The 69652-nt window shown below is 38.5% G+C and overlaps 2 protein-coding genes across 2 annotated transcripts; one reads left to right on the forward strand and one right to left on the reverse strand.

Moving 5' to 3' along the window:
- Positions 1–17578: 17578 nt before the first annotated feature.
- Positions 17579–34080, reverse strand: SPC25 (SPC25 component of NDC80 kinetochore complex). The gene is made up of 8 exons (XM_004601131.2): positions 33961–34080; positions 33657–33780; positions 33130–33282; positions 32976–33041; positions 28269–28415; positions 27158–27262; positions 21002–21100; positions 17579–17773 (listed from the first exon to the last, which is right to left on the reverse strand). The coding sequence occupies exons 3-8, from the start codon at positions 33266–33268 to the stop codon at positions 17649–17651; spliced, it is 681 nt and encodes a 226-aa protein (XP_004601188.2). The 5' UTR covers positions 33269–33282; positions 33657–33780; positions 33961–34080; the 3' UTR covers positions 17579–17648.
- Positions 34081–51243: 17163 nt separating this feature from the next.
- On the forward strand, positions 51244–57661 carry G6PC2 (glucose-6-phosphatase catalytic subunit 2). The gene is made up of 4 exons (XM_004601133.1): positions 51244–51461; positions 52001–52110; positions 53946–54057; positions 57637–57661. Exons 1-4 carry the CDS (start codon positions 51244–51246, stop codon positions 57659–57661), a joined length of 465 nt encoding a protein of 154 aa, XP_004601190.1.
- The last annotated feature ends 11991 nt before the right edge of the window (positions 57662–69652 follow it).

The raw sequence follows: 69652 nt of genomic DNA on the forward strand, positions 1-69652 counted from the left end.
GTGGAGGGTTACATAGTTCTCAGGATTATGTCAGTTATACAATACTCAAACACCCTTCCCTTCACCCGTGCCCATATTCCATCACCAACCACCCCATTATACCTCCCGCCCCCTCCCGCCCCCCCAGTCCCCGCCCTTGTAAGTGATAAGTTTCACTTCGTCAAACAAAATTTTTAAAAATGTTAACAAAATGTTTCGTGAAGCAAAATAGTATTTATTGAAAGAAATGGGAGGGGGATGTTGTGTGAGGAGAATAAGAGAAGGATGACTGTTCAAGAGATATGGGCTTGTCCAGAGTAGAAAAAGCTTGTTCCCCTATCCCATTTTTTTCTTTTATGTCAGTCTCACTTTGTGAAAATGTTCCAGTTTTGGAATGTTATACACATCTTTTTTCTGCATCTGTGATAAATACTTTTTAAATGTTAAGAAATAGTTGGAAATGATCATTCTGAACAGGAACTAAATATTGAAAGTAGGTAAAGGCAAATACCTGATAACCTTTCAGTATCTATATTGCAAACCACAATGCCCAAAATGGGAGAGAGAGAGAGAGAGAGAGAGAGAGAGAGAGAGAGAGAGAGAGAGAGAAGAGAGAGAGAATTAAAAGTGTCTGCCGTGGGGGTGGGGGTGGAAACTGTGGACATTGGTGGTGGGAAATGTATACTAGATAGGTGTAGTAACATTATGTGACTGAAACCCAATCACGAAAAACTTTGTAAGTGTGTATCTCACTGTGATTCAATTGAAAAAGAAGTGAATTTAAAAAACACCAAGGTTAAGAAAGACTATAGTCTTAAACTGTTTGCTCAAACTTAAACAAATAGTTTGATATAATAAATTTGCTTAATATCACTTTAATAGGAAAAATTTTCTGGCAGCTGGATGGGGATGGCACCTGTCAGATTTAGGGAAAATTATGTGGATTTGTGAAGATTAATATGCTGGAGTATTCCACACAACATAATTTTTATTAATATTTCAAACTTAATTGGTCACCATAATTATACTCCATTAAGTAGTTTCCTATGTGAGAAAGATTTTAGCAACATTAAAGACCTGATATAAATGTGGTAGAGGTTTTAGTCAGATTTTTGCTAAAAACAAAGTTATTATTCTGCTTTATCTTCAGTAGAATACCTAGCACAGTAAAACCCAAAACATCCATCATGCCATTAACCAGAAATCCCTTTTTCTTTTTGCTTTTCATTTTCAGCCACCCATAATAAATGTATTCATAAGCACAAAAGGCATTTTATCCTGATCTATCCTGAAAATAGGAACATTTAAAGGGGTCAAGTAAATTTTCTGTACAACACCAGTAGGCTTTAACTAATGAGTGATATAAGCATAGTTTAATTTTGTTCCTTCATCCAAGAATCTGTTTCTCCACAATCTTGCTGGCCTTTGGAATAATTAGTTTGACTCAAGGCAGGCAGAGAATGCCTTAGAATCAAAGTAGCAACATACTCTATTATACTCTGCTATGTATTTGCTTTTCTATCCTTGATGTCCCAAGTTTTTGTAATTTTAATCTTTGTAGCTGCTGTATATATAGCTGGTGTGTTTTAATTTCACTGCAATTTTAATTTCTACTTAAGTAGTGACCAATTAGAGCATAACTTCTCATGTATCTTGGCTACAAATTTCTGTTCTCACCCAGTGCAATTGCAGGTTGTCATGAGTAAACACTTATGAAGTTTTCCTTATATTTGAAATGGTTATTGCTCGTTCTGAAATGTTTATCTTAACAATCTGTCCAGTTTTGTATTTTCTGTGAGGGCAGATTAGTCCAGCTTCCTTTTACCACCATTTAAACTGAATTTTATTATTTTTTTATCTTTAAAAAAATTTTTTTTTAATTTTATTGAATCACCATGAGATAGTTACAAGCTTTCATGTTTGGGTTACAATCTCACAATGATCAAACATCCATCCCTCCACCTGTGCACATTCCCCACCACCAATATCCTGGGTATACCTCCCCTTTCCCACCCTCCCCCTGCCTCTATGATAGACAATATTCCCCATACTCTCTCTCTACTTTGAGGTATTATAGCTTGCAATACAGACACTGAAAGGTCATCATGTTTGGTCCATTATCTACTTTCAGCACGCATCTCCCATCCCAACTGGTTCCTCCAGCCATCATTATCTTAGTGATCCCTTCTCTATTCCATCTGCCTTCTCCCCTCCGCTCATGAAGCAGTCTTCCAGCTCTGGGGCAATCGCCCTGGCCCTTGTATCTACTATCCTTGGGTGTCAGCCTCATGTGATGTTATTATATACTCCACAAATGAGTGCAGTCCCTCTATGTCTGTCCCTCTCTGACTCATTTCACTTAGCATGATGCTCTCCATGTTTATCCATTTATAAGCAAATTTCATGACTTCATCTCTCCTAACAGCTGCACAGTATTCCATTGTGTAGATGTACCGAAGTTTCTTTAACCTGTCATCTGTTTCAGGACACTCGGGTTGTTTCCATATTTTGGCTATTGTGAACAGTGCTACAATGAATATATAGGTACAGATGTCATTTCTACTGTGCTTTTTTTTCATCCTCGGGATATATTCCCAGAAATGGTATTGCGGGGACATATGGAAGCTCAATTTCTTGTTTTTGAAGGACTGTCCATATTGTTTTCCAGAAAGGCTGGACCAGTTGGCATTCCCACCAACAGTGAAAGAGCGTCCCTTTTTCCCCACATCCATGCCAGCACTGGTTGCTTTTGTTCTTTTGAATGTGTGCCAGTTTCTGTGGTGTGAGATGATATCTCATTGTTGTTTTGATTTGCATCTCCCTGAAGCCTAGCGAAGTGGAGCATTTTTTCATGTGCCTTTTGTATTTCTTTTATGAGGAAACTTCTGTTCATTTCTTTTCCCCATTTTTTGATGGGGTTGGAGGTTTTTTCTTATACAATTCTACCAGTGTCTTGTATATCCTTGATATTAATCCCTTATCAGATGGGTATTGGTAAATATTCTTTCCCATTCTGTGGGCTCTTTCTGTATTTTTGTCACTGTTCCTTTTGAAGTGCAGAAGCTTCTTAGTTTGCTGTAGTCCCATTTGTTTATGTTTGCTTCCACTTGCATGGTCAGTGCTGTTTCATCCTTAAGGATGCTTTTAGCTTCAATGTCATGAAGAGTTCTGCCTACATTTTCTTCTATGAACCTTATAGATTCATGTCTGATATTGAGGTCTTTAATCCACTTTGATCTGACTTTTTTGCCTGGCATTAGACAGAGGTCAGAGTTCATTTTTTTGCAGGTAGCTATCCATAAATTGAATTTTAAAGGATGACTAGAAGCTACCATCAGGAGTGGATGAGGATCTAGTAAAAATGATGAAATTAGCATTATAAGCAGACATGAAAAAAAATAAACCCACTACTATGATCAAATAGAGACCACAAAGTAATATAGATCATCAAAACACAATCTAAGTTAGAAATCATTAAGAAAAAGATTATTGAAAAAAAAAAACTTTTGCATTTGGGGTATATAGCTGTATGAGCATGCTTATCCTAACCCTCACACATACATATTCTAAATAACCCACAATCCAAAAAAGTATGTAAATTACAAAAATCTTAGAAATAAAAAGGAAGTTATTACATATTAAAATATGAAATCAGCTAAAAATAAATGGTACAGGGAAAAGGCAGAAGATGAAAATTAATGAAACAAGCATCCAATGTGAATTTATTAAAATAACAGAAGAATCAATCAAAGAATTTAACTTGCATGTGGCTTGTCTGCACCACAAAATGGCTCCCCTAGTCCAGCTAGGAGTGATGCTTGAACACTGTTGGTCCCAAAATAAAACAGAGCAAAACACCCACCCACACACACACAAAGTAAAATAGAAGAGCAAGTTAGTGAAATATAAAGCAAAAAGAAGTTGTTTCTGGACAGTACCTGGCTGTGCTCAGGCCTATTCCTGGCTTTGTGCTCAGGGATCACTCCTGGTGGGGATCGGGGAACTATATGTGTTGCTGGGGAGTGAACCTGGGTCAGCTGCATGCAAAAGTCCTACCGGCTGTACTATCACTGGTCTTCCAGGCCCAATTTCTAAATATTTGGGGGGATAGGTGCACACCTAGAAATGCTCAGGGGATACTCAAGGGTTACCCCTGGCTCTGCTCAGGAATCAATTGGCAATGTTTGGGGGACCATATGGGATGCTGAAATTGAACCCTGGTCAATTGCATGCAAGACAAACACCCTACCCGCTGTACTGTCGTTCTGGCCCTCCCAATTTCTGAACTTTAGAAGCACTTGGTTTTGTAACTCAAAAGTTTTCTGGAATTAAAACTGTAATTTATGGGTGCTAATTTGTGGAAATTCAGAATAAAGCTTTTTGGGTTTCTCTAAGAGATCTCTAGTTGTTCAGCCTCTAGATTCTAACTGATGTTTCCTTCAAGTCAAGTATGTTCTCATTTAATATCCATGCTGGGTTTTTTGAAACTGTGACTGTAAGCCAAACCAGGCAGAAGTAATGGGGATCTTTGAATAAAACACTTTGCTGATCGGATCTTTAACCACAGTTTCCCCCACTCCCGCCTCATCCCCTTGTCCTGAAGCTTCTTCTTCCTATTGAGCCTGGAGCTTTCCAACTTCTCACGTTCCTGTTAGGTTTTTGTGGCCCTGCAGAGCTGGCTTCACCCTGTTGTCCCTTCTAGACAAACCTGTAAGGCTGCTCACTGCTCAGACCCCTTCGGAGGGACTGGAACTTGGGATCTCCCTGCTCACCAGCAGGTCTAGCATCTTGTGATGGTCTTGGGGCCTGTTCTCCCTTTTCCTTTGTTGGACTATGGTCGACTGAGTGGTTATTGGGGTGTATGGTCTGTGGCATACAACTCCTTTTTTTTTTTAAACTTTTTATTAAATCACCATGTGGAAAGTTACAAAGTTCTCAGGTTTATATGTCAGTTATACAATATTCAAACACCCATCCCTTCACCAGTGCCCATATTCCACCACCAGAAACCCCAGTATACCCCCCGCCCGCACCCCCTACCCCCTACTGTATAACTAATGAATTTCACTTCATTTTTTCTTTACCTTGATTACATTCCATAATTCAACACAAAACTCACTATAGTTGTTGGAGTTTCCAACCAAGAGAGACAGACCTACTACATTGGGTAATTAGTTTTTCATTGCTGGAAATGAAGAGATATGTAGCCCCACTGCTACAAGTACATAACTCTCTCTCTCTTTTTTTTTTCCTTTTTCCTTTTCCCTTTTTTTTTTCTTTTTCCCCCTCATCCCCCTTCCCGCGCCTCATAGTATGGTGTACACCATGCCGCGTCGGCCAGCGTGGGGCTTTTGCTTAGTTCACAGTCCAGAGAGGTGGCTGCTACATTAAAAACCTTCAATATTTCAAAAAAAACTTACTGTTATTATTTGGAGTTTCCCCCCAAGTCAGACCTGTTCAAAAGGAACCATTTCACATTGCTGACAATTATAAATGTTAAGTCCCGCATCCGCGCGGTTTTGGATTTCTGTATAAAGTCCAGGGAAAATTCTGCCAGAAATTACATAGCCCAGCTCACAGTCCCAGTGCATTGCTGTAAGAAGTCTCTGAATTCAAAGTCTTTAGACACAGAGTGTCCGATTCGCGCTCAGGGGCTCTGGATTTATCTGGGCCGAGGGTTATGCCCCCTTCCCATGAGTTCCTGGGAGCCCCAAAAGTAAAAACCGAATACCTCTGGGTTTGGAGTCACAGAAGATGGCGCCTGCCACATGGGTGCCGCCAGCCTGCCGCTTTCCATGCAGGAAGACAGGGTGGGGAGGAAAAAAAAAAAAAGACACAACTCCTTTCTACAACTCTGGCTCTCACCTTTTCACTGGTGAGAGTAAGTTTGCCTTCCTGTTCCCAGAGGGAACCACCACTTGGAAATGATGCTCTGGGATGGCTCATACTTACTAAAATACTGCTATGGTCATAATTTTTGTTTTTGTACCACACACAGGCTGGAGCAATAGCACAGTGGGTAGGGCATTTGCCTTGCATGTGGCTGACCCTGTTCGATTCCTCTATCCCTTTCGGAGAGTCTGGAAAGCTACCGAGAGTATCCCGCCCGCACAGCAGAGCCTGGCAAGGTACACGTGGAGTATTCGATATGCCCAAAACAGTAACAACAAGTCTCTCAATGGAGACATTACTGGTGCCCACTTAGCAAATCGATGAACAACGGGAGGTCAGTGCTACAAGTGCTAAGAAGTTGAAGACTCTGATCCCCCCCACCCAAAGGCCCAAAAGCACCATTCAGAAAAGACATCAGCACACCAAAATTTGGAAACAACCAAACTGCCCAAGAACAGATGCCTGGATAAAGAAACTACGGTACATATACACAATGGAATACTGAGTAGCCAAAATAAAGATAAAGTCATGCAATTTGCTGCATTGTGGATGGATCTGGAGAGTACCATGTCCAGTGAAATCAGCTAGAGGGAGAACAGACTCAGAATGATCTTTCTCACATGTGGGATAGAAAGAAACTTTGTAGAGGAATATCAAATGCCCAATGGCAATAGAAACTAAGAGTAGAAGAATTGGTCTTCAGTAGAAAGTTTGCCACTGGGGCAGAAGTGGGGGTGATAAGTTAGAGAAGGGAACACTAGGACAATGGGGGAGGGGAAAAGTGCCTGCCACAAAGGCAGGCTGGCGGGTGGGAGGGAAACTGGGGACAGTAGTGGAGGACAATGGGCACTGGCAAATGGACTGGTGTTGGAACAATATAGATTTGAAACTTAATCATAAATATTTTTGTAACTTTGTAATTTATGATGATTCAGTATCACTTGTATCAATTTTCATCCCGTTGTTCATTGATTTGTTTGAGCGGGCAGTAGGAACATCTCCATTCGTCCCTGTCACGTACTAGTGTAGCCCAACGGCATCTGCTCACTCAGGAACACGAAGAGCCGCAAATTGTTCATTCAGGGTCTTGACAAAGAATTCTGACCATCTCATAGGTGGGCGGCCACATAGTCTTTTGACATCCCGTGGAATCCAGTCTGTGACAGCTCTAGTCCAGTGGTCGTCTCTAAATCACATTACGTGTCCAGCCCATCTGATTTTTGACACGTTGGCAAACAAGAAAGCATCCCTAATTCTTGATCGTCAATCAAGGTCAGAACTCCGAATTCCTTCTCTCACTTGAGTGAAACTTGATACTCCAACCATAGCTCTTTCAATTCCTCTTTGGGATACCCAACTAGTCTTCTCATCCTGTTTTCATAGGACCCAGGTCTCTGAGGTGTATGTTAGCGAAGGAAAAATAGTGGAGTCAAAATGATGTGCTAGGAGCCGGAGGTTCTTCATCCTCTTAACCACTTCTTTGATGCTCTTGAAGGCAATCTCTGCCTCCTGCGCAGTTCAGGTGCCAGGTCATTTGTCATGTTGAGTTTTCGACCAAGGTACACATTACTGCTGCATTCGGAGATGTTCGTTCCGTTGGGTGCAAATAGAACATCAGGAACTAGTCCATTTCTCATGAACATTGTCTTTGTGAGATTCAGCTGCAGTTGGACCTTTCTACACTCACGGTCGAAGTCGGCCAGTATTCATGCCACTTGGCTGATATTTGGTGTTATAAGAATGTCATCAGCGAAGCGGAAGTGGTATAGTTGCTGACTGCACTCTACACTCTTCACTCCCATTCCTTCCCATTCCAGTCACTGCATGATATTCTCAAGGGTAGCACTGAAGAGTTTCGGTGAAATGGTGTCACACTGCCAAACTCCACTCAATGATGACTTCATTGTAGAATGATGAGATCTTGGTGGTGAATCTGTAATACAGCTCGCAGAGGGACCCAATGTATTGAGTTTAAATGCCCTGTTTGGTTAGGGCTTCGATGACTGCTTCAGTCCCAACAGAATCAAAGGCCTTCTTTAAATCAATGAACGTTAGACAGAGCAGCATCTTGAACTCTAGAGAAACCTCAGTGAGCTTCGTCACTGTGTGGATATGGTCGATCGTGCTGAATCCTTTTCATAACCCTGCTTGCTCACATGGTTGTCCTTCCTCTAGTGTTTTGCAGATCCTATTTAGAATGACTCGAGTGAATAACTTGTAGACGACAGACAACAGGCAGATTGCGTGATAGTTGCCAATGTTGTGAATATCTCCCTTCTTGTACAACAGGACGGTCCTGCTGATTTTCCATTGGAATGTAACCTTGCATTGAAACAGGTAGTGTGTGAAGAGCCGAACCAGTGTATTGAGGAGGACTGGCAGCAGATTCTTCAGTATTCGGGTCTGACCTTGTCTGGACCAGGTGCTGTACGATTTTTTACCGATAAATGGCGTGTTGGATTTCAGAAGGGAGAAAAGTGGAAACGACATATCCATCCTGTGGAATTTGATATGTGGGCAAGTGGATGTGCCCACTATATCTATATAGTGGGCTATAAAAGAAATTTGAGAAGTCATGGATAACCTTTTCCAATGCCCTTCTGGAGGATGTGATAGATCCATCAGGATGTCAGAGGGTAGTCATCTTGGTCTTATAGTTGGCGAAGGACAGGTGGGTGTTGCGAATACTTTCCCCGGCTTCTGCTACATCAGCCAACACTGCTGCTTTTCTCTCTTTGAGATCTTCCTGTATCACATCTCTGCATAGCTTTGCAAGCTCGGACATTAGCTTGTGATTGCCTGTGGCTCATGCCAGATCACCTTGGTGAATGAGCTCGAGTTTCCGAAGACAGGCGACTTTTTGTGGATTTCTCTCTCTCTGCATTCCTCGCACAATCATGGAGGTGCTGAATCAGTTGATCATATTCCTTATCAATGTTGTCAATGATGGCATCTTCCCATATTGTTGCAGTAGTACCAAAGAGCTCCCAGTTGGTGGTCGTTCTGGAAGTTCTCTTCTTAAACTTTGCAGCCCTTTCTCCCCACTCCATGAAATAGAATTTCACATGAAGGTGATGGTGGACTGATCCTGTTCAGAATTTTGGGACAACAGTGACATTGGTCAGGAAAAACTGTCGATTGAATATGATGTGGTTAATTTCATTGTGGAATGGTCCACCAGGAGACTCCCATGTCCACTGTTTAGTTTCGGCCTTCTGGAACTGCGAGTTACCGAGGATGGTCTTGGCAGCATGATGAACTCAGACAATCTCTCACCCTGTTTGTTCCATTCTAGGCTGTGGGTCCTGATGTGAAGTTCTTCAGGTGGCATTTTAGGCCCTATCTTGGCATTAAAATCACCGACAATGATCTTGTAGAAGGTGGGTCTTCTTTATAGAACTTCTCCAGCTCCACGTAGAATTTCTCAATTTCTTCTTTGTCATAGTTGGATGTTGGTGTGTAGATGACGAAGACTGAAACTGCCAGCAATGAGCCACATCTATTCAAACATAAGTGTCCAATTCGGGTTGTTAGGCATTCGAACGAATCAATGCTCATTGCCAAGTTCGTGTTGACAAAGACACTGACGCCACCGAGACCTCTACTGTCATATGTTCTGAGAAACAGATCTTCTCCAGTGTCAAAAACAGCATGATATGTTTGATGCCTTCTTGTCTCTGTCAATCCAATGACGTCGTACTTGAAGTTCCATGCTTGCACCATCAGGTCCTCAATGGATGCTTCTGATGCCAGCGTATGTTAGCGTACGTTTTAACTGTTTGCCAACTGTTAAAAGAGCAAACAGTTATTTTAGTCCTTCTTTGTTTTGGCAGCCTAGTTCAGCCCTGAGATTTTTATCAGCCTCTCCTTGTTCATCCTTCTTAATGCTGCCATATTGGGGGCTCTTCCAGGGTCAGGGGAATGAGGCCTATGGTTGTTACTGTTTTTGGCATATTGAATACACCATGGGTAGCTTGCCAGGCTCTGCCCTGCGGGCAGGATAGTCTTGGTAGCTTGCTGGGCTCTCCCAGAGGGATGGAGGCTTTTAGGGCGGCCTCCAATCGTCATTATAAGTGTTCCAATGGTTCACACCATATTTGAAACCCATCAAATATGGTGCAGTAATGATGATTCAGTAAAAGGAAAAAAAGATTTCCATTAAAAAAATTAATAAATTTGGGACTGGAGTGATAGCACAGCAGGTAGGTTGTTTGCCTTGCACGCGGCCAACCCGGGTTCGATTCCCAGCATCCCATATGGTCCCCTGAGCATCGCCAGGGATAATTCCTGAGTGTAGAGCCAGGAGTTACCCCTGTGCATCGCTGGGTATGACCCAAAAAGCAAAAAAAAAAAAATTAATAAATTGAGCAATCTCAGGTGAGAGTAAAAACACACAAATACTATTCACAGGAAATACATATCATAGATGCAATGGCTAACTGAAAGATAAAATTATTAAATATCAACAATTTTATATAAATTTGAAAAAAATCACAAAATGGACATAAAAATGTACTATCAAAGCTCACCCAAAAATAGCAACTGAAGTTTTTCAGATTAATATTTAATTTTCAGTCTATTAGCACTGTAGAACTGTTGTCCCGTTGTTCATCAATTTGCTCGAGCGGGCACCAGCAATGTCTCCATTCTGAGACTTGTTACTGTGTTTGGCATATCGAATACACCACGGGTCGCTTGCCAGGCTCTGCCATGCGGGCGGGATACTCTCGGTAGCTTGCCAGGCTCTACGAGAGGGGTGGAGGAATTGAACCTGGGTCAGCTGCATGCAAGCCAAATGCCCTACCACTGTGCTATTGCTCCAACCCTTCAATTTATTAACTGTGAGAAAATTTTTTGTTGTAAGATTGACCTATCATGTCATCTGTACCTACAGATGTGAAATTTTAAAGGAAAAGATTTGCTAGTAGGATCCAACTGTGGGGAGGAAGGGGTGTGGGAAGGAGCTGTATTCAAGGGGCTGCTCTAGTACCCAGGAAACTATGCAGTATTGTGGTTCAAAGCCATAGAACTCTCTTTCTGGCCCCATAAAGTTTACTTTACTTTCGAAAAATTATCAAAAAATTCAGCTGCATGCCTCAAAGGTATTATTAAATAAGTCAGCTCCTCTTGAAGGATTTAATGCCTCATTAATTTTCTATTATGCAATGTGTTCAACATCAATAAATATTTATTGCTTCTAATCAATACCAAACAGTACTGACAGGTGTTAGACAAATCAACTTTTGGTGTCATGATATACAAATAAAAATATAATTATCTGAATTATTTAAGTGATCCTCTGAATTGAAAAAGAAGCAAAATTTTCTAATTCTCATTAGCCTGGAAATTGAAACCTTAAATCTACTGGTAATAATTTTTGGGTTTTTGTACTGATTTCTTTTCATTAAAAAAATTAAACAGTAAGTTATTTATCTTAATTCTAGAAATCAATTACAAATTGTAGAATAGTTTGTTGATTCAATTTGGATTTCATTTAAAGCAGTTTTCTTACTATTTTTTTTTCCTATTTTAGAAATCTTTGTATCTTGTACTTTACTTTTATATTTAAAAGACTTTAAATGCTTATAATTGTTTCAGTTCTACAGCATATTGTAAGTACAATGCATAAAAGGCCAAGTTTAACTTGGTATGTGACTTGCCTTCGAGATGTATTTTAATCATTTAAATAGTAATTCTCATAATGTGCCAAGTTTAAATTTTAAACTAATGGGTTAACAATATCTGTTCCAAAAAAGACCTAGATCCATGCATAGTAAACACCTAAAGAATTACAGCCTTTATTTTATTCAAGATTCAGGCTTAGAAGCAAATCAACTGCCTTCTCTCTATCATTTTCACAAGAGCTAGGCTGATTGACTCTACGTGTCCTTGAGGCAAAGAGTGACTGCCAGAGGGAGGCCTCCTTTTATTCTATTTTTTGTCAGTTATATCCTAATGACTTAATCAGAGAGAAATAATCACTAATGAGAGTACAAACAGATAGAGGATAAGCATTCGTCAAAAGAACATCAGGGTATACACTGTCTTGTCAAAGATATGTTGTCAAAGGTATGTTGTAATGATTTAAAACTTCAGAGGAAGATATGGAGCTGGACACATAGGCTCTATAAATTACGTCTCCCACATTCTTGTGGTTGGTTACACATAGGGCAAAGAGAAGGCTCACATTGATACCTGAAGGTCAAACCAGGTTAAGGATGTGTAAGAGAGGGGGAAACTGCTACCTTGTACTGCCAAGATAATGTATGTCCAGGCAGGCATATGAGAGCATGCCTGCCATCCAGATCATCCAAACTCACAAATTTTAGCTTGCCCACTTAATGTAAAAGTGGGGTCTCGGTTCTGCTTCCTACTTGCGGCGCAGCATTCCCAGGCTCGTCCTAATGTCCTGGTTTAGCACCAACACACAAATGTTAAGAGAATATAAATGAACAGATATATGTGAAAGACTTAGAATGGTGTTGGACATTTAAGTGGAATAAAACAAAATATTGTTATTTCAGGGTAACTAATTCTAACCAATTCCAATTTTGAAATAACTCAACTTCCCAGCTGAAAAAGCAACATTAAGTTCCATGGCTTAAGATTTTTTGTTTGGTAAAACAATGTACTTTTCTCCATATGTTTGACTTTTGAAGCCAGCAGCAAAGTTTCCTTTCCCTCTTGCTCCAACTTTCCTTTTGCAATTTTCCTGTTGAAACATATTCCACTTCATTTAGAGGTGAAGAATGGTTGACTTTAAGGAGTGATACCTTAAGTGAAGAGCTACCCAGTTCTCTCAGCTTCAACTTAAAATTAATTTGTAGATTAAAGGGATCTTTCAAAATTTCTAAAGTAAGTTATGCTAATGCTAATGCCTTCTCATTGTATGGTTTAAAATATTTTATTATCGGGGTCAGAAGATAGTATAGCAGTTAGGGTACATACCTAGCCTGTGATCAACAGAGGTTCAATTCTGAGTGCCAGGTGGTCATTACCAGTATAGCCTGGGGGTCCCCAGTTGTAAAAAATACAAAGATGAGAGCATGAGAACAGGAGAGTGGATGATGTGTGCTGTTAGCAGGCTCTCGAGGCGTCTCTCTCTCTCTCTCTCCTGCCATCACCCCCGCCCCCCGCCTCTCGTTCGATGCTCTTGAGCTGCTGTGTAGGGACCAGATCGGGATGGCTTCTCCTTTGTGGTCAACTTCTGTGTGTGCTGTTGTGCTCTCTTCTGTCTGTCTATCTGTCTCTGTCTCTGGTCTCTTCCGACCTCTCTGTCTCTGCTTGTGTCTTCTCTCTTGCTTCTGTGTCTTCTCTGCTACTTCTTCTCCTGTGTCTTCTCTTTGCTTCTGTGTCTTCTCTCCTCTGTCTTCTCTGCTGCTTCTGTGCTCTGCTTCTGTGTCTTCTGTCTTCTGTCGCTTCTCCTACAGTCTTCATTTATATAGCAATCACATAGGCTGGTGACACGAAGGTGGGTTGAACATTAACAAATCAACAAAGAAGGGTAAGACCACTCCTCCAGGAGATTAACAAAATCTCATCTAAGAGATTACTCTAGATTACTAGAAGTTCTGCTTAAGGTTGGGTTCCAAACAAGGGTGTGTCGCTTGCTTCTTTCCTCAGCTAGTAATCCACTTAAATGGTTGTAGTAAATCTACTTCTAATATTTCTAGCAAAGTCAATCTGTATAAGCACAGTAAGAGATGTATCAAACTTAAATTTTGGTTCTTCCTGAGGACTGTCACTGTATTACTGTCATCCCATTGTTCGTCGATTTACTCAAGCAGGCACCAGTAACGTCTTTATTACACTCAACCCTGAGATTTTAGCAGCCTCTCCTTACTCGTCTTTCCCAACAATTGGAGACTCTTTCAGGGTCAGGGGAATGAGACCTATCGTTACTGTTTTTGGCATATCAAATATGCCACGGGTAGCTTGCAGGCTCTGCCATGCGGGCGGGATACTCTTGGTAGCTTGCTGGGCTCTCTGAGAGGTATGTATATATCTTTTACTGTATTTGGGATATGAATATGCCATGGGGAGCTTGCAAGGCTCTCCTGTGTGGGCAATAGACTCTTGGTAGCTTGTCAGGTTCTCCAAGAGGGAAAACAAGGCTATTAGATGTCCAATTAGATGTCCAATAGACAAATGCTGTCATGATCCAAAAGTTACGACGAGACTAGGACCCTGCTGGGGTTAGGAAAACTAACCTGACCTGAGAATTGTGGTCTAGAAAATATAGTGAGATGTCCTCAGCCACACCCACAAACTGCCCCCGGCGCCATGTAATCCCACCAATGGTCAACATCTAGAGGCTATAAGACCAAGCTCCCGTAAGAGAGTGACGCAGAGTCTCTTGCCCCCAAGTGCCTGGCTGTCTTCACCGGAGCCCCTTGGAGGGGGGAGCTTGGTCTTATAGTCTCTGGATGTTGGCCATTGGTGGGATTACACAGTGCTGGGGGCAGTTTGTGGGTGTGGCTGCCAAGCTACTGGAAAATGGGGAGTCTGGGTGGAGAAGGCCCAGTCCCAATCTGAGCAGGCTTGGAGATTTCAGCCCCGGGTCCCGCACACCTGGGTTCTGGGTTTCTCTGCGATCCCTTCATGCGTGATGTTCATCTGAACGTGTGGAGAGTGGCCTTGAGCATGTCTGTGGCTGGGTTCCGGAGATCTTCAACTGTCAAGGCTCTGTTTGGGGCAGGGAGGGAAAGGCAACCTATCCCCTCCAAGGGACCCCAGTGAAGACAGCCAGGCACGGGGGGCAAGAGACTGTGTCGCTCTCTTCAGGGAGCTTAGTTTTATAGTCTCTGGGTGTTGGTTGTTGGTGGGATTACACGGCGCCGGGGGCAGTTTATGGGTGTGGCTGAGGACATCTCACTATATTTTCTAGACCACAGTCCTCAGGTCAGGTTAGTCTTCCTAACCCCAGCAGGGTCCTAGTCTCGTCATTGTTACTTTTGGACCATGACAGCATTTGTCTATGGCCATGCTCTCAACTTATAGTTGAGTAATGTGGTGCTTTGGCCTGGCCCATTTTGGTGCCAGGGTAGCTCACAGCTTGCCCCAGGTTCATTCTGTCCCACCAGTACTAGGAACTAAGGGCAACTGAGTTGAGAAAGCAGATGCCCAGGAGTAAATATTATTGGAGTGAATCAGCTCCTAAGTTACAAAGATAGTATTAACTGTGTTCCTGTGTCCATACAGAATGGACATTCCTTTAAGGTAAACTATGTTCCCTGCGGCAAAGCTAAAAGGACAAACCCAATGTTATCCTACACCCAGTATTGCCAGGTATGGCCTTGGAGGTCTCCAGCACTGCTGACATAGTCCAAGTACCCTGGCATCACAGGGCTCTAGCATTAAACTGCCAGCCTGGTTGGTCAAATCACCAGACCTGGTAGAGCAATTGCTTGCAGGTATGAAGCTTAATCCCAAGTACCATCCCATATGTTGAATGCAATCCTAGCGACACTGACATTAGGATCCTCAGAGACACAATGTGTATTTGCTTCTAGATTACTGCAATTAGCAAATAAAATGTGTAATCCCTGAGAGTTCTGCAACTGCACATTCAAGCACCCACAAACCACATGAATACGAACCCTAGTTATCACAGAGAACACAAGGGGTAATAAAGGGGAATGAAACTAGTTTGTCGTGTGACACATGGTCTTTTTCTAGTTTCAATGCATGGTCTCTCCCCAAAGTTTTATGTTTGCTCCTTGAGGATACATTTTAAGCAAGGGAATCTAATAAATATGTATTTACTATAGCAGTCATTTGATATCTTCTTATACCAAGTGTTCAGTCTCCTTATTTTTGGAGAACTAAAACATCCCACTTTTAGTTCATTATTGAGGTTATTCTGACCCTACACGCACATTACAGGTAGGATGTAGTCTGATCCAATGCAGGTATTTTACCTCTGACCGCCCCCCATGATTAGTTCAGGGATCGTGTTGAGCTTGAAAATCCACCAGGAGGTCAACTAAAAGAAATGCTAGGAAATGGATTCTGACAATATCATTTGAACACCAAATTAAGCTAGGGCCACAAAAACCAGAGTGGATTTGATATAATTTTATGTATCTCCTTAAATGTAAGCATATATAAAAATAAAGTGAAATATGAAGTTCTGCTTAGGAAAACACTATATTCACTGTGCTTGCTAAAACAGTACTTGTTAAAATTCACTGTACAGCTAAAATGGCAGAGTCTCTTGCCCCCGCACCTAGCTGTCTTCATTGGGCCTCTTGGAGCAGGGTGGGTTGAGTTTCCCTCCCTACCCCGAGAAGAGCCTCAGCAGCTAAAGACTTCCGAAACCCAGCCACAGCCATGCTCAAAACCCCTCTCCACACGTTTGGATGAGCCTCATACATGAAGGAATAGGCAGAGGAACCCAAGTGTGCGGGACCTGGGGCTGAGATCTCCAAGCCTGCTCAGATCAGGACTGGGCCTCCTTCACCCAGACTCCCCATTTTCCAGTAGCTTGGCAGCCACACCCAGAAACTGCCCCAGGTGCCGTGTAATCCCATCAACAGCCAAGATGCAAAGACTATAAAACAAAGCTCCTAGAAGCGACCTTATTGTCTGGTTCTCTCCCTCAGAGAACCCAGCAAGCTACCGAGAATATCCTGCCCACATGGCAGAGCCTGGCAAGCTCCCTGTGGCGTAAGCCAAATACAGTAACAATGATGGGACTCATTCCCCTTACCCTGAAAGAGTAGTGGTGATCAAAGGCAACTTCCGGCTTGGTGCTTGGCGGTGGCTCCTGGTAGAGCAAAGCTCACACTTGAGCCCACTGGGCTATCTCTTCAATATCTTCACCCATACTTTAATGAGAAGAAAGAGAAACTGGATGCCTGAATCTGTGGTTTGAAGGTGTACTGAAGAGACCTTGAAACAGTACTACATAACTTCCACTACAAATGGTGTATCTCAGTACAACAAAATTTACATGGAAAGAACAATGACAGAGAGTCCTAGAATAAGTTGACATTTGAATTTTAGTCTGTGTTGAACACTCCACAAGTAGAAAACTTTTATTTAGATTATAACTAAACAGCATAAATATGACAAAACAGAAACTGCTTGTAAATATTTTACATATAGATTCTCAAAACTATCTCTTTTTGGACATCTTAATAAAATGTCTGCAGAATGTTGCCATCCATCTTTTATTGCAAGACTTGCTTTTCAACTATAGGCTCCTCTTGGTGTGAGATAAAAATAATCCTCATGATATCAGGATTCTAGTAGATGGCATTTGTTTTGCCAATGAAAAATTTACCAATTTACCAAGATGGGTCAGGGCACTTCCCGAGTATATGTGTGTATGTATGTATATATACATATATACATATATGTATACACACATATATGTGTACATATGTATGTACATATATATTAAATTTACTAGTCTAAGACCATAAAAAGCTTAATCATTTTTAATTTACTAATCCAGACCATAAAAAGCTTAATAAATAGTAAGATGTGATACAAGTTGAGGTTGTACAAATACCCATTTCCAGCTTAGCCACAAACTAGCCATGCCTGGCATTTAAAATATATGATTACTGTCATTTTAAAAAGAACACATTTCACTTTGTACAATTTTCTTTCTGAGATTTAATTAAAGTAATTCAAAGAGATATGGCACATAGGAGAAATGTTACAAAAAAAGAAAAGATTACAAGCATAGAATGGATAATGAGAATTTTAATGAGATACAGAAAGATATAAGACAGGGAAGGAAAAAGTTTTTATATACTATTCATTCATTAATTATAAACCAGAGCAGTAAAAGCTTTCCGGACGTTGGCAAGAAAAGCTGAAAAATTGTTGGTCTTCCTTACATTCTCTTGAAACTCTGCGAGGCACTCAAGGTGAGGATCACTATCTGACACTGGAAGGAAAAAAAGGATAATTTGAATGAGATGCTTTTATGGATGAGAAGTATTTCTAAATTAGATGTTCTCATCTGATTAGAACAATTTCAGTTCAACTGTATTTTATTAAAATGCTGTTAGCACAGTGATAAAAACATTTGATTTTCATATCTTAACTATCATTGGACGCTTTCCTTTGTTTAATTTCCAAATATTCATATCTTAAATACTACAATCTTACTGCAAATTTAAACACATGTTAGTCAAGGGAATAAAGAGCTTAGGGCTGCAGAACAGAATGCTGAATGTCATTGCTTACCATCTTAGATCTATACATTTCAACTATTTAAGCTACTCAAGTTTTTTTTTTTCTTTTTTTACTGTTAAATCAGGGTTTTTTTATTTTTGACTGCAAAACTTTGATCTGATGCAGGCCACTGGATTTGAAAAAAAAAAAGAAAGAAACTTTCAATGCCAACTATTAATAACTTAAAATTACGGATTTACTTATTGAAGTTTTTTGTTTTATTTTTGAACCATACCTGGGGATACTCAGGGATTACTCCTGCTTTGTGTTCAGGGATCACTCTTGGCAGGGCTCGGGGAATACAGCCTGGGGTAGCCACACGTAAGGCAAGTGTCCTACCCATTATACTCTCTCTCTAGTCCTGAAGTGTTACTTCAGTAAAAGTTGGACTTGTGTGTTCAAAATGTGCTGGTGTGTGCTGCCCGCGTTTGGTGGTCTTGAGCTGTCTCCCCACCCCAGCTGGCTGCTGCCACCAACAGAGGCATGAAGGAGGGAAAAGGGCCACCAAGCTGGTTGGTGATCAGTCGCTGTTTATTCCAATCTCTGTCCTCTGTCGTATGTTAGTCTCACTCTCTACCCATCTAGTCATTTTGTATGGACACAGTAAGAGATTTACTAAGCTTAAAGGGTGGCTCTCCTGGGGACATCTTGAGCTGTATATCCCAGACTACAGTCTTCAGGCTAGATTAATCATTCCTAACCCCAGCAGAGTCCTTGTTCAGTTACTTCTTTTTAGGTCATGACAAAGTTTGTACATAACTGTCTTCTTAACCTATTGTAAGTTTTATGGCCTTTGGCCTGTCCCTTTTTGATGCCAGGGTGGCTTACAGCTTGCCCTGGATCCATCCAATCCGTTCACTGGGACCCTCCTTTTGGAGCTAGGAACTAAGGGCAACTGAGGCTTAAGTTGAGTAAATATGACAGATGCCTAAGAGTAAATATTATTCAGAGTCCAATAACTCTCAAGTAACAAAAGCATAGCATCAACTGTCTTCCTGTGTCTATACAAAAAGGAATTGCTCTAAAGTAAACTTCTAAGGACATAAAGGAAAGAAAAAAGCAATATTACACTTCACTGTATCACTGTATCACTGTCATCCCATTGCTCATCAATTTGCTCGAGCAGGCGCCAGTAACGTCTCCATTCGTCCCTGTTGCATTCAGGGTCAGGGGAATGAGGCCCATTATTTACTGTTTTTGGCATATCGAATACACCATAGGTAGCTTGCCAGGCTTACAAATACAAAATCCAGAATTCTCTGAGGAATCTGACTTACATGGTCTGATTAGGGGAAATAAGCGATTGACAGATAAGGGAAGCAGAGCACAAAGGAGAAGTTAAAGATGAATGGGAATGCAGGAACATTGTGAGGGGTATTACTCAGTCAGTAACCCTAAGCTCCTTGAGGAGAAAGAACTGACCCATGTCTATCCAACAGGACTTTAGTTCACTTTAGACACCTAAAGTGAATGAAGTCTTAAGTGTGGTCACATCAGAAACTATAGGCCTAATAATCAAATGAGATTCAAGTTAACAGATAATAGCACAGCCCTCACAGGTATTTGTGCCAGATACTACTTGCTCCAGTTTGGTACATAGTGGGAGCAAGTCCCCAGTAAAGGACAGGAATGATCCTGCTTTGTCTACCATCAATCTCATCCTTTGTGCAATCGTATCATGCTTACAGCTCTGTTCCAGAGAATGCCTGGAAAACATGCCCCCACTGTTAAAGAAAGGGTAGCAAAGTAATCATTTGGACCAAAATGTGTACTGTAGATTCAATCTAAATATACTATAAAATACTATGTAGCAATAGAGAGTAAATCAGAGAAAATTAAAAAACTAAGAGCAGCTTTTGGGTTAGCCTTTCAAAAAGTTTGGTACTTAATAAATTAGGAGATAACCAGCTAGAGACACGAAAATTACATCTGTGGTCTTTTTCCACTCTGGAGAAGCCCATGTTCTCTTATGAACACATGTTCCTTCTGTTTCTCTCCTCATATCTATCTAAGTAAATTTCAATAAAACTATCTTGCTTTACTTTAAAAAAAATTGACATTTGTGCCTGAATTACATTCCTATAATATAAATCCCATTAGAACAGAAATTGAGCCACTGGTGCACATTAGGAATCAACTCAGAATGTCTCGGTGTCACTGCTTATAAGTGTTTTATGCTGAGAACACAGGTATAAAAGGATGGAAACCATTTCTCGGAATTTCAATAAATTAAGCACTACTTAAAAGGGGGCATAAGAATAATTGAGATAAATATGTTTCCATTCTGTTCAAAATGGAAAAAAAAATTCCATTTTGTTCACTCTATTACCAATTATATATAATTTCCCATAAATCAAAGGCCTTTGACTTGTGACAGAATTAGTAACAAAGGTAAATTATCAACATGTGGGATTTTCTGTATTGGATTTTAAAATTTCTTTTTTAAAAAATTAATAATCATATACTGATGATTTTAAGTTCATCTACTTAGATAAGTCATAACCTTCAAACTTAAGCAATAATATCCTTTACAGCTTTATTTTCTTTGCGGGGATGGGGGCACACACAGAGTGGTGTGGACCATATGGAGCAGAGGGAATCGAACTTGTGGTAGCTGTATGCAAAGCAAGCACCCTATCCACTGTGCTATCTCTCCAGCCCCACCTTTAGCTTCATTTTAAGTTCTCAAAAGGATAATGCATTCTTAATGCAGTGATCTTGGTCTTCCACACTTTTTAGTCACCAGCACTGAGGTGTCATGAAGAGACCTGAAGGCTCCTTGATAGTATCTATATATCAAAATGACACTCATTGTTGCCTTAGAAGACAACATCCTCAAAAAGTAAAAATGGAGAAGAATGCAATAGTTGGTAGGACTATTATTTTCCTCCATAATCTGAGTTAAATAACATTTTGAGTGTACTTCCAAATGCCTTACCTTCATAATCCCTTTCTTCATTTAAGCGTAGGGAAAACATAAATGGACTCTCAGGATGCTCTGGGTCAATATTAGTAAATATAAATTGTAGCTTATCACCTGAAAAAAGAGATTATTAGCATGAGATTGTTTTATTATACCAAAACTTTCAGTAAGGATCAACTTTCTTCTTTCTATTCCTTTCTATTCCTAATCCACACCTACACTACTAAGGACATATATTCATTAAACTCAAGTCCCCATATGTACATGTTATAATGAGTTTTAAAATTTATTGCAGGGGCAGAGAGATCAGGCAGGTAAGGTGCCTACCTTGCATTCAGCCTACCTGGGTTCGTTTCCCAGCTCCACATATGTTCTCCTGAGCCCCACAGGAGAGATCCTTACAGAGCCAGGAATATACCTGAACACAGTCAGGTGTGGCCCCCAAACCCAAACATTAAGTAAAATAATGGGACTGAGTGAAGAACAACGGATACGGAACTTGCCTTGTATGCAGCCAACCTGGATTTGATCGCTGGCATCCTACGATTCCCTGAGAGGGATTAATTCCTGACTGCAGAGCTAGTAATAACACATGAGCATCACTGGATATACCCCCAAACCAAAACAAATAAAAGAGAATAAATAAAATCTATTATGGGGCCAGGGAGAAGTTCAATAGGGTAGAGAAGCTAGAGAAGCTCATGAATGGTCTATACAAGGCCCTAGATTCCATCCTGGCACTAGATGGCCCCTCTGAGTTGAAGTAAAGCAGCACTGAATGGCTGATGGCTGAGTCAAGGCACTGAACTAAGAGGCTGCAGCTCTATAAATGGCCCTAGCAGCTGCCCCCCACCCCAATGCCAGGGAGGGACCTCCCACCAAATGCATTACAGATTAAATGTGACACCAGAAAGAAAAATGACAAATAAACTAGAACTCAATCAGAATAAAAGAAATAAAAATTCAATCCACAGAATAGAAGAAATTATTCACATATCATGTATCTGTGGTCATGAATGCTTGATTCCCAGGCTAGTCCCACCCCCAGCCCACACCCCCACAAATCACATATCTTGTGTTTAATAAGTAGTCTGTATAAGGAACTCCTACAACTGAACTAACGAAAAATTGCCCAATTCAAAATGGGTAAGACCCAATCAGACATTTCTACAACATACTGAAATACTCACAAATGGTCCCCCCAAAAAAGCACATAAAAAGATGCTTATCATTACTGATCACTATCACTAGAAAAGTATAAACCAAAATTACAAAGAGACATCATTTTACACAGATTAGAATGTTATAATTTAAAAAGAAGAGTTTTGACAAAGACATGGAGAAATTGGCACTGTCACACTATGCTGGTGAAAATGTAAGATGACTCAGTCCCTGCAGAAAACAGTTTGGGAATTGTAATAACATTCCTAAATGTATTTTATTCCATTCAAAGCTTAAATTAAAATAGAATCAAATAGGAAATTGTTTATCAATGTTCAAAGTTACATTATTTCACAGCAGCGAAAAAAGAATAAACCACTGTCTACCAACAGATGAATGATTAAACAAAATCTGGTAGAAATATAAACACTGAAAATTACTCAGTCATTAAAAGAAATGAAGTTCTGATACATGTAACCATTTGGATAAGCCTAGAAAACAGTGTGGTAAGTGAAAAAGTCAGACACAAAGAATCAATATTGGTTCCCCTTAAATAAGAACAGGCAAATTCATAGAGATATAAAGTAGGTTTGAAGTAATCAGGGACTGAAAAGAAAGAATGGAGAGTTATTGTTTAAGGAACAAAAGGTTTATGGTGATGGAAAATTTTGCATATAGTAATAATGGTTTCATAACACTACGATGCAACAGACACCACTGAATTATACAATAGAAAGTTAAAATAACAAATTCTTTCACATATTTTTATCACAATTAAATTATATTGTCAAATGTAATTTGATCTTTTTGATACAATTATCTAAGATGTAAAGTCTATTTTCCAAAAGACCTCTCCCAAAGGAATATAAATAACTAGTAGAAATTCAAAATGGCTGCCACAAAGTAGAAATTCACATGCAACTTTTTTCTAAAAAATTAGAAAATACAACAATCTTTTAATTATGCAAAGAAATTTTCAGAAACTTTAAGTTTCTGAATTTGAACTTTACATTCAAATTCAAAATGAAACAATTATGTCTGAATGTTTTACAGATTACTATTTTCATACAGATTCTTTTATAGATTTTATAGTAATGAGACGGATGTTTGCCAAAGCAAAACCGATGTCATAAAATATTCAGTTAGGGAAAATCAAGGGTTTAATTTGGGTTGTCTCTTTTAGAAACAGTCTATCCTAGCTTTCAGGGCTATGCAAATTTCTATTTTACAATCTAAGAATAATTTTAAAGCTTTGAAACTAGTTTTGAAACAAAACTGAACAAGAAAGCACCTCAAAATGACAGTGAATATGAACTAAGAGTTCATGTTGGACCTTATCATTTCCTCTACTTAACTGCATACCCTCAAAACGCAAAGGAACAGATCACAGCAGGAATACATCCCTCATAGGACTTGCACCAGTTTATCTGTCACCAGGGAACTTCCGAGCAGCCTAAGGCCCTGCATTTTTGACGGGCTGAGGCTGAAAGCCGGAAGGTTTGGGTAAACTCAGGAGAAATTGGACAAGCTCCTGCTGCTACGGAGATAAAAGTGGTAGGAGCTGTTGTGGTGGAGTCTGTAAACCAGGCATGGGAAGGGAGACTTTGGAAGAGATCAAATTCTTCAGGATCCTAGCAGACACATAGGCTGGGCTGAGGGAAAGAAAAAGGGATCTGAGATCAGTCATTAAGCTGAGAGAGAGCACAGGTTGGTCTCAAGAGAATAGGAGACAGTAAGGGGGGCCAGAGCGATAGTACAGTGGGGAAGGCATTTGCCTTGCACGTGGCTGACCCAAGTTCAATCCCAGGCTTCCCATATGGACCCCAAGCACTGCCAGCAGTAATTTCTGCGTGCAGAGCCAGGAGTAACCCCTGAGCATTGCTGGGTGTGACCCCCCCAAAAAAGGCAAAAAAAAAATCAAAAAGAGGGGACAGTGAGGGACTTCATACCGGGCACTATGTCTCCCAAGTACAGGCAACAATTAGCAGAACTCCGCCCAAAAACATATCAACCCCTCTTCACTCACAAATTCAAGGCTCTGAAAAAAAGAAATCTTCAAACCAGAGAAGCAGTTCCTCCTACTAGAAAAACAAAATAAATAAAAGGCTACATTCAATTACAAAGGGACATAAAAGATAATTCCTCTGAAATTAATTTTAACAATATAGAAAGGAAGAGTCTAATAGATAATGAATCAAAAATTATGAAGACAATCAATAAGACATACCAAATGTACACCAACATAATGAAACACTAATGAAATAAGAAAGGAAAAGCAGAGGGGGCATGTCACTAAAGATATTAAGGCTACAAAATTCCAAACAGTATTCCCTAAATACAGATAAACTGATTAAAATCTAATGGTAAGCACAAACAAAAATATAGAGCAGAGACACAAGGAAAACTGAGACTCACCAGGGGAAAACAAGAAATAGGTAGTTGAAAGTAATGAGAAACAGAAACACCAAAAACACAAAACTAGAAAATAAGAAAAATTAACATGGCAATAACTAAGCCTCAGCCAAGTAATCACACTAAATATGAATGGTCACCAATCAAAAGATACAGAATAGCTGTATGGGCATAAAAGCAAGATCTGACTTGTATGCATATATCACATATAAGCTCATCTCAAACAGATTCAGAGTAAAGACTAAAGTATTTAAAGCTAACACCACAAAAAAGTAGGAACTACTGTAAGAGATAACAAAGTTGTGGTATACACACAGTGGAATACTACTCAGCTACTGAAAAAGAAACCTTGGGTGAAAAAGCAAGTATAGGGAGTTAAAGACTTACCTTGCATGTGGTCCACCTGGGTACCACATGGGTCCACCAGAGAACAAAATCAGGAGTAAGTTCTGAGCAAAGCCAGGTATGATACTCCCAACCCCCCGTATCTTCAATGAAGTTAAGCTTTTAAAGACAGCACTAGATGGCATTTAAGGGGATTATGTTGAGTGGATTAAGTCAGAAGCAAGGAATTGTTGGATGGCTTCACTCACATGGAATATAAATAATCAAAGTAAATAAACTGCCAAGACAAGACAAAAATAGCTTCTGTGAATAGAGTCTATGAAGTATAAGATTATCAGAAGGGAAGGGAAGGGAAGAATGTAGAGTCATTTTAATAATACAATGGCCTGGGATTTTGGTGGTGGGTAAAACTTCTACACATAAAGAGGTTAAAAAACATATTCCAAAAACCTAACAGTATTGTAAACGAACAGTAAATCAGTAGAATTGGATTTTAAAAGATTAATACCTTTTTACTAAAAATTCATTCCAATTGACTGAAAAACAAGAGCAACAGATATATGGATAAAGAAACCACAGAAAAGTACATAAATTAATAAACAAATTGCCACCTTTTAGTAAGCAAAAAAACCTCTTTTGGTTTGTTTTTGGGTTATACCTGGTGGTAAATGGGGATTTCTTCACAGCCCAAAGAAAACCATCAGATGTTTCAACATGATCTGGACAACTGCCACAAATAAATCACAATTTGTATGGGAACACAGAGACAGCTACCTATAAAAAGGTCCACTTGTAAGTTTGCTCCTCTGCAGAAGCCTCAAGACCACCCTGGGTTTGAAGATTCATGGGAGAACTTATAGAATGAAACATGGGTATACTTGGGGCTCTGATTTACTGCATATAAAGGAGAGCAAGATCAGTCAAGGAAAAAGGTGCAAGAGGTGCAGTCCCGGGAAAACCAGTCAAAGCTTCCAGACTGTCTAAAGAGCTTCCCAGGTAGAGCAGAATCAACATCATTCAATATCAAAGACAATGAACATACTGTCTTTGTGTTTGTGATTCTAGGAGATTAGGATTCTTGAAAATTCATGCCTAAAAATACTGTTTCCACTCCAAATGTCCCCAAATTTATTTGTCCTACCACCCCCTTTTTAGAAAAAAAGAAAGAAAAATTACTCAGCATCCCCTGAAAACCTACCTTCTTGAAGCCAACATATCAAAGAAGCCCCAATTATATCTGAGGCCACCACTACCTTATAGTATTCAAGGGCCCCCAGGGAGGTAGCACCACTTAGTTTGGGAAACAGTGCTCTGAACTTTGCTGTATGTGCCATATATTTGGTAAGGTTGGGGTGGGGGGGGACAGAGGCTGGTAATATTGTTTTGGATCTTTACAGTACAATAAATCTTGGCACTCGTTTGCTGAGTCCTAGAAATCCTTCTACAAAATCATCAAATTTGATGGCCACTTTGGAGCCTCCCAGAGTGGTAGTGTTGTAAACTGGCATCACTACAGATGCATTGTTGAGAATTGGCAAATATGGATATAGTGGCATTGTTGTAAATAGCTGCACATATACATAATGGCCATAAAAATATTTGTATGCCTTAACTCTTAATCTATTTCTGGGAGTTTCATGGAAATCATACAAACAGAAATGGAGAAATTCATGTTCACTCCAACATTTCTAACACTGAAAAACTGGCAGAATTCAAATGTCAAGTTAGAAGCAATATGTGTGTTAATTAATAGACAAGAGACTAAATAAATTGTTATACATTAATGGAACAAATAATTATACCACCATTTAAAAATTACCATTGAAGGCTTAGCAACTACAGAAATGCTATTCAGAGTGCTAATTAAGAATAAGAAACAAAAAGTATTTGCATGTTGGCAACATCACAAAAGTAAGTTAATTAAAATGCTGAATGATAAATAACAAAGGCATCAATAATTATGTTGAGATGATAAACTTTTTACAACTTTTTTCATTTTTTAAAAAGTTAATAAAAGTCATTATTTTAGTTGAAAATACTTTTAAAATTCTTTTGAGGGGTGGGGATGTGCCTGAACAGTAGAGTCCAGGCTTTTATGTGCAAGGCCTGGGTTCAATCTGGGGTACCACATGTTGGCGATAGCCTAACTAGCCCTCCTCCCTTCACCCCCAGCCCTTCACCCCCAATTCTCCTGTATTAAACAAAAATACACTGTTTAAATGTCCTCTAATTTATTTCTATTAAAAGACTTACCAGAAATTTTTCGAATTTCTAATCCAAGTCGATCTTTATACAAGTCTGCAGACTTCTGCAGCCTTTTCAACCTCTCTTCATTAGCCTTGTTAGCATTGGAAATAGCTATAATGTAAACACACAGACATATAGAGCTGAAGATTTCAAACACTCCAATAATTTCAAGATTTTTAAAAACCTTGAAAACAAATTTTTAAAATGTCAGACAAACAAATCTGCTTACATTTATTCAGTATCTCTAACCATTAGCAAAAAAGGGCTTTTATTCATTCAAGGTAGAAGGAAAAACTGCATAGAAAATACGCAGAAGTAGTGAGAGGAATCCATTTTGCTTTGTTTTATTATGCAGAGGCATTAATGAGTAGACTAAGAATTTGCACAGCTAGCTGAGAAATTAAAAGGCCACCTCCTGCTTTGCTTATTTGGGTTCTTCAACAATAAACCAACTGCTTTGCTGAAAAACATTCTACTCCTTTAAACACAAATATTTCTCAAAAAATAAATGTATCTCATTGATTCTACCTTAGAATTTTTTCCCAAGTTAGCACAATATTCCCTACAACATAGCAGATGAGAAAATGCAGAAGTACAAACTGTAAGAGAAAGTATTAACAAATCAAACTGCTGCTTTCAAGAGATTTGGGAATTGATTACTGGTTGGTTGGTAGGCACAGGAGACTCCTTTCTAAAGGAAGCACTCATTTGAATATGAAAGTTTTTAGACAAAGAAACTTTGCTGTATAAAGACTGTACTCAAGAGTTCCTGGCTGAGAACATGCAATCAATAAAGGTGCTGCATAATTTATTTACACGATGGTGTCTCACAGGCAAGTCTTCTTGAGCAAAACTGTCTCGTACACTGCTAAATTAAACTCCCATAGGACGACACTAGTTATACTAGAAATCAAAAGGACCTTCAAATAAATAAAAAATAAAATACACTTTGATTACTTTAATAGACACCATATAGAAATGAGTGCCTGGTCGGCAACACCTCTGAGGTTTGCCATTCATTTCTGGCAATAAACTGGAGGGAAAGCAAAAAATACATAACCATTGTGACTCATCAGCATTTCAAAATTAAAGGTAATGTTTTAAATATGAAACTTACTTTCCTTTTTCCGAGCATATTCCTCCTTAAGGTCCTTAATGTTTGCAGTCATTACTTCCAAATCCTGCCTTTTGCTTTTAACTTCACCAATCAACTTTAGTAACTTATCTTTTTTCTCTTGAATGACTTTATTTTGCTTGCTGATCTCTGTAAGATGCACAAAGTATTAGCACATTCTATATGCTATCCTTTCTGACATGTTCATAAGACCAAAATACTGACTTTCATAAGATTAATAAACAGTATCTTCACTGGCAGGCATTTAATGATTCAAAATTTGTAAAATATCCAAAAGAAAAAAATTATATTTTTATATTCATCTATGAAAACAAAAATGAAATAAAAAAGTGTTAAAATGAGAATACTGAATTAGATTAAGAAGTAGAAATCAGATCATGATTTGGTTTCTTCTTTGGTCACAAACTATCTAGATTAGATTCCTTTCCTTCTATTCTCCTAATAACCCTCTTTCCTTTCTCAACATCGACTTTCCATCTCACTCATTTCCTGCAGTAAATAAATGTTTTTTTTTTTTACAGTGGACAGCCTGAAAAGGAAGGAAAAGCTCAACCATGGTACTCAATCCCTGGGACCTGGAGGTACACTTCACTTAAAACATGTACTCCCTGTTCCTAAGGGCATTCCTGGAATGTACAAATTTGCCTGTGAGTGAAATGGTCCTGCTTGGTCTCGAATACACATTCATGTACTTTGACCATGTCGTTATATATTATGAAATTACTTGTCCAGATCACTAATTATGTAAGTAATAGAGAAAATTTAAAAACCTGTCTGGGGCTAAAAAGAGTTAAATAGGCAGGAGTTCAATGCTTTACATGTGGGAGGCCTAAGTTTAATCTTTAGCACCACACGGTTCTGTGATCACCTCTGGGGTTAGATCCCAAAGCACAGAGCTGAGAATAACTACTAAGCACTCTTGCATGTCTCTTAAAAAATAAATAAAACAGGGGCTGGAGTGATAGTACAGCGGGGAGGGCATTTGCCTTGCACGTGGCCCACCCGGGTTCAATCCATAGCATGTCCCCCAAGTACCACCAGGAGTAATTCCTGAGTGCAGAGCCAGGAGTAAGCTCTGAGCACTGCTGGGTGTGACCTAAAAAGCAAAAATAAAATAAAATAAAACAAACAAAAAAAACACACACAAGCAATCAAGAAATAAATCATAGTCTTTGAGTCAATTTTCCCCAAACTTTCAGGGAATATAATTTTTGTTGATGAGGTACATTTGCTTTATAGTGCCAAATAGTAACTGCATTAAGCTACGCTTTTATCAATGTTTTAAGTGCTGAAGGGGCAACACTGAACAAAATGAATAAATAAAATGTTTGACTTCATGGAACTTTAAAAAAAAAAGCACTCAGTTCCACACATGGCTATAATCTTTCATTTAAACCTCTTGAAAGGTTTAATTTTACACTACTTTATCTCTTAATTCTACTGAGACCTCTGTCTTTAACATTTCATTAAAATTGGTCTTCATTCTCCCCACATGACTAAATTCAGTGAGCCTTTTAGCTTTGACTATATTGGACCTAGCTATGAGCCAGTGTTGAAAATGCTGTCTTAGTTCTTTACTCTTCTAGTTTCTTTGACCATCTCTCTTCCACTGCTCTTCAACTGCTAATCCTGTTGATCCTGACCCTTTCCATTTCAGTGTAATATCATGAGCAGACTTCCTCCTGAGTCATCTGATGATCTGGGAAGAATCACCTGAACTGATAATCTTATCAAAAGAGTGGAAATAATGAGATCTGCTTTGAAGACAACTTATGAGAATTAAAGATGTATGTACATAAAGAATTTAACAGAGTACCTCGCCATATAGTAAAAACCTAATAAAGCTTCAGCGATTAACAGTTTAGTTCAGGTAATAAAGACTCAGGGATTTAATGTCTTTTTCACACTACACATTCTTCCACAGCTTCAAGTCCCAAAGCATAGTCCCATGTATACTGAAAACTCCAAGTCTCTCTTCAGCCAAACCACTTTCCTTCAGAAGGCTTTGTCCTGTCTACCACATTATCTTCACTTGCAAGTCACAGCACAACTTCCACAAATTTACTCAACACTGAACTCGCCTACACTTCCCTTCCACGCCTGAAAACATGTTTTTCCTCTAATTCATCACTTAATAAATCTATTATCATTAACCTGCAGCCTAAAGCTGCAGGTTATTATCCTCATAGAATAGGGAATTATCCTAAATCACACGCACTTTTATACCCAACCTATTAGGAGGGTGTATCTCCTCAAAGTTGTTATAGGTCCAATCATCCTCATTGTTCACCTGAACTACTGTGCTGACTTCTACCGTTAACTGTTTTTTCAGGGCCTACTGTTTGACTCCTCTACTGTTTAGAGTGGATGAAATGTTCACATACTTTCCTGACATAGAAATCCAGTATCATATGCCAGGATAATCCTGCCCAAATTCTTACTTTCATAAAGATATAGCCTACACTGATGCTCAATACACAATGTACTTCATCATCTGACCACCAGATTCTTTTCTATTTCCCATTCACACAATATCCTAGTTAGCCCAGAATTCGACAAGCTCTCATGTTTATGATCCTTGACTATAGACTTTCCTCTTCTAAAATAGAGATTGTACTCAATGAAGATCCAACAACTTTTCCCCAGAGGAGTGTGGTGTAATCAAGACTGCAATATAGGCAGAAATAGTCAAATCCTGTTTCTGCTGATTACCAGCTATCTATCCATGAACAGATTACTTGACCTGCTCTATGATTATGTCCTTATTCATAGGGTAAGATTAAAACATTGTAAATATATTCTAAGGCTTGTCATGATTATTCAACAAGTTCAAAGAGCTTAGAACAGGACCTGACATATGAATTATAAGATAAATTGTTAGCTGTTAAGTATTCTACAATCGTCACTGAAAAAATAAAACTCTATAGAGATTCTATGTTCACTAAGCACTCATTACCCTGTGAAAGCAGCTACTGGAATAATGCTTTTAAAACTATAACCTCTGGGGGACTGGAGCAAAAGTACAGCTTGTAGAGCATTTTCCTTTCATGCAGTCAACCTGGGTTAGATCCCCAGCATCCCATATGGTCCTTCTCATACCACCGGAGTAATTTGTGACTGCAGAGCTAGGAGTAACTCCTGAGCATCCTGGAGTATGATCTAAAAAGCCTAAAAAAATAAAACTTAAAAGAATACATTTTGAAACTCATAAATTAAAGTTCCCAATTTTCTAGTTCCCAGGGATTCTACAAATCAAGAATGTTTAAAGGGCCCAAATTTAAGATCAATATTAACACACAAACAAAAGTCATTGTCCTTACTGCTTAATAACATGCAGAAGATTAAAGCAGCGAAAAGGCAATGAATAAAGTGAATAAGGCAGCGCAGAGCAAAACAAACTACTGGTACTGTGATAAATTAAGCAACACATGCCTTCTCAAAAGCACTCCAGTTTGTGTTTAAAAACACTATACCACTAAATATCCTCAGTAGAATTTGGTTGGTGGCCACTAATCTTTAGTCTCTATGAAAATTCAATAAAAGCTATGGATTAACTCTGGGTACACTGGAAAATGGTAAGAAATGAGGAGACAAATAATAGTATAAGTACAAAAAGAAAAATTGTCAGAGCATTAATACTATGTCCAAAGAGGTGACAAACTTCCATCTTTTAAAACCGCACGCTGGAAGTTCTGATGAAAAAAAGATAAATTTGCCTTTTAAACATATGGGAATTTATATATAAACAACAGATAAATATTACAAACTCAGGAGGCATAACTTCTATCACTGTGCTTAAACAGTGCTTTTACAAATTTGAAGTTTGTATCATACCTGCATAGATTAAGTATGAGCACCATTTTTTTTTTTTTTTTTGCTTTTTGGGTCACACCTGGCAATGCACAGGGGTTACTCCTGGCTCTGCACTCAGGAATTACCCCTGGCCGTGCTCAGGGCACCATATGGGATGCTGGGATTTGAACCCGGGTCGGCCGCGTGCAAGGCAAACGCCCTACCCGCTGTGCTATCTCTCCAGCCCCTGAGCACCATTTTTTAACAGCATGTGCTTACTTCATGTCTCTGTGACACATGAATTAAGGTATACATTTTTTTTTATACACTTAACAAACCTAACTGCTATATGCGGGAAATCAAAGCTACTGTGACTTGCTTTACTATGACATTTTATTGTAGTAGTCTGGAACTGAACCTGTAATACCACTAAGGTGTGTCTGTATAACAGAGTAAAAAAAGAACAAAATATACTTTAAAAAATGATGTTTTTATATAACATTGAAAAACATAGTACTGGGGCTGGAGCAATAGCACAGTGGGTAGGGCATTTGCCTTGCATGTGGCCGACCCGGGTTCGATTCCCAACATCCCATATGGTTCCCCCAGCACTACCAGGAGTGATTCCTGAATGCAGAGCCAGGAGGAACCCCTGTGCATTGCCGGGTGTGACCCAAAGAGCAAAAAAAAAAAAAGAAAAGAAAAGAAAAAGAAAAACATAGTACTAAGTACTGGAAAATGGGAGAAGAGGAAAGCAAACATGGGATGTTCTATTTATTAAACAAGATTGTGGATAAATAAATGTTCATTATATTATATATACTACACTCTTTACTTTTGTTTCGGATTTCACAAAGATGTGTAATCTTTAAAAATAACTCTTGGGATGTCACATACGATTTTGATATTCCAGAAAAGTGTCAACCATTCGTTCTTCTTCTTGTAATTTCACATTGAGCTTTTCTGAAAGAGAAAAGTGGAATTGATGTCTCAATTAGGCTGAAATAACAAGAATAACAAAAAACAGCAAGTTCACGATAATTTAGGGTACCTGCAAGTGCTTTAAAGGAATCCTTGCAGGCGTCTCTTAGTCCCACAATCTGACAGGAAGTGTCATTAGCAGTGCTTTTGAATTTATTCCAAAATTCATTTATGCTTTTTTCAAATAGTGCCAGTTCGTCCTCTACCATTTTGTAAGGCAACACTACAAAACAATAAGCGCCGACATGACATTTTTTAAGTTCCTGAGATCTGATCAGTTATACATTCCAATTCAGTATTTTTTTTGCTAGTTTTTTGCTTTTGCTAGAAAATGGTTAGCAAACTACTTTAAAATCCAGGTCCGCTCAGAGCAGAATAAGTCATGGGAGTGAGCCCTAGATAAGATGCAGCTAGAGTTGGGGCTAGGGGTTCGAGAGTAGTGTCATTGCACGAGCCCCTCTAAGCCCTGGAGAAAAATTACCCTAGCGTCGCGTTTATATTACGGTCCCTTCCAACTTCAGCCCGAGTGGGCAGGTCCCAGGGCTGAGCCTCCGCCCAGGGTGAATCCCACAGGTGAACTTTGCATCTCCCTCTTACCCACAGTCGGGTTAGCACCAGATGCAAGGCAGAGTTGGGAGGTTTGTTTCAGAACCGCTACAAGTCACGGAGACCTTCCGGGCTTGTGTCTTCTGTCCAACAACGTCCTGTAACACAACAGCCCCTTCCGCCCACCCCCATAGTTATTGCAGATGTATCCAATAGCCTCACATTTTCCCAGAAGGGCCACAAACACCCCGTCGGGTGATACGCCGAGTCACTCGGCCCCGCCGCTGACCACCCGCGAGACCCACCGGCCCAAACTGACACCGCTACCCAAACGCACTCGTCCCACCTTCCTCACCTCTTCTGAGCCCCTGCGCCTTTCCCACAGAAGACCCCAGAACGCTCTCTACAACGTAGACTCTACGGAGTTTGAGTAAACGCGCCAACTTCTGTATTTCAAATCTAGAGCGACTTCCGCCTCCCGCCTTCTCGGGGATCCAGGCGCGTTAGGATTGGCTGATAACGATTCTCTGTGCCGGGATTGGTTAATATAGCCTCGAAATGCAAGCGGGGGAGAAGAATGGTATTCTGGGATTTGTAGTTTTTTCTGCCTAAGTCGAACTACAAAGTGCTCCAATTTGAAGTAACAATAATAATAATAAAAAAAAACCCGGGGCTGGAGAGATAGCACAGCGGGTAGGGCGTTTGCCTTGCACGCGGCCGACCCGGGTTCAAATCCCAGCATCCCATATGGTCCCCTGAGCACAGCCAGGGGTAATTCCTGAGTGCAAAGCCAGGAGTAACCCCTGTGCATCGCCAGGTGTGACCCAAAAAGCAAAAAAAAAAAAAAAACCCTCTGTAACAATAATAATTAAAAAAAACCTCTGTATTTCATCATTGAATAACTTCATAGGGAAGTTCTTGGCATATTGCTGTTCATAGGCTTTTAATATAATCACTTACTATATTTTCTACTTTTGTTTTTGGTCCACTCCCAATGGTGCTCAGGACTTTTTCCTGGCTTTGCACTCAGGGATCATGCCTGGCAGGTTCGGGGAACCATATGAGAGGCTGGAGATCGAAACGAGGTGGGACTTAGGCAAGGAAAACGTCTTACCCGCTGTACTATCTCTCTATCCCCTGATTTTTCTAATTTTATTTTGTATTTGTTTTGTTGTTGTTGTTGTTTCTTGTATGTGCCATACCTCCTCCAGTGATGTTCACGAACTATTCACTGTTTGGTATTCCAGGCACCATGCAGTGCCAAGAATCCAATCACTCTTTGCATGTAAAGCATATATTCCATATGACTGAGCTATCACTTAGACTCTTGTTTTTGATGTATGAAAAATTATGAGCGTTAAATATATATACATACATATATATTTACACCTAATGATCTGAAGAGTTAATATAGGCGTTAAGGCACTTGCCTTGCACATGGGCAAACCTGATTCATTCTCAGCAACCTGTGTGGTTCCCCCCTAGTCTTTCCAGAAGTGATCCCTGAACTCAGAAGCAAGAGCTAAGTCCTGAGCATCCTTAGTGTTGCACTAAAATAATTGAAAAAATACCATACTGAGTGCTGTAAGTCCCAGAAAAAAACTCAGAATCACTAAGCTTTTTCCTTGCCAAGAGTCTTGGTAGTTGTCTGCTCTGATAAATTGCTGAAGATAAAATTAGAAAGGGCAGAGAGAGAGAGAGAGAGAGAGAGGAAGAGAGAGAGAGAGAGCCTGCTATGGGGGGGGGTAAGGGAGTGAGGAAGGGAAACTGGGAACACTGGTAGTGGGAAATGTACACTGGTGAAGGGACCAGTGTTGGTACATTATATGACTGAAACCCAGTCATGAAAAACTTTGTAACTGTGTATATCTCTGTGATTTTTTAAAAGCTTGTTTGTTTGTTTTAAATTAGAAATTACCTAAATTTAAATTAAGACATAGAACAGTCAAAGATAATTCAAAGCTTCCAGCCTGGATTTTTGTAAGAACAGTGATGCTGCTGGCAGAACAAAAAATGACTTAATGGTTGACTTAGTGTGTGAGAGGAGAGATGTTATAGAGAGGCAGGAGCTTGATGAATTATGGTTTTAGCATGCTGAGTTTCAGCGGATGTTATTGGGAGATCCAAGGGTTCATCCCTTCTAGCCAATTTACCTCTACTTCAGTAGCATTGAGGCTAGTTGTTCCATCTTTGCAGAAAGACGGTATGCGTTTGAAATCCAATTTCCATCATTTACTAAATGTGTTCTTGAACAATTTCTTGCTCTTTGTGTGTGTGTCTCTTTTAAAAAATACATAAGTAACAAAAGTTAGTGCTTTATTATGATTAAACTGGTATCACATTTATGGAATCTTTTTTTATATCAATACCCAAGTCATAAGGTCATATGTTGCCAAATTCTAGTTTTTGTGTTGTCTTCATGATATAATCCCTCTCATAACATAATATATGTATTTCACCTATTTGTGTATGGGGCTGGAGCAATAGCAAAGTGGGTAGGGTGTTTACCTTGCACTCGGATGAACCGGGTTCAATTCCTCCATCTCTCTCGGAGAGCCCGGCAAGCTACAGAGACTATCCTGCCCGCACGGCAGAGCCTGGCAAGCTACCTGTGGCATATTTGATATGCCAAAAACAGTAACAAGAAGTTTCACAATGGAGACGCTACTGGTGCCCGCTTGAGCAAATCGATGAGCAACGGGATGAAAGTTACAGTGAAGTGAAAAACAAATCACTTAGTAGACAAGTAGACAACGATAAAATACTTAAAATATTATTTCATGCACTGCAGGCCAAGAAGGAAGTGTTCCATTTATATAAGCAGCAGATAAGGATAGCAGCATTCTGGGACACTCGGATAAATCTTGAGGCATGTCCTTAAAAATCACTTTCCTTTATAGACTTCCTACCCTGCTGTAAATGCCATGCATTTCAACTGTCATGTACTTTTTATTGGAATCTTTCAGTTCTATTGTAACCCAGGCAATACTTTTGGAAACTGTCTTGCAGATCAGGGTAGCTGCAGAGTGATGCCCTGTGAGGTAGGTATATGTTAGATGTCCTAGTTCCTGCTTTTTTTTAAACCTAGTTTCCTACTCTATAAAGTGAAGTTATTACTACTACTATAACTATTACTGCTACCATCTCCTGTGCCCATTGTGAAGACCAAAAAATAATAAATATAAATGCCTTGGAACAGGCCTGTATAACATAAGTTACTCAGCATGATTTCTTGTGTTTATGATTAATTCCCTACCTTCCAATACAGTATCTAGACATACTAAAATGCATGTAAATAAGAATCTTGAAAAAAACAAATCTAAGTTGGCAGAGAAAGAGATAAATTATTCCAAATGAATTATTACATTAGTTAAGGTGAGCTATATGACTCCCATTACAATGCAATAAGACCACTTGTCGAATCCTAATATAAGAACATATGCCAGTTGCTATGGCTGGATAAATTCAAAATACAACATTTCCACCCAATCTAAGTGAACTAATGAATCAGTGACATGAGTTTATTTAACATTACTCATTTAATGATTTTTGTAGTATTTTACATTAGCGTTCTAGCATAATAAACACTAAAATTTAAACAATATTAAGAAACAGATTTAGTCATTTTATTAGTCATTAATAGTTGCATACAGTAAATTGTGCCTTTAGTTTGTAATAATGCTTGAACAATGTGCCTAATGCTTTCTTGATAGATTCTGGTAAAATATGATCCACAAGAAAATGAAAACATTGGTTCACTAGCAATGTTTAGAGATATTCACACTGACACACAATATAACTATAGTTCTTAAACTGGAATGAACATCTTGCTGCAGACTCTTTCTTTCTGGCCTCTTGAGTGCACTATTTTTGTTACATTATTTGTCCAATTACTAGTGACAAAATCATTCACATGGTCCTCAGAATAGATTCTTAGTGCTTATAGAAATTTATTTTTCTCTGCTCCTCCATTTGTAAGAATGTTTTGGGAAACTGTTAGAACAAAATTCTGTCATCATAAAGAACTTAAGCTAGAAGGGTTAGTAACCCTATCAAAATGATCTACTTCATTCCTTGAGAATCAGAAAGTATTCTCTATGAACTCAAATTTGTCAAAGAACAAGCAAAAATGTAAGGAAGCCACTTGGTCAGAAATTCCAAGATAAAATTAATTCACAATTCAAATCTTTCTTGTCAATCTAGGGACTAAAGAAAAATGTGAAAAAGAATATGGATGTTATATGATATAAGGAATGTAAAATAAGTATGACAAGTACTATGAAATTTAAGGTATTATTTCTTTGACTTCCAAAATCCCTGATTATAGGTTAAAATGGCTTTACTATTTTGTTATGCTTCATTAACATTAAGAATCCAAACACCAAAAATGAAATAAATGTGCAAATAACATGTCAGGTATATCAAATATTGGACACTTTTCCCCCAAGAGCTAAATTAAGACGAATAAAGTCAGAACATATTGTTATCATTATTTATGTTTAACTTCTCGTAATGAAGGTTTCTGGTCTAGGGACAAATTAACTTAGACATATACTTTGTTGTAATGTCTCTTTTCATTCCATAAGTGTTTGTTCAGGAATTTTTTATTTCATTAGTCAAAATTCTAGTCAGTTGGTGTCTGATAGTATTTACCGTAAAGTAAATGTTTATGAATTGGGCATGTCAACCCTGAAATTAATGTGTGATAACACTCATTTTTAAGCTCTGGTGATAAATGTCAGTTTTAATGAGATTCACAGAAGATTGCTAATCTAGTCTCCATCTCACTGTTTTTAATATTAGTCTTTATCAGAGTGTTGAGTAAAAGTATGTCTTTCTTTGGCTCTTATTCTAGGGCAAATGATCACCTCACTTGATATAGTCTTTATAGCAGCCTCAAAAATGTCCATTGCTTTTTGTTGTTTCACAGAGCTGATCCTCAAAAACGGTGTGAGGGACATGCTCGGACAAGCCTCACCTATGAAGAAACTGATAGAGGAAACCAGGTATTTGATCCCATGGCTGAGATCTCCAAGTTTGCTCGGATTGGGACTGGGCCTCCTTCACCCAGGTCCTCAGTTTTCCAGTAGCTTGGCAGCCACGCCCACAAACCGGCCACCCACTCCCAGCCTCTCTAGAGCCATGTAATCTCATCAACAACAAAGATCCAAAGACTAAAAAATAAAGCTCCCAGGAGAGAGTGACGCAGAATCTCCTGGAGCCGCCACATGACCTCTAGCCCACTGATGTACCTAAAATAGTAGTAGTAGTAGTAGTGTTTGATTTTAACATACTTGCTTATATTCTTGTATATACGGGCTTAAATGGCCCCAGAACAACTTTCACACACTTTTCTCTTATTGTGGTGGGAAGATGCTTGTTGGTCGGTTGGGTGTTTGAATATTATCTGTAATGAACTACTGTGAACTACCTTACGAAAATAAATTGTATAAAAATCATAAAAAAAATGGTGTGAGGGAAAAAACTGCCATTATTTGTCAAAATTTTCCTTTCTAGAAAAGGGTCAAATGATTTTGATAGGGACAAGAAGAATGGGAGGGCAAGATTAGGAATATTATCCTTTAAGAAGGGAGTCACCTGGTATGGAAGGCAACAAGGGAGATCCTGGTAATGCTTGATAACCTGGATGACTGAGACCTTGCTGGATCGAGACACCAGAAGATAATGACCTCAGCATCCTTTCCCCTTTGTAAGAGCCAGCACTCTTGAAACATTAAAAAAAAAAAGAAAAGCTGACCCATTCACCTTTATTAAAAAGGTATAAAGGGTGAAGGACTTCAGTCTTTCTCCAGAATCCTACTTTAGGACACTAGTCCCCAAATCTGGGGGCTTCCCTGCATTATTTTCTTTTTCACCCTTACCCTAAATAGCTCCCGGAAGAGAGCTATACAGTCTCTTGCCCCTGTGCCTGGCTGTCTTCACCAGGGCCCCTTGGAGGGGATGAGATGCGTTTCCCTCCCTGTCCATTCCCCTCACCCCCCAAGCAGAGTCTCGACAGTTGAAGACCTCCAGAACTCAGCCACAGCCATGCTCGAGGCCACTCTCCACACATGCAGATGAGCCTCAGGCATGAAGGAACAGACAGAGGAACCCAAGTGTAAGGGACCCGGGGCTGAGGCTGCTCAGATCGGGACTGGGCGTCTTCCACACAGATCCTCCATTTTCCAGTAGCTAGGCAGTCACACCCAGAAACTGCCCCCAGCGCCGTGTAATCCCATCAATGGCCAACATCCAGAGACTATAAAACCAAGCTCCCAGAAACAACATCTAATAGCCTGTTTTTGGCATATTGAATATGCCAGGGGTAGCTCTCTTGGAGATGATACATACATATGATGATGTGGTGGTGATGCTGGTATTTAGGGTTTGGATACGTAGTCTCCTTTCCTCTTGGAGAACCTGACAAGCTACTGAGAGTCTGTTACCTGCTTGGGAAGCCTGACAAGCTCCCCGGGGTGTATTCATATCCCAAATACAGTAACAGATATATACATACCTCTTGGAGAGTCAAGCAAGCTATGGAGAGTATCCTGCTCTCATGGCAGAGCCTGGCAAGTTACCCGTGGCATATTCAATATGCCAAAAACAGTAACAATAGGTCTCATTCCCCTGATCCTGAAAGAACCTCCAATCGTTGGGAAAGACAAGTAAGGAGAGGCTGGTAAAATCTCAGGGCTGAGTGTAATAAAGACGTTACTGGTGCCTGCTCGAGTAAATTGACGAACAACAGGATGACAGTGATACAGTGATACCCTCTGGAAGTGATAACCCATAATCCAGGGTTCATTTTCAGGGGTGGTGGGAGTAGATAGGACAGAGGTATATGGCACTTATAACCACCAATTTGGAGGTGTTTTCAGGTGATGACTATAGGAGTTGATCTCAAGCTGACTGCAAGTTATTACTCCTTCACTGAAAATGTAATTCTTCTTGAGTTTTTAAAGGATCCAGGAACACAGAGTAAAGGTCATTGTCCTCTACTGCACCTATGATTGTTGAGATATCCTTATATTGTCAGCAGTGCTTGGAACAGAAAACACATTGATGATGGTGAGAATCGAAAGTCCTCAACCTTATTGAAGTATAAACATCACGTTCTCACAGTTGTACTCACACAAATATCCAACACATTAGAACATGTACACTCATATACATTCACAGGGAACATTAGAAATTTTAAAGTCTATTGAAGCAGGAAAATAAGGAGTCTCTGATAATAAGTTTCTCTGGAAGCAAAAAACTAAGCAGGTTTGGAGTTTTAGTAGAGTAGGTAGGCACGCTTGCCTTGCACACAGTTGACTAGAGTTTAATCCCAGCATCCCATATGGTCCCCTGAGCCTGCCAGGAGTGATTTGGCACAAATCCAAAAAAACCAAAAGTAGAACCTAATACATGATCTAAAGAAAATAAATTACTGTCACCATTCCCAAAGACACTTTGAAGATGCAGGATTCAGGCTTGTTTGCTTATTTTGTGGGCCACACCGCTGTGTCCAGGGCTTACTCCTAGCTCTGCACTCAGAGATCACTCCTGGTAAGGCTCAGGGAACTATATAGGGTGCCAGGGATTGAACCCTGGCTGATGCATGCAGGGCAAGTGCCCTACCTACTGTACTATTACTGAGGCCCAGGATTTGATAAGACTTTAATTGGTGCCAACACTAACTCAGAGAAGGCTAACCCTCCTTTGAAGAGATGTAGTAGTAACAAAAGGTCCCAAAAAAGCACAGAAAAGGCTACTGAAAATTCCCTTGACAATACCACTTTTAAAAAAAACCTATCAACAAATCCTCAGGCCTGGGAAGTTTAGGGAAAACCCAAGAAAACAAACTATGCAAAAGCAAAGTTATCATTTTGTCTTGCATCCACTCACACCTCAACTTGAGATGTGTTCTTTTACTTTGCTTACTTTGTTCTCTCTTCTTTCCTGCCTCCCTCACCCCTCTTTCTCTTTCTCTCGCCACAAAAGTATTTTACTTCACCACTCGTTTTATTCTGAAATTCTTTGCTGTAAGTGTAGAGAATTTGACTTGGGAAATGTAAAATACCCTTTTCCTGCAAAGAGTAAACCCTCACTCCTACCCAAGGCCATGGGCTCCCCAATTCTCGGCAGTGGGGACCAGTTCCTACAGTTGTGCAGATCAAGTAGGCTCTGGATGTAGTTTGTAAGGAGCTAGTCAGACCTCTACTGAGCTCTCCCTGCACATGTCCACTCTGGGCAGGTGCTTATGGCCTACTTCATCAATCCTAACTGCCCCAGTCCTCTTCCTATCCCCCTCCTCCACCATAACCACTTCTCCAGTGGTGGTTCAGCCAGGAGGGTAGTGGCATTCTCCCTGTTATACTATTGCCCCAATTCCCCATGCCCCCCACTAACATCACTATTATGACTTGGGAAGAAAAGGAATCTCCTTTTACAGAATGTAGATTAATAACAGATGATAAAAAGTACTTGCAATCAAATAGCTTTTGAATAGAAATGTCCAATGCTCTAGATTTCTGCATTTCCAAGGTTAGGAAGTACTGGAAGAGATGATTCAAGAAAATTCTTCTTCTCATAATGACTTTAATAAAAAAGAAGTATATCATAAAAGGAATCATCCTTTAGCTCTTGGTTTGACTTGGAGTCTTTGGAGTGTTTTATTTTCTTCACAGAGTTAAAAAAAAGTAAACAACGTTGATAATATGAGACTGACACACAAGGGCAGTAGAGACAGGGCCAGGAATATTGCTCCATGGTTGATAGCCTATCTCATGAGCTGGGTAAGAAGGCAGCTGGAATAGAGAAGGGATCACTAAGTCAGTGATGGTTGGAGAAATCGTTTGGGATGAGAGATGTGCTGAAAGTAGATAAAGGACCAAACATGATGGCCTCTCAGTATCTGTATTGCAAACCATATTGCCCAAAACTAGTGAGAGAGTATGGGGGAGATTTTCTGCCATAGAGGTAGGGAGAGAGGTGGAATGGGGGGAGGATATTGGGGACATTGGAGGTGGAAAATGTTCACTGCTGGAGGGATGTGTCTTCGATGATTGTATGACTGAAACTCAAACATGAAATCCCTGTAATTGTATCTCACGGTGATTCAATAAAAAAAAAGTTGAAACCTTTAGCATGGTAGAGTGAAAAAGTCGCCAAATTCTCTCCTCCCCAAATAGAAACATAAAATTATACAAAATTATCAAAAATAACCATTTTAATGACTAAATTTAATCAAAGTATTAAAAATAGTAAGAAGCTTTTATTTATGAAAAACTACTAAAACATGTCAGACGGATGTGCTCATATACAAAAGTACTTATTTTATAATTACATTTATATGAAATATCTAGAGAAGTCAAAGACATAAAGCTAGAAAAGAGCTTTGTGCTTGTTCGAGGTTGCAAAAGAAAATAAAGCATTAAGTATACAAAGACACAGGTAATTTCAGGGTTAAAGGAGATGTTTTAAAACTGATTGGGGTGATGGTTCCACAGTTTTTGAAATTTAGTAGTGTTCACTGAATTTTTTTACAATTTACAAATTATAAAAGGTTACAAATCTTTTACAAATTTACAATTGCGAATTTTAGGGCTGGAGAGATAGTACAGCAGGTAGGGCGTTTGCCTTGCATGCCACTGACCCGGGTTCAATTCCTTTGTCCCTCTAGGAGAGCCTGGCAAGCTACCAAGAGTATCCCCCCCTTGCATGGCAGAGCCTGGCAAGCTACCCGTGGCATATTCGATATGCCAAAAACAGCAACAAGTCTCACAATGGAGACATTACTGGTGCCCGCTTGAGCAAATTGGTGAACAACAGGATGACAGTGCTACAGTGCTGCAATTGCGAAGTTTAGGACTTTTAATTGTAAAAATTTTCAGTGAATTACAAGAAAATAACTTTTTTTTCTTTCTTTTTTTTTCTTTTTTTGGGTCATACCCAGCGATGCTCAGGGGTTACTTCTGGCTCTGTGCTCAGGAATTACTCCTGGCAGTGCTCGGGGGACCATATGGGATGCCGAGGATTGCACCCAGGTCAGCCATGTGCAAGGCAAACACCCTACCTGCTGTGCTATCGCTCTGGCCCAATAACATTTTTCAATAACTCAGAAAGCATTCAATGATGCTGAGAAAGACAGTTTTATGTATAACACAAAATTGACCATCTTAGTCATTTTAAGTGTATGGTTCAAAGGCAATAAATACAACTTCATTGTTACATGACCAGCCCCACACTCATCTCCACAACTCTTCATCTTGCAAAACTGAAACGATATTCGTGGAGCAGTAACTATACTCCATTCTTCAACATCACCCATCACCACTATTCTAATGTCTCTTTGACATTGACTATTATAATGCCTCACAGAAGCAAAGCTGTAATGTCTCTGTCCTTTCATGACTGACTTGTTTCTTTAATTAACATAATACCTTTATGTTTCCTCTTTGATGCAGGTACATATCAAATCTCTTTCCCTTTTAAGGTTGAATAATATTTCTTTCTAGAGTGTTATGGTTAGTTTTATGTGTCACCTTGACTGGGTCACACTATAGCCAGATATTTATTTAATGTTGCTTCTGGAGCTTCTGTAAAAATGTTTTGAATAAATTAACATTTAAATTGGTAATATTTTTCTTTTTTTGGTTTTGGGGCCACACTTAGCAGCACTCAGGGCTTCCTCCTGGCTCTGCACTTAGAGGTCACTTTTGGTGGGGCTTGAAGGAACATATAGGGTCCAGGGATAGAAATTGGGTGGTCTGCGTGCAAGTAAAGCATCCTAACTGATATACTGTCACTCCGGTCCCTGAATTGGCAATCTTTGAGAGTGTCCTACATAAAGTGACCCAAACTTATAGATGCCTATGCTGAAAAAAATAATGAATGGATGAATGAATAAATAAATAACATGAAAAAAATAATTTCAAATAATTTATAATTAAAAGCATGTCAGCCTCCACATGATTGGGAAAGTTTACTGAAGAGGCTACAGAAGAGGCTGGAGTTATAAATTGGGTTGGGTTTTCTCAGTCCTTCAACATTCAAAGGAAAAATTTTTTCTCCATTTAAAACAAGAAAATCTTGTGGATAAATCACTTTTGCACCCCGTCTCACTTTCCCAATTTTTAAAAATTTTATTTATTTTTTAATTAGTGAGTCACTGTGAGGGTACAGTTACAAATTTATCCATCTTCATGCTTGTATTTCCCTCATACAATGTTTGAGAGCCCATCCCTCCACCAGTGTCCATTCTCCACCACCAATGAGTCCAGTATCCCTCCCACCCTCCAATCCCATCCCCAACACCCCCCCACCCCGCCTCTGTGGCAGGGTATTCCATTTTGTTCTCTCTCTCCTTTTGGTGTTGAGGTTTGCGATAGGGGTATTGAGTGGCCATCGTGTTCAGTCTCTAGTCTACTTTCAGCACGCATCTCCTTTCCCGCGTAGAATCTCCAACTACATTTTACTAGGTGTCCCCTTCTCTATCCGGGCTGCCTTTCCCCCAGCATGTGAGGCCAGCTTACAAGCCATGGAGCCAACCTCCTTGTATTATATACTACTATTCTTGGGTGTTAGTCTCCTACTCTGTTATTTTATATTCCACAGATGACACTCCTCCAATTTTTTAATACTTGTCTGAAGTGCAATTTCTTAAAACTTTCTTTACTCCTACTGGATTAAAGACTAGAGATGGGTCCCAATAATCTGTTTCAGCAAGACAATTCTGGTTAAACAATAAAGTCTGGCAGCCACAGCCTCATTTAGTAGGTACTCTTTAATCCACCCATAAAATACAAACTCAGCTATGAAATATTTTCTCTCTACTGTGAAGAAAATCAAGGTTGCTGTTCAATGGGGAATTCGATTGGGCCCTTTATAGATCCTAGTAAAAGTAGACAGAAGTGTAGTTCACAATCATTTCTAGGGAAGGATGCTTGATGAAACTAATGGGGGAGGGTGTGCCTGGAACAGTCTTTGCTGGATCACTTAAAATAGTATCATTATGGAATGCCAATATTCCTGGGATGCTAGCCAGAATAGAGGTAATTATTTTCTGAGAGTCACTCAGGTCTAAACTTTGTCTGACATAAATCCACTTTATATAGCAAGGTGACATTGAAAAGATTTCAAATGCAATTTATTTTAGGGAAGTAGATAAGCTTGTGCTAAAAGGATAATGACCATGAAAAGAGACATTAAGGATCAGTGTCTCCAAAAGATAATTCCATTTATTGCTACTGTGTCAGTAACACAAACTAAAGTTAAACATCTCTGAATAATGTATCAACCTTTGGAATTAACAAAAAGAAAAGCAGTAACACTAGATTTGGGGGAAATGTTAGAGCATTAAGATACTTTTAAATAGGTCATTAAGAAAAGGCTTAGGGGTATAGCTCAAATGGTAGAGCACATGTCTAGCATGTGTGTGAGACCTATGTTTGATCGCCAGCACTGCATGTCTCCTTATTTCCCAGATCCCCGCCCTGCCCCCACACGCACACACAAGAGCACCTGCAGAAGTGTACCAGCTGGCCCTGGAGTACCACTAGACTTAGTACTGGATCCCTGGATCTAAGCTTTAAACTCTCAGACCCATAGTGCCATAGCCAAGCATCTTGAGGAGTGGTTCCAGTGGTTCCAGGACACCTGAGCACCACTGACTGTGGCCCCTAAAAGTAAAAAGTAATTGAGAGGGAAAAAAAGTCCTTATAGCAAGTAAATCGAGTGGGACAGTGGATAAATATGCCATGGAAACTGGATGTGATAACTGAATTTTATGCTACACTTAACCTGTGTGGGTCAAGGATTATCCTGGGAAGTTTATGAAAATCTGTAGCCTTCTTCCAAGAAGTGCACTATAACATTTTGCGCACAATTTTAAGAAACTTAGTGATCTTGAGATAAATCCAATTCTAGCCCTAAATCTGGCTTAGTGGTGGAGAGAGTTGGCTAATATTCAACCTAAGTGCACAGTTGGGTTAAAGATTTCTTAAAGATTTTTTTTCTCCTTAAAGGTGCATTTACCAGCACAGCAGAGGTCTATACATTGAATAGAATAAGAAGGAAAAAGAAAAATTGAAAGAGCTTTTCCAAAGCTGGAAGAAAAGATGTTGAAGATGTTAGTAGTTGGATCTGTGTTTTTTGAAGACTTTCCCCCATGTTGACAGTATCTGACTTGATTCCAAGTTATAATGGTGTATAATTCAGAGTTGATTTTTCTCCCTTGATGCTGTTCTTGCTCCCTCCTTGCTCTCTCTTTTTCTCAGGCTAAAGGGAACTGTCAAGACTTGTGACACAAATGCATTAGCTGAGTAAGCATTACAAGAGGGAGAAAGGAAGAAACACAGGGGCACAGAGATGGGAAAGGAGAACAAGAGAAAAGAGAAAGGACAGGAGAAGGAAGAGACAGAGATGTCAATATGTAAAAGAGAAGTAAAAGAATAGTGTAAAAGGGTAACATTTTTCACTTTGCATTGCCTCTACTCTGATTAAAAAAATATTCACGATTATCCTGCTTTGATCCTTAGCATCACAAATGGTACCTAGAGCAGCCAGGAGTAGCCCCTGAACACAGGATGTGGCCCAAATGATCTCCCCAACCTCCCCGAAGGGAGAAAATGAGAGAAAGCACTGTGAAATGAATGCTGACAAGAAAAGGGCATCTCTAAAGAAATAGATATATGCTAAGCTATGAACAAACTAAAAATGATGAACTGCAATGAGTAAAGAGATATAACAGGCCTTGGTAGAAGGCAAAAGAAATTAAGGTGCTTTTGCTTTGGTTGATACCCCATAGTCCACAGCACTATTTAGTTCCTCAGGAGATCATCAGTGCTTCTAACATAACTACCTAAAATAAAAAGTTAATGTGCAGGTACTTTCATCACAGTCCACAGACTCTGAAGTATTGAATGAGCAGGAATATGAATTTTTAATAAGACAAAAATTGATATTATTCATCTCTGATTTAAGGATAATATATTTCTGAATAAAATGTATATTGTAAAATATATAGCTCAAATACTTCTAAGGAAAAGGACAAGGCAAAGCAATGTTCTTCTTTATAGCTCATTAAAGAGATTATGGAAATTACAGGCCCTGAATATGCAAAACAAGAAAGCCAGAAGTATAGCTTTGGAATAGTGTAAAACCTGAATGACTTGATTCATCTATGGTAAGCAAGCATATGCCTTCATTTAAACTCAATGAATAGTAAGAAGTATAAAATCACAGGAAACACAAGATTCCTTCATTGTTATTTTTTGTTCAGTTTTGAGGCCACACCCAGAAGTGCTCAGGGGTTACTTCTGGTTCTGTGCTCTAAGATCACTCTTGGTGGGCTTTGGGGATCATATGGAGTGCTGGGGATACAATCCTGGTCAGCCACATGCAAGGTAAGCACCCTACACACTGTACTATCTGGCCCCAAAGATTATTTGATTTCTTGTTTAGATGCTACATAAACAACTACTGACATAGGATTGTTCAGTTTGTTTTGAGACAGACTGAATATAAAAATCGACAATAATGATCATACCAAATAATATATATCTGATAGACCAGATAATACAACTATGGCCCACAATCTCTGAAGCAATCTCCCTAGAGTGGTTAGGACTAAGTCAATGACCAACAATTCCCCTGTTTGTCCCTGCTTTCAACTCAAGAACAATTACAGAAATCCATAGGCATTCTTCCAACCAATCACATAGAATGTTCTCACTAGTGAACCCACCTCCAACTTGACCATGCCAACAACTTCCAATCAGAACATACCTGATGTCTTTTTTGATATCACTATAATTTTCCTAGTCTCCTGAGTGCACGTAAAACCTTGGAAAATGAAAATGTTGGTTGCTGACTCTTGCTTTAGTAATATCAGAATAACAATCTCTGTTATTATTGGTGTTCTTCACTTAAGTCTGTACTTAATTGTATCTAGAGAAGAAACTGTCTACAGGATAGGGCCATCAGTAATAGGACATGAAAAGGAGCTACCTTTATGCACATTTTAGTGCCACTTGATATCTTTTGGGAATATCTCAGACTGAGTTGGTAACAGTAGTCCCTGAGTGACAATAATTCTAAAACACTGAGTCTCTGATATTAAATATAGGATGAGTCATCTAACAGAACTTTAAAGTGGTGGGAGATAGTATCTCTTAGTGATTTGGCAGCTGTCCAGAGGTGTTTCTATATCAGTCATTTGTATCTCAAGACAATACAGAGAAGCTTTTGTAGCTGGCATAGGTGAATTAGAGGTCTTGGTAGTTGAAAACACTTGATAAAGTTTATTATGGAATTAGTTTCTCTTCATCTTGAGGCTGCTTCCACTACTACTAGAGTTAGCCATAGGTAAACTGCACACAAAATAGTCCAGGAAAAAGATTGCTCTGAAAATTATATTTCATTTCCAAATAGGGATTTGACACTAAAATGACCTGGAGCAGTTTCTTGTCCATCTCCTAACTGCTAAATGAGAGATACTGGATGCTGATGTTGAAATTTACTGTAAGATATAGTATTATATAGTATTCTTAAAGGCAAATAAAGGCAAATAAAGAGGAAGAACATAAATGCAAAACATTTAGAAACATAAATGAGTTTTCAGTACAATTAATCTACCCAAATCTTTTATCATTTGGTATCATTTAATATCAAGTAGCACACAAGTAGAAAAACCTAGCCTGGGAAAAATAGCAAACATAGGGAGATCCAATGTTTTCAGTCAGAAATCAGAGAAATAATAAAGGGACTGGTAAAACTCTCACTGTGAATATGGACTAATATTCATTTCCTGATAACCATTTAAAGTCACTTTCTGAAAAAATGACATAATATAACTTGCAATACCACCTGTGATTGTCAAACTATTGTTCTCACTGACAGAAGCCAGTTTATATTTTAAGATCCTTCCAGTTGGGCTCACAGAAAAATCAATGTGGAACATTGCACTGGTCTCTCCTATTTCTCGAGGAGTACATTTGAATTGTCACCATTGTTTTCTTTCCTCTGGTTCACAATACCCAAATCATATACAGACAACCATCAATTGCATAGTTTCTCATTAGATTATGGTTTTTTAATTTTAGAGAAAGATTTTTCTGATGTCTTAAGAAGTTGGACTACACAGAAATCTAATTTAACAAAAAATATTGTTAAATATAATAATTTACACACATTAAATGTCACTGAACCTTCTTTTAGATTCACTTCTGATAGAGGATCAGGTAGAATAGGGAAAGGATAGGTAATACTTTAGCATATTCACTTTCTTTTCTTTAAATACCAATGCCTAAATCCCATTACTAGAAATTTCACTTGTCTCTGATAGGCATTGTATTTTTCCCCTCTCCCCTCCCCAATGGTATTGTATTTTTAAAAGAGTATAGTATTTTAAAAAACTAAAAAAAATATTTTAATGATTAGTCAAATAATTTTCTCCAGTGAAGAGAACATAGGCTAGAAATTTCAAAGATGTAATTCCTCAGAGCAGTGTTGACGCTAAATGATGAGGCAGAACTCCAAGAGAAATTTGAAGTCATAGTCACAGATCATAAATATTACTAAGTGAAAGAGACTAATCTTTCAAGGTAATGATGTGAAGGCCTAGATAACATATAAAGTTAACCACCTCTGCCCTCTGCCTCTGGATTTGACTTACTGATTTTCTCATGAATCTTCCTAGACATAACTTAGCCTCTATATTCAGCATGTCACTTCTGACTTGGATCCAGAAATCTCTTTAAGCAGTTTTTCTGTTTATTTCAGATCTATGTATTTGTTTCAGTGTTTTCAGAGCACTTGTACTGAACACACTGTTTTCAGAAGATAGTTTGTTTCTGATTAGTCAAAAGACCTTTGAAGTCTATTTCTATCTTTTCCCATAGGAACAATTCCCTGTTGCTCTTAATTATACTTTCTAGTTAATAAAATATGACTTTGTCCTAAAACAGCTCTATAAGCCCAATTAACTCTAGTTCTGTGCTCTTGCCTTATAATCACAAAGTAACACATATCCTTCCAGAGTTTAAATAGTCCATACATTTCCTTCTAGGGTCAGATATAGCATATCATTTTTGCTAGTAAATACAAAAATACTTAGATATAAAAGTCTTCAATCATAAAACAATATCACCAACATTAATATTTTATGCCCAGATACTCCTTCATTTTCCTAAAAACCCAATAAAATAATCAAAGAGTCAGCCTGTTTTAAATTAAAATGCCTGGCTTTAAGGGCTATTGGGCATGCAGTAATTATTTGTGCAATCTTCTAGCCAAGCATAGAAATTATTAATGTCTACCCTTGAAGGAGATGAACTGCAAAAAATTTCAAGCAAACACCATCCAGCTGTTGACACAAAAAGGAGGCTGTATAAGAAATTCATTGTGTTTCTCCCCAAATTGGATCATAATTTGCCACAGATCAGCATGAATTTCACCTCTTTAGAGCCAAGTGAATCATAAGCATGTAAGCTTTTCAGCAGAGGAGGGCTGACTTGCCCTTTCCACAGATGGTCAGCGTCACATGCTGAACTGATGGCTGAACACGCCACAAGTGCACCATATAAAAACAATGAAACTCAGAGCACATACAGTTTAGTTGCTTTATGTTTAGAATTGCTTCTCTTTCAAGATGGATTTCCTTCACAGGGATGGAGTGCTTATTATTCAGCATTTGCAAAAGGATTACAGAGCCTACTACAACTTTCTAAATTTTATGTCCAATGTTGGAGACCCTCGGAATATTTTCTCTATTTACTTTCCTCTTTGGTTTCAACTCAATCAGACAGTTGGAACCAAAATGATATGGGTAGCGGTCATTGGGGATTGGTTCAATCTTATCTTTAAATGGTAAGACTTCTGTTTTATATTTTTCCAAAGTTTATTCTTTAGTTTATCAAGTTAGCTTAGTGATCACATTTCAAATGCACATCATTTTACTTGAAAAATCCTTCAAACGTATCAGTTAAATTAAAATGCTTAGTTTAAAATAATATTTACCCCAACAGTATAGAAATGCATCCCTGACATATAATTAAGTATCAAATATTAGAGTAGGCATTTTGTGGTTAGCTTAAGAAGTTTGGTAAAAGAGTAAACCCACAATAAACAGAAAAATTCTATTTCCAGGGAACAATTTTATATTCTCAATCTAAATACCAAAACACCCTCAGGATTTCCCCACATAGGAAAAAGTCCCTGTTTTTATTTGAAACAATCTCCAAAAAACTTTGTCATCCTTTAGAGTGAGAGATAGAACAGTACCAAGTTCTGTTGTTAAAAATATGAACTTCACTCATGCTTGAGTTATTTTATACGTTAAAATGGTTTGTTTCCACATAATTGCTCATATTTAAATCTGTAAGTATAATTATATTTTGTTAACACAGGATATTATTTGGTCATCGGCCCTATTGGTGGGTCCAAGAAACTCAGATTTACCCAAATTATTCAAGTCCATGCCTTGAACAGTTCCCTGCTACATGTGAAACAGGTCCAGGTAAGCAATTATTGAAACTTCAAGTGATTAAGGATATTATAACAGTAACTAAGTATTATAATATAATAAATGTATTTTATATGTAGTGTGAAAAAGAGACCTTCCTGACTATAAATGCTAAAAGTTCATATGCATTAAATTTTCTGATGATAAGGAAATGAAATTTGATAATCAAATTTTATTTGGTTATTTGTAAAAGGATAAGTTAGAAGAATAATTCACAAATTATTTTGTATTTGGCATTTGGGGAGAATAATGCAGTGCTTTAATTCACATTTTTAAAAAATCAACTAAAAAATTCCCAAAGAACTTTGTCAAACTTCTAGAAGTGTTTATTTATCTATTTCTGAGCAACTTTCAAAATTACAGGTCTTTTGAAAATCTCATGCATGAAGGTAGAATTCCTAATATTAAGAAAATCCTCTCTGCTAATACTATCACCAGAAAGTATTACCACTAATTTGGAAACTATTTCTATAAAATTTCTTGTGTTTAGTATATAAGTAACAGAATTTGGGCACAGTTACTTTTTTACTATAAGAGCCTATATGAATATAAAGTATTTTCTGTGAAAGTTGAATTTCACAGAAGTCTTTTTGAAATAAGTATGTAGGAAAATAACATTACCATTTTAATTTTATGGGTGTGTTGCATTTGCCTCAATTTATTACACAACAAAAGAGTCTTTTCTGAAGCTAATGGAATATAGTGAATGTGAGTCTCATAATGAATTTTATAAATATCTTTTTTTTGTTCCCACAAAAGTACACATGTGACATATTTCTGATCGCACTATACTGTAATTCTTTATGTATATGGCCTTCTAATATATTATGCATTCCATCTGGTTAGGAATGTTATGTATACTATCTCTGTGAAACAGTTGGAAGGACGGGTTGATGGATAGATACCATTGCGATCTTACTTTGATACCATTGCGATCTTACTTTGCTCCATTGCAGCATTTCTTAGCATGTGTTTTATCTTATGATAGACACTTTCCGGTGGGGAGAGGGAATGCTATAAAAATTCTATATCCTTCCTTATAAGTTACCCTTTACTTACATTTATAGAATTCTGGCTATAAAATTCCCAAGTAGCAAATACATTTAAAAAAATAAATCTCTAAGAAATAGATTTGTCTTAGTTTGACTTAGTTCATTTCAAGAAGAGTCTAGCATTTAACCTGGATGAATTTCCAACTGTTAGAAAATTCAAGGAGGTATTCAAAGTAAAATAAAAATATTCAGGCAACATGGTACAGACATTCTGTCAGTTGAGAAGCTACCTGTTGGCAAGTTTATTCTCTTCTCAGATTAATGTCACCGTATAGCTTCTTCTTTTTCATTTCCTAACAAAAATTCTCCCACTACAGTCTTTGACCACACAATAGGCAGAGAAGTGATTGCTTATACTTATTAGTCTATTGTAAGTTAATTGCTAAGTCACACACAGATATGATCTTGTTTAGGTGTTTGACTTCTTAACTCAAATGAAGCAATCTGCTTTAAGATCCAAGTACTTTAATTTTTTCATCAATTAAAAAAGCAATTAAATATGAAGAATAAGTAGGACTGTAGGAGATTAATTTAGCCTTGAAGTTTTGATTTCTATAATTTAATCAATTAAAAATATGTGGGAGGAAATTTAAAGCAGAATTCTAAGACCCAATTTGACTTAATTTTTTTATTGTTAAATCTATTATATATACCTCACACCTTATTGATCATTTCTATTTCCTTTGAAATTTTCATGACTGTTATTCTATTGTGTATTTCTGACCACTCATAATCTACTAAGCCATTTTCAACTGGATGGATATTTTCTTGTTCCAGGAAGTCCATCAGGCCATGCAATGGGTTCTTTCTGTGTCTGGTATGTCATGGTAACTGCTGCCTTGAGCCCTTCTGTCTGCCGAATAGAAAAGTGGTCTACCACTCTGCACAGGTTAGATTTATTCAGTTTTTATAGCTCTGAAATAAGACACTTGTGAGTGTAGAAAATCTTCTTTGGAATTTCATTTTACGGTTTTTAGTTGCTGAAACCTATTTATTCTATAGTATTTATTCTATAGTAGGACAAAGGACAAAATGAATAGAAAATAAATAGTTTGCCTTAATGTATTATTCTAATTAGCTCATAGCTGTTGTCATATTATGATTAGAACTTTTAAACTGATTAATTATTTATTAAATGTGCTTTTGGGTTTCTTTAATATAATAAACACATTTGTAATTCATAAATAAATCATCTAAAATAAGAAAATATTTCTGTATCTGAAGTCTTTTAGTTTAATATTGGCTAAATTTTGAAACTCATCCCTTTATATATATATCGTTTTATTTTGTAGAATTATGCTTCTTTCTTTGACTAGACTATGCTTTTGACACAAATTACTTTCTAGATTTAAAAGCCATACAAAGTTTTCATTTAAAAACATTATCCTAGAGGGAAACTTGAATTTGAATGTAGGTAGATGAACATTTAGAAAGACCTAAATTCATAGCATTTAGAAATTTCTCAAATTTGAGATTACTCATAAATTTTGTGGGATTTGGTCTTTCCCCTTTTGTTCTTTTCTAAAATACTTTATCATTAAAATGATCACAAATGTCACTTTAATTAGAAATTTTTAGACTGCCTGAGATTTGGATTTTAATTGCTTTAAAAATACTATGACTTATATCATTATGTAACAGTTCTTCCAAAATAAATCTCTAAGATTCATGACATTCTATTGTTTAGAATAGTTTTGAATTTTATATGAAACAAATAACCTAAAAATTTGGACACCTTTAAGATTTAATTAAATGAGACTGTGGCTTGTATACCTTAATGTAGCCATTATCCAAAGCAAATAACAGTAGATAGTTGTTATAACTGGGAAAAATAGCATTTTTATTCATAGACACTTTTCAAAGCAGGAATTTATATGTCTCACCAGCATTTCTTCGTAGTTAATTTTATCCTCTAATTTCCAAACCTGAAAATAATATTTGTTTTTCCTAAAAAAAAAATCTCTTAAAAACACCCTAACTCTTCTTTGATTTTCATTACTGAAACTTTTTTTTCAGTCATCAAAATGAACAAATTGTTTACTACTTACCTTAATGTTGTTTAATATTATTTATTCTTATTTAATTATAATTAAAATTATAAAACAAAAATCATTAAGTATGATTACAATATTACAATGGCTACACTAGCAAGCGACAGGGACAAGTGGAGATGTTACTGGTGCCCGCTCAAGCAAATTGGTGAACAACGGGATGACAGTGATACAGTGATGGTTACAATATATCCTTCAATTTGTTCTCCTTTCATATTAATGACCCTTGCTTCTTATTTGAAAAATTCATTTTTCAGGGTGGAGTGATAGTATAGCTGGGAGGGCGCTTGCCTTGCATGCAGCAGACCTGAGTTTGTTCCCTGACATCCAATATGGTCACCTGCACACTGCCATGAGTGATTCCTGAGTGCAGAGCCAGGAGTATTCCTGAGTATCATCTGGTGTGCCCCTCCCAAAAACTGTAAAACAAAATTCTTTTTTTTTCATCCATAGACTTTCCTTTTAAATTTTTTCATCATAAACTTTCAATAACTAAAGTTTTGTCTTTTCAGAAGCAAAATATACAGAACCCCAAAGATTTCTAGAACTCAATATGGATAAATGAGCAATTTAAAATAAAATGATGAGCATTGCTTGAATTTTAATAATTTAATGAGGTTTTTTGGGTACTTTGCTCCTTATAATCATCAATTAGTAACCTAAATGCCAGTCTTCTTTTCCTTATTTTCTATGTCTGAAAAAACAAGGGATTAGGACTCTTGAAAGTCTATGAAGTTCAAAGGAAAATTGCCCTTTGTGGCATACTTGTGTGCTTTTCATCAGAGAAAACGACTCTCCAATGCATTTTCTTCAAACAGAGTAAGGTTGAGAGAGGAAGGTTAAAAGGTTGTATATATCACACAGACAAAAATTGTTTGTGATTTATTCTTGACAATTTTGGATATTAGTGGTTTCCCAAATTCAAACTTCCCTTACTGCATTAAGATAATTATCAGGATCTCAAATTGAAGTCCTTTTATGGCCATTTATTAAAAATCTCAGGATATATAGCACAAGGTAATTTTGATGCATTGATAAATATAGAAATGCCTCTATTAAAGATTTTTTACTAAATATTTTAAAATCCTATGAGCATATGGAAATACACTTTTACCCCCAAAGGAGAAATTGTCTTTTTCCCCAGAGGAGAAAAAGACTCTCTCTCTCTCTGTCTCTGTCTGTCTGTCTGTCTGTCTGTCTCTCTCTCTCTATATATATATATGTGTGTGTGTGTGTGTGTGTGTAGGTAGATAGATAGATAGATAGATAGATAGATAGATAGATAGATATGTATATATGTAGATAGATAGATAGATAGTAGATAGATATAATAGCTAGAAGATGCCTCTGAGAAATATCTGTTATGGACCCTCTCATTTTATGAATGATGTAATTTTATACACCTGCATCTGTTCTTCTATTGTAGATTGACCCGGTCACTTCTGTGGAGTCTTTTTTGGTTGATTCAAATCAGTGTCTGCATTTCCAGAGTATTCATTGCAACACATTTTCCTCATCAAGTTATTCTTGGAGTAATTGGTGGTAAATATCACTTACCTTGAATTGTGTCATTTGAAAGCTTTAGCAATATATATGTATACTTATGTTGTCAGATGGTAATTAGCTTCCCAGTCTCAAGTATTTCTATTAAGTCACTGATATTAAGTTCTACCTTGGGAGCTAAAATGATTCAGCATAGTCCTAATTCATCCATATACAGTCTTCCTTGACAATATAAGTGTGTGATGACCTTACTAAAGCTAAGTCCAACTTCCAAACCACTACTGCAGAGAGTCTGCTTTGCGTTTGGGGAACTGATTAGTGGCCTTCCAACCAGTATACCATACCACCATCTGAAACACCTAAAGTGATTTTTACAGCACTATGCACTTCATTTAGCAGCTGATTGGTATTCCTAAAGAAGCATTCACCATGATGGAATTTCCACAGTCCTGTCCCATATATCTTTTTAAAAAAAATCTCTATGTTAACAGTGACAACTACAATTCTAATTAAAAAGCACCTAGATTAGTGTTCTGACCGTAAAATGAATTGTCACTTCATGCCACAAACTTCTGAATGATACCTACATACTAAGTGGGGTGGTGAAAAGACCATCGAAGAAACTGCATGTTTTTAGTTATTACCTTTGTGTGTAGGAGTCTCTGGTTTAATGCCTGTCATTACATTGTGCCCCGAGCAATGCCAGGAGTGACCTCCTGTAATGAGTTGGAAATATCACTGGATGTGGTGCCAAAATGAACAAATAACGAAAAATGTTAGGAAATGGGCAAAACAAGGGGATCTAATGTACTTTATTACTAGAGGTCATGACCAAGTTTTTTTGCTATAGAGAAAAGTGATTCCCACAGGGTTCTAGGGGTTAGTCATCTTCACTCTCTCTTTCTAATCCACAGGCATGCTTGTGGCAGAGGCCTTTGAATACACACCAGACATCCAAACCGCCAGCCTGGCCACATACCTGAAGACCAACCTCTTCCTCTTCCTGTTTGCACTCTGCTTTTACTTGCTCCTTAGAGTACTTGACATTGACTTGCTGTGGTCTGTACCCATAGCCAAAAAGTGGTGTGCCAACCCCGAGTGGATCCACATTGATACCACGCCTTTTGCTGGACTTGTGAGAAACCTTGGGGTACTTGTTGGATTGGGCCTTGCAATAAACTCTGATATGTTCCTCAGGAGCTGCCGTGGGGAAAATGGCTACAAGCTGAACTTCCGGCTGCTCTGCATAGTGGCCTCCTTAATCATTCTGCAGCTCTACCATTTCATCAAGATCCCCACCCATCCAGAACACTTATTTTATGTGTTGTCTTTCTGTAAAAGTGCATCCATCCCACTAACTGTGGTTGCTCTGATTCCCTACTGTATTCATATGTTAATTGAACGAAATGGTAAGGATGATTAGAGTTATGGATGAATGCTCTATGGTCCCATACTGACCCTATTCCTTCACCCTGTCACAGAAGCAAAGAAGAATGGAGGATCCCAAAACCAGAGGTCACAAAATGGCAGCCACAGTCCTCATTCCTCTCACACATAGGTTTACTTTGACTCTTACATAGTCCATTTTTTTTCTTTTTAAAAATATCATTTTAACTTTATTTAACTTTAAAAATCTAAGTTGTTGGAGCAGAAGCTATAGTACAGTGGATAGGACATTTGCCTTGCAAGCAGCTGACCCAAGTTTGATCCCCAGCAACTCATATATAGTCCCCACCTCAACTCCACCAGGAATGAGCCCTGAACACTGCTGGGTGCTGCCCCCACACCCACCCCAAATTGGAATTGCTGGACTTTCTATAAAAATCTAATAATATGGTGACATGGGACCTGGACCTATAGTGCTACCTTGGAGACATTGAATGGACCAAGAGTGACTGATACTCCTCAATAGAAGACAGGTTTCACTTGTTCAGTCTCACATAGGAGATTCAGTACCACTGTAACACTGTCAGCTATATTGATTTGCTCGAGCGGGCACCAGTAACGTCTCCATTGTGAGACTTGTTGTTACTATTTTTTGCATATCGAATACACCAGGTTCTGCCATGCGGGAGGAATACTCTCAGTAGCTTGCAGGGCTCACCAAGAGGGATGGAGGAATCGTACCCGGGTCGGCTGTGTGCAAGGCAAACGCCCTACCCGCTGTGCTATTGCTCCAGTCCAGGAGATTCAGTGGAAGAAGATTTTATCATTGAAAGATCAAGCTTCTTTTGGGTCTTGTGGGCATTTTTACTTATTGTATTTTTTGGTTTGGGAGTCACATCCAGTGGTGCTGTTGGCTCTGCACTCAGGAATTACTTTTTACAGTGGTTGGGGTACCATAAGGGATGCTGGGAATCAAATCCTGGTAAGTTGTATGCAAAGCAAGTGCTCTACCATCTGAACTCTCGCCAGCCCTCTGTGGGCATTTTAGAGGTGAACCTAGTCAAAGGAAATTTCCGTCAGTTTTAAGATAAGTAAATGGTATTTGAGTCAGACACAAAATTTGCTTTTGTGGGGCTGGAGCAATGTACAGTGGTTAGGGCGCTTACCTTGCACACACAGCTGACCCAGGTTCAAATCCTAGCATTCTATGTAGTTTCCCCAAGTCCACTGGGAGTGAACCCTGAGTGCAGAGCCAAGAGTAATCCCTGTGCACAGTCAGATATAGCCCCAAAACAAAAATACAAACAAAAAAATTTTTAATTACTGTGCCACTATCAGGACAGGAATTAGAACCTGTCTTGTGAAAAATATTTTCATTATATTATGCTTTATTTCTTCATTTTCAAGAGGCAAAAACCTGTAAGAATGAATGCTTTTATGTAGATACTGTGATGGTTGCAATAAAAGTTCGCTATTTTTCCAAAAATAACATAACTATGCTAGTCATGTTTGACTTATACCAATTGTGAAGGGTCAGTGTACATAGAGTATATTGTTGCTTTTACAAAACACACAAAGCTTTCAGTGTTGGTTAATTCCTAAGCAAGAAGCCATAAAATAAATATTATTTTAAGAATGAAATTTGGGGGTGGGGACTGGAGAGCTGTTCAGCAGGTGGCATGATTTCTTTGCAGTGATAGGTCAGGTTCAAGGTCAGCGTCTACAGATACAGAAAAAAGAAATAAAATAGGCTAGACTGTCTGCCGGTGAAACCTCTGCTTAACCTCTGAATTAACCTCTGCCTTCCCAATATTTCAATAAATTCTGCTGAGGAATATCATGCTTAAAATATCTACCTAACTGAAGAGGCTTATCTCCTCACTGTTTCAGAACCAGGGAAATCAGTGATTTTCTCAAGGCTATGCTCCAGTACAGGAAAACTGTTAAATATATTTGTCTGTTAGCTGGTTAATCTCTATGAACTATGATGAAAATATGCATTTTTACTTTAGGTAATTATTGTTGGATGGAATATTATTCTAAGAATGTCTCAATAAGAATCTTTTTCTCATTGGACCTCGTATTTTTAGGCTTTAAACTGTCATTTCAATCAGAGACATTTTGTACCAGATTTTTCTACTCATCTTAGTGTCTAATGACCTGCAAATCATCACAATGCTTTCTATAATTCCTCAAGAATATCAATATATGAATTATTTTAGATGACAACATGTTAGCTATAAAAACAAACAGTTATGAAAACATAATAGGTCAATAGAGTGTTATTAGTTGAAGATTGCAAAATCAAATTATTGCCCCTTCCTAAGTGTATTTAGAATATATGTTGTTTTTACAAAACACACAAAGCTTTCTGTGAATGGTTGATTCCTAAGCAAGAAACTAGAAGATAAAGACCATTTTCAGAGTGAAATTTGTCTTGGGCTAGAGAGATTGTACAGTGCATAGGATGTTTGTCTTGCAATAGTCCATCAGGTTTAATCCCTTATATCCCACTTGGTCCCCTGAGCACCACCAGGAGGAATTCCTGAGTGCAGAGCCAGGAGTAAGCCCAAAGCAATGTTGGGTATGGCCCTGACCAAAAAAAAACAAGGGTGAAATTTGTCTCATCATACTGTGACTTGGAGGCATGGAAGAGAGTAGAATAATTCTTAAGATGATAACCCTTATCATTGGTATAAACCTTCTGTCCTCTGAGCTGTCCAGAGAAGGTAACTTGAACCCATTAGCATTTTCTGATGCATTTACCTTATGCCATACTGTTCAGTACTTGTCAGACATCTCATTCCTGTCTAAGAGACTTTGTCAATGTTTCATTTGGAAGAATAATGTTTAGAATCCTTCATCCCAATGCAGTCTCAATCTATTCCCAAGACCTGTGGTTCCTGGGACATTAATAATCAGGGAATTTGCTACAGTGCTTGATTCCACCATAAATACCTTCCAGAGAGAAACTCTATCTACTCCAGAGCCAGGGCTGACTATTAGCTGATAGATGATTTTTTAGAAGGGAAATAGGAAGAGGTACAGGCTTAGATCATATAATTAATCCCGAAAAACTCTAATCCTATCTGCCATAAAGCCTAAGCATCCCAATGTGAAAAAATAACTTTTTTCCCTCTAGTTGATGTCTCTGGGAGGGATCCATAGGTGGCAAATTGCTTTGCCATTAAAACTGCTTAGGCAGCAAGAACAGTTTCTCACAGCCTTGGAGAAAATGCTTGTCTTTAATGATGGGAAAGATTCTTCTGCTTCCAATTACTTACTAAAAGTAAGTAGAATTACATTTCTTTGACTTACAAAAACTATATTCATATATTCAAAATGTCTACCTAGCTACATATGCTGGTGAAAAATGCTGGTATTATGGGCTTTCAGGATGAGAAAATCTAGACAGAGACTTGAGAAGCTGTCCAATCAAACTGACATGTGAAAAGAAGTACAGATGAAGTAATGAATGCTGATGTGAGCTCCTGAAAATGGTTCTCCCTTTTCCTCTGACTAGCTATTGACTGGACATCTCTGCCTTAGAAGTTTAAATTGTTGGTTACTCTAGATCTATCTGAATATAAGAGAATGGCTATATTAAAAATCATTATAAGATGTTCTGAGACTCAAAGTTATTTTTCTCAAAAGACCTTATATATTTCTAAAATTTGTAACAACATTAATATCAAATAGGTATATTCACTTATAAAAAATCTTGATGTAATATAGTGTAAAAACTTGGTTTTTAAAATGAGATTCCTTCTTAAGCATAATAAAACGATATATGCTAGAACACTTTCATTGAACTTGTTACAATTATGAAATGTTTTTTAAGCCTGTTGCTGGAAATTGTAGCTGCTGGGCCAGAGAGATAGTACAGAAGTTAAGTGCAGAAGTGCTTTACTGACTCTAGTTTAATCACCAGGATGGCATTTGATCTTCTGAGCATTGCCAGGAGAGATCCCTGAGCACAAAATCAGGAGTAATACCTGGGCATAGCAAGGTGTGCTTTTCCCCTCAAAAACTTGGTAGCCACATGTGGCTCCTGAGCTCTTGATACACAACAAATAAAACCAAAATTTTGCACCAAAACTTTTTATTTACTATACATTTAAATGGGCATGTGTTTCTAGTAGCTATTAAGTTGGATGGCACATATTAAGTTTCATAATACTTCTCCCTGAAAAAAATTTTTATCTGGTCATTTATTCTATTTTCCTGTGAAATAAACAAATCAGTATTATTGCTTTATTTTATACAAAAAACCTAAAGAATTCATAATTGTCAGCAGATATGGACAAGGTATATTTACTTTCAGCCCAGGGACCATTTTGCACACAGATGATATTTTCCAGGTGAAAAAAAGATAAATATTGTTAATAAAGTATAAGACATGAAAAATAGCCCATTTGCTGCTATCTTTGCATATTTAAAAGAAAAATTCAGCATGTGTAATATTTAGTACTAAACATTTCTGGAACAGCACAAATTCAAATGACAATATCAAGTTTTCATGGGAATATCTGTCTTTCTTTGGGAGATGGACTACAGAGCTGGGATTCTCTTTGTTCACATATGCCTGTCTCTGATAAGGGGATCTGGGTTCACCAACCTCCCTTCATCTCTAAAGACTATTAAACTAGGTGATATTTATCACAATATTCATGACCACCTTCTGGATGATAAGATAACTGATTTTTTAAACAAATGTTCCTGGTTTTTTGCACTGTGCTGGAGACCATTTTGTGGTTACTCACAACCCGTTGTAAAAAAAAAAAAACACTCAAGTCTCACCAATTGACTCTCCTAGACCCTAGAAATTGCACACAGCTTTCTGGAGAAATACCTACCTGTTCAGTGTTGCCAGGAAACAAAGGTGGCATTTCTAAATGCCTCCATTCTCTCCTTACTTTATGCTTCCCATGGAGATTTCACACTGAAAGTAACATGGTGCTTCTTGTTTATTCTTCCTAAAGCATATATTTTATTTTTTTAAAATGAATGTTAACTGCAGGAAGAGATTATAAGAAGCAACAAATATAGAAAACTCTGCCAGATGACAGCAGCTCCTGAGAAAATGCTTAGAATTAGAAATGTTTCATTTTGAATCTACAAAGGACAAATACAGTTTATGTCAAATTTGATGCTGCTTTGGTAGGGAGTACTAATTACTGTCTTTGCTATTCTTTGATTGGAGATCACAGTAATGACTTGAAAGAAATCACATCTCATTTTCTTTGGCAGCTCAGAAGTGATTGCTCTCAATGAGGGAGGGAATTTAGAGATTGAGGTTATAAGGGCCAGTAGAAAGCCGATTATCTTTTATTTTCAATTTTTACATTTCTCAGAATCTTTTCTTTTAACACTTTGCCACATGATTTCTGAAAAATATTTGTCACCAGTTAAAAAAAAATCATGGTATTCTCTATAGAACATAATGTTCTCCAGAAGCTTCTGGGACAGGGGAGGGTAATGAGCATCAGGCAGCAGTTGTGGGGTTTGCAGGTACAGACTGAGCAGTGCTCGCTCAGGCAGCCTTTGGCCCATTTCAGGCATAGCCCAGTGAAAACAGAAACCAGGAAACAGAAAATCTCTGGGAATATTTGTCTACTCTTTAGAGGAGCAGTCTGTATGTGCACCTAGAAAAGAAATCCAGTAAACTAATGAAGATGAAAGATTTCTTTCCTCTCCCTGCTTCCTTTACCATTGCACATCAGTGCATTTTGCTGAGGCTGTTCAAGTCCACTACCCAGCCACCACCACGCTCCAGACTGCTTTCCGGACACTCGGGCCAAGCCTCATGCATGAGTGAGAGTTACTCCACAGAACCAGGTAAAGCAAAACTTTGTGATCTTGAACTCCAGGATCAATGGTACCCGGAAACAGAGATCCTCTGTCTGCTTCCCCAATCTCCAGCGCCCCAGGGATCATACCCAGACAACTCACCCTATGGGCGCCAAATAAACACCTCATTGGCCAACCTTCATTACCTCCACTACCCAGCCACCTGGAGCCAAGCTCCAGGCCGCTTTCTAGACTGTGGGACACATCATAAGACACTTACTACCCATTTTCCATAATTACCAGACTATATTTTATGGGGTTCAAATATGGTATGAACCATGGGAACACCTGTAAGGGTGATTAGAGGCTTCCCTAAAAGCCTCCATCCCTCTCAGAGAGCCCAGCAAACTACCGAGAGTACCTTGCCCACACAGCACAGCCTGACAAGACCCCGTGGAGTATTCGATATGCCAAAAACATTAACAACAATGGGCCTCATTCCCCTGACACTGAAAGAACCCCAAGTACAGCAGCGTTAAGAAGGACGAGCAAGGAGAGGCTGATAAAATCTCAGGGACGAACTAGACTGCCAAAACAAAGAAGGACTAAAATGACTGTAATTTCAATGCACGTACACTGGCATCGGAAGCATCAATCAAGGACCTGATGGTGCAAGTGCAGAAGATCTAGTGTGACATCATTAGTTTGACTGAGACAAGAAGGCCTGGATCACATCATGCCATTTTTGACACTGGAGAACTGTTCCTCGAAACATGCGACAACAGAGGTGTTGGTGGTGTCGGTGTCCTTGTCAACATGAACTTGGCCATGAGCATTGATTCATTCGAATGCCTAACAACTCAAATCAGATGATTATGCTTGAATAGATATGGCACACTGATGGCAGTTTCTATCTTAGTCGTCTACGCACCAACACCCACTATGATGAAGAAGAAATTGAGAAGTTCTACATGGAGCTAGAGAAGTTCTATAAAGAAGATCATACCTTCTACAAGATCATTATCAGTTATTTTAATGCCAAGATAGGACCAAGAAGGTCGTCTGAAGATTTTCCACATCGGGACCCATGGCCTAGAATGGAATGAACAGGATGAGAGACTGAGTTCACCATGTTGACCAAGACCATCCATGGTAACTTGCTATTCCAGAAGGCCGAATCTAAATGCTGGACATGGGAGTTTCCCGGTGGACAGTTCCACAATGAAATTGACCACATTATATTCAATCGAAGGTTTTGCCTGACCAATGTTGCTGTTGCCCCAAAATTCCAAATGGGATCTAGACACCGGCTCCTTCGTACAAAATTCTACTCTTCAGAGCAGGGAGAAAGGACTGCAAAGTTTAAGTTTAAGAATAGAACTCCCAGAATGACCATTAACTGGGAGCTCTTTAGCACTATTGTGGCAATGTGGGAAGATGTCGTCGTTGACAACATCGATGAGGAATATGATCAACTGGTTCAGCACTTCCACAACTGCATGAGGAATGCCGAGAGTGGAAAAGACAAAACAGATGCCTGTCTTTGAAAACTCTTGAGCTCATTTGTCAACTTGGTTTGACATGAGCCTCAGGCAATCACAAGCTAACGTCTGAGCTTGCAAAGCTGTGCAGAGAGTGATAAAGGAAGACCTCAAAGAGAGAAGAGCAGCAGTGTTGGCTGAAGTGGCAGAAGGCGGGAAAAAGTATTCACAAAGCTAGCCTGTAATTCACCAAATGCAAGACCAAGATGACTGCCCTCCAATGTCCTGATCAATCTATCACATCTTCCAGAAGGGCAATGGAGAGGATTATTCATATCTTCTACTTGGATCTCTTCAATAGGGACGTCTACCTGCCCACACACAAATTCCCCAGAATAGATATGTCGGTCCCAACATTCTCCCTTCCAAAATTCAACAAAGTTCCATCCCAGTGGAAAACCAGCAGGACCTTTCTGTCATACGAGAAGGGAAACATCCATGACATTGGCAACTATTGCCCAATCTGCCAGTTGTCTGTTGTCTACAAGTTGTTCACTCGTGTCATTCTGAATAGTATAGGTAGAACACTGGACAAAGGACAACCATGTGAGCAAACCAGGTTCCGAACAGGATTCAGTACAACCGACCATATCCATACAGTGACCAAGCTCACTGAAGTTTCGTGAGAGTTCAAGATGCTGCTCTGTCTAAAAGTCATCAATTTAAAGAAGGCCTACGATTTTGTTGAGACTGAAGCGGTCATCAAATCCCTAGCCAAAGAGGGTATTCAAACTCACTACATCAGGATCCTCCATGAGCTGTATTATCGATTCACCACCAGGATCTCACCATTCTACAAGGAAGTGATCATTGACGTAAAGAGAGGAGTTCGGCATAGTGATACCATTTCACTGAAACTCTTCAGTGCCACTCTCAAGAATATCATGCGACACCTGGAATGGGAAGGAATGGGAGTGAATGGGAGTGGAATGGGAAGGAATGGGACTCTCGGCCGGCAACTACACCATCTCCGCTTTGCTGATGACATGGTTCTAATAACACCAAACTTTAGCCAAGCAGCACAAATGCTGGCCAACTTTGACCATGACTATGGAAAGGTTGGACTGCAGTTGAATCTCACCAAGACAATGTTTATTAAAAATGAACTAGTCCCTGATGTTCCATTTGCTCTCAATGGAATGAACATCTCCGAATGCAGCAGCTACATGTACCTTGGTTGAGAACTCAACATGAGGAATGACTTGGCGCCAGAACTGTGCAGGAGGAAGAGAGCAGCGTGGAATCCCTTCAAGAGTGTTGAAGAATTAGTTAAGAGGATGAAGATCCTCTGGCTCCGGGCACATCTTTCTGACTCCACCATTCTTCCTGCACTAACATACGCCTTAGAGACCTGGGCCCTACAAAAACAGGACGAGAACGCTATTAGGGTATCCCAAAGAAGAATCGAATGATCTATGCTTGAAATATCACATTTAACTCAAGTGAAAGAAGGAATCTGGAGTTCTGACCTCCGTTGACAATTAAGAATCAGAGACGCTGTCTCGTTTGCCAAGGCATCAAGAACCAGATGGGTCGGACACGTAATGTGATTTAAAGACGACCACTGGACTACAGCTGTTACTGACTGGATCTCAAGGGACGTCAAAAGACCATATGGCTGCCCACTTACGAGATGATCAGACTTCTTGGTCAAGACCCTAAATGAGGTTTGAGGCTCTTCGTGTTCCTGGAACAAGCAGATACCATTGGGCTACACTATTACCGGACAGGGACAACGGAGACATTATTGGTGACCACTTGAGTAAATTGAAGATCAACGGGATGACAAGTGATACAAGTGCACATCAATGCATCAATCACACTTAAACTTGTGTTCAAAGAAATAACATCTTTCTGATCCAGTCTGTCTTAAGAGTAGTATTGTTCAGATTTTTACTCTTGTCACAATATATTCATGGAAAAAGATTTCTTAAGGTGAGCATTCCATTAAGCTATAACTACTTTTTGTCAGGAATGAGAGGAAATTGACCCCTATTTCTCTGGTTTTTTTCTGGGCAGCTCAAACGATCACAACATAAACATCAGAAATTGCAGTAAGAGGGCAAAATATTAAACTGAATTACATACATATGGAATTCAATTGGATGTGCATTCCAAGGTTAGTGACAAAATTGGGCATATAAACCCTGAGCTAAATAAAGAACTGGGATTTGGGGGCTTCAGAAAGAGAGGAGGAAACTCACAAGGAGAGAGAAACTCATATGGTAAAGACCTGGTACTCTATATAATATGTTTGCCCTGTTGTATAGGTAGGTTTCTCCTATACAGAAAGAGATCTCTCTGTTAAAAAAAATCAGCCTTATTTAAGTTATTGACCCTAAATTTAGGTTAATTTTAGGTTAATTTTTATTCTTTTGATAGCCAAGGAACAGATTATTCTGAGCCATAGGAGATGTGTGCTGAAAGTATGCAAAAGACCAAACATGATGGCCTCTCAGTATCTTTATAGTAAATCATAATGCCCCAAAGTAGAAAGAGATTAAGAAGGAAAGTGCTTGCCATAGAGGCAGGGGTTGGGGTGAGGTGGAGATGGCTGGAGAGATACTGTGGAGCTTGGTGGTGGAAAAGGTACACTGATGGAGGGATGGGTGTTTGATTATTATATTGCTTAAACTCAGTCATGAAAACCTTGTAACTGTATCTTATGGTGATTCAATTAAATAAAAGATTATCCTTAGACTGTAGGGTCTTATTTGATTTCAGCTTTAAAAATTCATCTCACTAAGAGTGATATATCCTGGAGAAGCTTGTTTTTAACATCTTGGGGAGGACTTATTTTTGTTTTATAAATACCACCCTAGTCTTCCATCTCAATAATTTGCATTACAAGAATCTGATGTTCATATTCCCTTTCTAAAAAATCATTCCAAACTCTGACATTTTATAATTGTTTGCCAAAAGATATAGGTTCTACTATCTCTCTGATTGATGACCACATTTATTCTTAATGAAGTAAAAGTAAATGTTCCCATCTGCGATCCAAGTTTTTGAGATATTATTATGCAGCTCTTTCAGCATTGGGATTTTGATGCTCTGCCTATGCTAGCCAAAAAACAGTGCCACATGTCTCCAGGTGACTCCTAGAGGTGTGAAAATGCAGGAGGACAGGTGCTAGCAAAATCAATGACACATGAATAGACAAAAAATTCTGGGGAGATTTGTAGCAAGAACCATCAACCAGGGTCATCAGATCTGCATTCTAGTCTGCATCTATGTCTAAACACATTTACTGTTGCATTTATATTGTGTTAAATGGGGGCTATTCAATGCTGGTGGTCTTACTTGCTTAATTTTTCAAAAGAACTAAAGTGGGCATAAAATGGAAGGTTTATTCTATCTTTGCCAATCTATAACCCTGACAGCATCATTTAATCAAGTTGAAAGATGAGCAAGAGCACAGGAAGATTTACTTCTATGCAATGAACAAAGGCAACAATCTAAAAAGAGTATTATATTTTCTTTTTTTTTTTAAGAGTATTATATTTTCAAATGTGTGTATAGAAATAAAAATTATAGAAAAATTATAGAAATTTTAATAGAAATTATCGAAGTATATGTAATATCAGTCCTTAAAATATTCTGTTACAGTTGGATTTTTTAATTAAACTTAAATTAAAAAAATTTTTGAGTCACACCTGGCAATGCTCAGGGTATAATGTAATCTCAGGGATTGAACCTGGATGGAGTTGATGTTTATAATTATGAAAATAGATATATGGGGACATAAAACAATTTAACTTATTTTATTGGACAAAATTATCAGCATAGGAATCTACATAGAATCATGTTCATCTACCTTGCAAATGAGATTGTATTGGAATTACCAACTCTAGTTACTCTTCCTTTTTTTTTTTAAATTTTATTTTATTGAATCACCATGTGGAAAATTACAATGCTTTCAGGCTTAAGTCTTAGTCATACAATGCTGAAACAACCATCCCTTCACCAGTGCCCATATCCCACCACCGGAAAAAAAAAAAACACAGTACGCCTCCCATCACGCCCACCCCCGCACCCCCTCCCTTGTAACTGATAAATTTCACTTTACTTTCTATTTACTTTGGTTACATTCAATATTTCAACACAATCCTCACCATTGTTAGGAGCACCCCACTAGAGTCAGACCGGTTGTGAAGGGAAATGAGGTCGCGCGATTTTGGATTTCTGTACTTTAACAACTAAGTCCAGGGAG

The sequence above is a fragment of the Sorex araneus genome, chromosome X (assembly GCF_027595985.1).
Source record: "Sorex araneus isolate mSorAra2 chromosome X, mSorAra2.pri, whole genome shotgun sequence".
In the NCBI taxonomy this organism is placed as follows: Eukaryota; Metazoa; Chordata; class Mammalia; order Eulipotyphla; family Soricidae; genus Sorex; species Sorex araneus.

Excerpts from the sequence above, each read along its gene's own strand:
- SPC25 (XM_004601131.2), bottom strand. The coding sequence starts at position 33,268 with ATGGTAGAGGACGAACTGGCACTATTTGAAAAAAGCATAAATGAATTT. Across the intron at positions 33,042-33,129 it reads TTCCTTTAAAGCACTTGCAG|AAAAGCTCAATGTGAAATTA; the intron begins GTACCCTAAATT and ends TTTCTCTTTCAG. Across the intron at positions 28,416-32,975 it reads TTTTCTGGAATATCAAAATC|AGATCAGCAAGCAAAATAAA; the intron begins GTATGTGACATC and ends TGCATCTTACAG.
- G6PC2 (XM_004601133.1), top strand. The coding sequence starts at position 51,244 with ATGGATTTCCTTCACAGGGATGGAGTGCTTATTATTCAGCATTTGCAA. Across the intron at positions 51,462-52,000 it reads TTCAATCTTATCTTTAAATG|GATATTATTTGGTCATCGGC; the intron begins GTAAGACTTCTG and ends TTGTTAACACAG. Across the intron at positions 52,111-53,945 it reads TACATGTGAAACAGGTCCAG|GAAGTCCATCAGGCCATGCA; the intron begins GTAAGCAATTAT and ends TTCTTGTTCCAG.